General features: G+C 46.3%; 2 protein-coding genes across 2 annotated transcripts; both read left to right on the plus strand.

The window, feature by feature from the left end:
- Positions 1-26,255: 26,255 nt before the first annotated feature.
- LOC137149596 (stonustoxin subunit alpha-like) lies at positions 26,256-35,925 on the plus strand. Its single transcript, XM_067543106.1, has 3 exons — positions 26,256-26,352; positions 33,048-35,069; positions 35,891-35,925. Exons 1-3 carry the CDS (start codon positions 26,256-26,258, stop codon positions 35,923-35,925), a joined length of 2,154 nt encoding a protein of 717 aa, XP_067399207.1.
- A 13,564-nt stretch (positions 35,926-49,489) lies between these two features.
- On the plus strand, positions 49,490-52,622 carry LOC137149593 (GTPase IMAP family member 7-like). Its single transcript, XM_067543103.1, has 2 exons — positions 49,490-49,529; positions 51,700-52,622. The coding sequence occupies exons 1-2, from the start codon at positions 49,490-49,492 to the stop codon at positions 52,620-52,622; spliced, it is 963 nt and encodes a 320-aa protein (XP_067399204.1).
- Positions 52,623-71,928: the final 19,306 nt, after the last annotated feature.

Here is a 71,928-nt window from a genome sequence, read left to right on the forward strand (position 1 = left end):
GTGTCTGAAACCTGTGAGCCAGAGGGGCAGCTCCATCAGGTGCTCGTGGGCAGGAAGGCAGCCAGTAGACAGATGTATAGCGATGTATCAGTTAGTCCATTGAGCCACAAGCATTCCCAGCCTGTGCTCCTCGGTCGTCAATTACTCTACAACAATAATCAGGGTGTTGATGTAGAGTGCCACCTCCTCCCCTGTTGCTCAGTCTGTCCTTCCAAAAAAGGGGGTGTCCAGAGATTGTAACATTGCAGCCATGAGAGTCCTCTCATCGGGTTTCAGTAATTCCAATCACATCAAAACATTTGTTATAGATTTTTAAGGCCAGAAGGGACCATCTGAGTATCTAGTCTGAGCTGTAAAAAACAGGCCATAGAATTTCACCCAGCTACCCCCGTACTGAGCCCAAGAACCTGTTTGACTAAAACATAACTTCTCTGTATCCTCTCCAATTTCTCAACATCCTTGTCAAAATGTGGACACCAGAACTGGAAGGAGCACTGCAGTGTCGGTCTCCCCGATGCTGCTTACAGAGGTAAATAAATGAGCATTTCTATTTGCCCTTGTTTATTACCCAGGCTCCTCACTGTGCTACACAGGCAGTTAAAGAGATTATTCTTTCTACATCCCTTGGCACCAGGCTCTGCTTCTCCCTGAAGCTTTTCCTGCCCTCTGTGTCAGTCAATGTGCTGGTAGCAGAAGTCTCCCATTATTATCATTTTATTAGACTTTGTAATCCCTCTGATCTCTGCAACATCGTGCAGTGAATCTGCTCTTCCTGACCGCAGGGCTGGGATTGTAACCCTACCAGCTTATTGGTGATCTTGTGATTTGGGGTTTGTATCTAGACACATTCTACTGTGTGGTCCTCTTCACACAGAACATTGATCTCAGTAGATTCCATGGCTGCTATCTGCGTGGGTCTGTTCTATGGCTGAGTGCGTTCTGAGAAATGCAGCTATTGGGGATGATGGTTACACTTTCAGTTTTGCTCATTTCCTTCTCTGAGCAGTGTGATGCTGTTGATAAGCAGTGAAGTTCCCTGAACTCTGCCTAATTTGTGTTATAAGAGCCAGGGAATCAATCCTCCAGGTAAGGATTGAAGCAAATATCTTTGTCAGAGTGTAACTATATTGGCCTCTACAAACATCAGAAATTTTTTTGTTCCTTTTCTGTGGACATCTTAGTCTCCAGGTGAAGGTGTCTGAACCTATAAGATGTGGGAGTGTATTATTTATACACTGACCTGATGGCTACTTAAGTGGAAAGTTACAGCAGGCCTGGTGGTGGACACCGGGTCAAGTGAGGCTGCCTACAGGGAGCTGGAAGGTGGCCACTTTCACTCAGGCGCCTCACTGGCGGCGAGTTCCGCGGACTTGGCCGCCATCCACTAGATAGTAGAAAGTATCCAAGGTCGTAAACAAGAAAGCTATGTAAGCTAAGAAGCTACCAATAATATGTAAGCTGTTCCCATGCTAAGTGTGTGAAATTATATAATAGCCAATCAGCAATTGTGTGACCATTGTATGCAAAGATGATAAAAAGGTATATAAGCTGGAGAACAAGATGGAATAAACGATTCTGCTTGCAATCATATTGGTTGTTGTGCTTTATCCGTCCCGCATCCTCTGCCATCAGCAGTGGAATCCTCCCTCGTCCTCTGCTATCAGCATTGGAACCCAACAAAAAGCCCAGGAGTTGGGCTGTTTAATATAGCCTCAAGGTCTGGGGTGAGCTGCTGGGGTTTGAATTTTGTACAGAAATTGGTGGGCTAAGTGTTGGGTGCTGCTAAATTGTTTTTTTTCCCAGTTGTAGAAATTTATAATAATTAACTGAGTCCAAGAGTTTGTATTGAGTTCTGGAATGGATACATTTTTCCAGAGGTTTCTCTGTGTGCGTATGGTCTAGAGTCCTATGGGAGCAGTATTTTTTAATACATTCCATTGCATTGGCTTCTCTTTTTGTGCATGATGATCATTCTGATGTTATGTGTTTTAAATGGAATCCCTTATAATATTATGATTGCCTCCTGACTAGATAAGCAAGTCGTGGGTCTTTGTCTCCTCTGCCATAAGAATATTGTTTACTCCATCTCATTTGCTTTTATATGTTTTCAAGTAAGGGTGTGTTTAGTTTTCCCCTGACTGGTTTCTTTTAGTAAGTGAGGATTGCTCCATTTCTGCTGAGTTTTAGGACAGAGATGCTTTCTTTGTAGGGGTTTTGGGGATGTATCCTAGTTATGTAACATAGCTATTAAAATAACTTCACCATTAGCTACAATTTTAGTCCACCCTATCCTGTGGAAGGGGAAGATTAATGGAATGTTGACAGCAATTTCACTCTCCACCCAAACAATCCATGCAGTATCTCTTAGAAGCATTCAACAGCAGCATGTCCTGGGCCTATTTATTTTAATTTTTTAATTGCGGCTCGAGATAAACTAAATAATTTTCAGCCATACAGTGTATCTTATGCTCTTTGCACAACAAACATAATGTGAAGTAACAGCACAGCACGGTGGATTCTAAATACCTGTGCTTACTAAATATAAACAATTTGCAAGGTCTACCTACCTATGCACACTGCCGTTCTGGCTGTTTTCTAAACACAGAACACAGTGAGCATCACTAGATGAAAATAACATAAGAATGGCCCCCTCCACAAACAGCAATAAAGGCAAGATTTCCCGACCAAGGGAAAAAAAACTCTTTACCAAAGAGAAGCCTTTTCCCCTTCATGCACACAACACTTAAGCAGCTTGCTTCTCATGCCTCCTTCCTTTTCTCTCTCACCGCAAGAGGTGTTTAAAAGTCACAGGCTGCCCTTAATTTGACTCAGATGTCCATAATTAATTTGAGGTAACCTTTCAGGTCATTGGAAAAAGGGCTTTAACCATTCTAAGTCTGCAATACTGCCTTCAGCTACTCTTCCAGAACAGTCAGGCCTGACTTTGTCACAAGGGATATTAACCAATTCCTATATACTACATATTCATCTTCCTTTAGCATAAAGGGACATTACAAAAGCACAAATTTATTGCCATCAAAACTACTGTAATTAAACTTTCAACATGCTACATATTCAGCCCAAGAAGCAGTTTCCAACTTCTTTCTGGAAAGCATCTCGTAGGCATCACAGCAGTATCTAGTCTAGAGTCTGCATTTTCTGGTGTCACTGTATCAGCAATGTCTCCCTGCTCTGCAGTGTTCAGGTTACTTGTAGTAGAAACAGGGACAGGCTCATTGGAGCTGTCATCAGTCATTTTCTGTGGCTGTATTGCAGAGCTGGTATTTTCAAAAAGTGTCACTGGTGTAGAACATCCTGTGGAACTTGTGCTGAAAAGCTGGTTTACGTATTTTCTCCAGGACATTACTGGTGCCACTTCAGCCTGATAAGGCAGAGGGACCAGTCTGTGATGCAAACACTGCAGGTTCCTGTGAATTATCTTGGTTGTCTCTTGCTGAGAGTTTTTCTCACATGTGACATTGCACAGCTGGGTGTGACTATGGCAATTTGCTCACCCTGCATCATGTGAAAAACTGGTTGAGAATTTGAAAGTGGAAGGCAGTTTGGGTGAAAGTGATCATGAAATGGTAAAGTTCATATTTCTAAGGAATGGTAGGAGGGAAAAGAGCACAATAAAGATAATGGATTTCAAGAAGGCAGACTTTAGCAAACTCAGGGAGCTGGTAGTTAAGATCCCAAGGGAAGAAAGTCTAAGGGGAAAATCCGTTCCAGAGAGTTGAAGAAACATTATTCTAAGAAACATTATTAAGGGCACAAGAGCAAATGATCCCACTGTGCAGGAAAGATAAGAAGTATGACAAGAGACCACCCTGGCTTAACCAGGAGATCATCAATGATCTGAAACACAAAAAAGAGTCCCACAAAAAGTGGAAACTAGGTCAAATTACAAAGGATGAATATAAACAAACACCACAAGAATGTAGGGAGAAAATTAGAAAGTCCAGGGCACAAAAATGAGGTTAACCTAGCTAGAGACATAAAAGGTAACAAGAAAACATGCTACAAATACATTAGAAGCAGGAGGAAGACCAAGGACAGGGTAGGTCCATTACTCAGTGAGGGGGGAAAAACAATAACAGAAAATGTAGAAATGACAGAAGTGTTGAAGGACTTGTTTGTTTCTGTTTTCACAAAAAATTAGTAGCAATAGGATGTCTAACATGTTGCAGGGTCGACTGAAGAGAGAGATTGAGCCGAGTGGAGTGGTAAGGAGCATTTATTCGGTTACAGCTTCTAGTCCACTCGTTTCCTTGCCTCGTGACCAACAAAGCGAGCCCCGAATTCACTACTTTACAACTTTTTATCTAAAATAATATGTAAACACACACACGTCTACAATGCCCCATAAAATCCCTATTTGGTGATATAAATGGTTACAAAATGAATATTAATGGCTAGGGGAGGCATATAATCATACCCACCCCTGTTTGTTATTTACCACTTAACTTGCATGGCATATGCATTTTTGCTATGAATCTAACAAACTAGGAACAAGGGAAGACCAGAGGTCTGGGAAAGAAGAGATAACACTCTTCTTATTACATTATTTGTCCAGGCGGTGGGGGGAGGAATGAAAAGGAGAACATAGCCTACTCATATTACAACCTCGTTACCATGGTACCTATCGGGTAGGTCTGCCCTGCTCCAGACACTGCTAGAAAGTTGCCCTGATGTGCTCCCTCTGTCCCTAACTTCAAGATTAGAAAGTTGCTGTGGTTTGCTTCGAGCCCGTACCCCAACTTCAAGACTAGAGAAGTGCTGTGGTTTGCACATGATTATTGCTTGTGTAGTACATGGCCTTTTCAGCCCAAGTCAGGGGTCCCGCGGAGGATAATTTGTGTTCAAAGCCTGGGCCTAGCTCCCAACCCCCAGAAATGTGGCTCAGTGCTGACATTCTTTGTCCCTGCGCCCACATAACATAGTGAATGTCAGTGCAACTGAAGTAGGATCAGAGGCTAAAATAGGGAAAGAACAAATTACCAATTTCTTAGACAAGTTAGATGTCTTCCAATTGTGAGGGTCTGAAATACATCCTAGAATACTCAAGGAGCTGACTGAGGAAACATCTGAATCATTATAATTATCTTTAAAAAATCATGGAAAACAGGAGAGATTCCAGATGACTGGAAAAGGGCAAATATAGTGCCAATGTATAAAATGGGAAATAAGGACAACCTGAGGAATTACAGACCACTGAGCTTAACTTCAGTACCCGGAAAGATATTGGAGCAAATAATCAAGCAATCAATTTGCAAACACTTAGAAAATAATAAGATAAGTAACAGGAAGCATGCATTTCTCAAGAACAAATCGTGTCAAACCAACCTAATATCTTTCTTTTCTGTGACCTGTTTGTGCCTAGGGTAGGCCACCTGAAAATGCCAAGGTCACGGCAGGCTGCAACAGGGGAGTGAATTCTACCAAAACTGGTGGTTAGCACTGAAGTTAGATTCACCAACCAGTAACAAACAATGCTCCTGATTCCCCACACTGGTTATCAAGAAGCCCTGAAAAAGAAATACACAGCTCCCTTTATTGCATTTCAGTCTCTGGCTCCCAATCAGCAACTAGGTTCATTAAAAGAGAAGTTATTTAAAACTCTGTTCCCTTTACCAAAATGTTCTCCTGATCCCCAAAGGGTCAGCCACATTGCCAGATCAATATTAGTTAGGATATTACCCAAAATATCACATTATCAGCCAATCCTTTAGTAACGAAAACTGAAAGTTCATTAAAAAAGAAAAGAAACAAACAAGAGGAGAGATGTTAAATGATCAAAGCAATCAGACATATACAAATGACTTCAAAGTCCGTATATTCCAGATTCTTAGCAGTACTGGAGTTTGCAAGCTTGTACAGTTCCTCTGGAGTACATCCAGTACCTAGATGGGTCTCAGTCCTTTGTTTCACAGCTTCAGATGTAGAATAGTTGATCCAGAGGTAGGAAGCAGGAATTAAGACAAAATGGAGATGGTGAAGCTGCATTTTAGAGTTTCAGCCATTTGGCTTCTACCTTCTATGTTTCAAACACAAGTTCCTAGCACGTAGGCAGGGAAAAGCTCTTAGAGTTCCTGTCCACAGGCATGTCCCTACATGTCCTGATGACTCATAGGCAATTGGCTTCTGTCCCTGAGCTCATTGTATAGCTGATGGCTCTTGATTGGCCCTTGATGAGGCTGGACAGTGCTGAGGCTAATCTGTTGGGGATGTTACTCAGTAGCACAGTGCAAGTTTTTGGATACAGATACATCATGCATATCCATAACTTACAATACAAAGCTGATACATACAGAAACAATATTATCATACTTAACAAATTAGAATCTTTACTATAGTAACTGACATGGCATATCTCATACGAACTATTGCAATTTTGCAATATTGATATCAATAATATTATAAATGGTCATCCCTAATCCAGATAGCATCACACAGGATAACAAGCTTTGTGGATGGGGAAAAGTGGCAGATGTGGTATATCTTGACTTTAATAAGGCTTTTGATACTGTCTCTCATGACCATCTCATAAACAAACTAGGGAAATACAACCTAGATGGAGCTAATATAAGGTGTATGCATAACGGGTTGGAAAATAGTTCCCAGAAAATAGTTATCAGTGGTTCACAGTCAAGGTTGAAGTGCATATTAAGTGGAATCCTGCAGGGATCACTTCTGGGTCTGGTTCTGTTCAATATCTTCATCAGTGATTTAGATAGTGGCATAGAGAGTACACTTATAAAGTTTGTGGACAATACCAAGCTGGGAGGGGTTGCAAGTGCTTTGGAGGCTAGGATTAAAATTCAAAATGATCTGGACAAACTGGAGAAATGGTCTGAAGTAAATAAGATGAAATTCAATAAGGACAAATGCAAAGTACTCCACTTAAGAAGGAACAATTAACTGCACTCATACCAAATAGGAAATGACTGCCTAGGAAGGAGTACTGCAGAAAGGGATCTTGGCGTCGTAGTGGATCACAAGCTAAATATGAATCAACAGTGTTAACGCTGTTGCAAAAAAACCCAAACATCCTTCTGGGATGTATTAGCATGAGTGCTATACACAAGACACAAGAATTAATTCTTCTGCTCTACAACATGCTGTTTAGGCCTCAACTGGAGTATTGTGTCTAGTGAGAATCATAGAATCATAGAATATTAGAGTTGGAAGGGACCTCAGGAGGTCATCTAGTCCAACCCCCTGCTCAAAGCAGGACTAACCTCAGCTAAATCATCCCAGCCAGGGCTTTGTCAAGCCTCAGCTTAACCTCTGAAGATGGAGATTCCACCACCTCCCTAGGTAACACATTCCAGTGCTTCACCACCCTCCTAGTGAAAACCTTTTTCCTAATGTCCAACCTAGACCTCCCCCTGCAACTTGAGACCGTTGCTCCTTGTTCTGTCATCTGCCACCACCGAGAACAGCCTAGCCCCATCCTCCCTGGAACCCCCTTTCAGGTAGTTAAATGCTGCTATCAAATCCCCCCTCTTCTCTTTTGCAGACTAAACAAGCCTAGTTCCCTCAGCCTCTCCTCATAAGTCCTGTGCTCCAGCCCCCTCATCATTTTTGTTGCCCTCCGCTGTACACTCTCCAACTTGTCTACATCCTTTTTGTAGTGAGGGGCCCAAAACTGGACACAATACTCTAAATGTGGCCTCATCAATGCCGAATAGAGGGGAATAATCACTTCCCGTGACCTGCTGGCAATGCTCCTCCTAATGCAGCCCAATATGCTATTAGCTTTCTTGACAACCAGGGCACACTGCTGACTCATATCCAGCTTTTTATCCACTGTTACCCCCAGGTCCTTTTCTGCAGAACTGCTGCCTAGCTCGTCAGTCCCCAGTCTATAACTGTGCATGGGATTCTTCCATCCTAAGTGGAGGACTCTGCACTTTTCTTTGTTGAACCTCATTAGATTTCTTTTGGCCCAATCCTCCAGTTTGTTTAGGTCCTTCTGTATCCTATCCCTACCTTCCAGGGTATCTACCACTCCCCCCAGCTTAGTGTCACCCGCAAACTTGCTGAGGGTGCAATCTACCCCATCCTCCAGATCATTAATGAAGATGTTGAACAAAACCGACCCCAGGACCGACCCCTGGGCACTCCGCTTGTGACCGGTTGCCAGCTAGACATGGAGCCATTGATCACTACTCGTTGAGCCCTATGCTCTAGCCAGTTCTCTATCCATCTTATAGTCCATTCATCCAACCCATACTTCTTTAACTTGCTGATAAGAATACTGTGAGAGACAGTATCAAAAGCTTTGCTAAAGTCAAGGTATATCACATCCACCGCCTTCCCTACATCCACAGAGCCAGTCACCTCATCATAGAAAGCAATCAGGTTGGTCAGGCATGACTTTCCCTTGGTGAATCCATGTTGACTGTTCCTGATCACCTTCCTCTCTTCCAAGTGCCTTAAAATGGATTCCTTAAGGACCTGCTTCATGATTTTTCCAGGGATTGAAGTGAGGCTGACCGGTCTGTAGTTCCCTGGATCCTCTTTCCTCCCTTTTTTGAAGATGGGCACTATATTTGCTTTTTTCCAGTCCTCAGGGACCTCCCCCTGTTGCCATGAGCTTTCAAAGACAATAGCCAATGGCTCTGAAATCACCTCAGCCAACTCCCTCAGCACCCTTGGGTGCATTGCATCTGGCCCCATGGACTTGTGTATGTCCAATCTTTCTAAATAGTCTTGGACCTGTTCCTTCAGCACTGTGGAATGTTCACCTCCTTCCCATTCTGGCACCACATTTCAGGAAAGATTTGGACAGACTGAAGAAAGTCCAGAGAAGGGCCAAAAAAATGATTACTCGTCTAGAAAACATGACCTATCAAGAAAGACTGAAAAACCTGGGTTTGTTTAGTCTGGAGAACAGAAGACTGAGGAGGGACTTGATAACAGTTTCCAAGTACATAAAAGGCTGTTACAAGGAGGAGGGAGAAAAGTTGTTGTCATTAGCCTCTCAGGATAGGAGAAGAAGCAACGGGCTTAAATTGCAGCAAGTTTGTTTTAGGTTGAACATTAGGGAAAAAGTTGCTAACTGTCCGGGTTGTTAAGCACTGGAATAAATTGCCTAGGGAGGTTGTGGAATCTGTCATTGGAGGTTTTTAAGCGCAGGTGAGACAAACACCTGTCAGGGATGATCTAGATAATACTTAGTTCTGCCATGAGTGCGGGGAACTGGACTAGAAGACTTCTCAAGGTCCATTCCAGATAAGACCTTAAATTATATCCCATAAACAACATCACTGGTGTCTCATTTGTAGAAGCAGGTTCTGCATTCCTAAAGGCAAAAAGAAAATTCAGTCTTGCATTGGAAGCTACCTTTGTCTGAAAGCACAGTGCAAATCACTCATTTGAATGTCTGGATAAACCTTTCCACCAACCCATTTCTGGCAGGATGCTATGGAGATCATTTGACATGTTTGATAGCATTTCTTTTGATAAACTGTTGAAATCTTTAGATGTGAATTGAGTTCCCTTGCCACAGTCTGTTCAGGAACCTTGTAAACAATAGTTTAATTCTTCAGCCACCTGCCCTGAACTAGCTGAATTCATATGGAATATTTCAAGCCACTTAGAATGGGCGTCTGCTGCAACCAAAAACATATGTCCCATAAAGAGCCCAGAATTCTCCCTGGATTTGCTTTCATGCAGATAGACCTTCTCTTTCCCTTGATGGTATCCACTTGTAACAGTCCAAAAATCATAGAATCATAAAAGATTAGGATTGGAAGTGACCTCATGAGATCATCTAGTCCAACCCCCTGCTCAAAGCATGGGGGATGAAATTCACACAGGGAGAACACAGGTAGGAGGAGATCACGTTGTGTGTGTAACCGTGCCACGGGTGTGTTTTAGGGCTGGATCAGTCTCTCAGCTACCACCATGGCTTACACTGGAGTTACAACAATTGAGATACCAGCCCTGGGCCGCCCTCTGCGGCTGGGGATGTTGTACGACTGCCGGAGCGACACTCTCATACCAGGTATGTTTAGACCTGCGCTAGCACCACTCGTGTCTGTTGTTTACAGACCACTTGCCAACTTAGCCACCCTGCAGGGCCTTTTCAACAGGAGAACCTGGTTCAGGCTTTGGGATGGCAGCAGCTGTGAGAGAGGGAAGTGACTGGTTAGATCTAACACTGGGATATAGTGAAACAGGAGTGAAATGTTTAAAGGGTGCTTAGACAGAAAGCATTTTCCAGACACTTACTAGGCAATAACTTCCACTGCTTAGACAAAACCTACATGTTTGTTAGAAAGAAACACTAAGAGCAGCTTGAGAAATGTCAAACAAGCCATTTGGAGTGACTTGGGCAATCTGAGCTCTGCTCCAAGCAACAAAGCAAGATGGTCAGTGAAGAAGCAACTGAGCCTCTTGGCTTCTATTTGAAATCAATGGAAATTAGGAGCCTTCATAGAAGTCAGGAGCCTAAGCTGCACTGTGGATTCCACTATTTGTCTCTTTGTGCCTGTGATATATCAAGGGCAGAGGGCAGCAAGAGAGTCTTTGAAGGGAGGTATATCAGCCCCAGGATGATCAGGGCTTTATTCCCTGCAGCCTAATTGGAGTCATGAGGGGGCAATTAGGAGCCAGCTGAGGCCAATTAGGGATCAGCCAGGTGCTCCATAAAAGGGCTCCGCCCCAAACACACAGTGCACAAGTTGGAAGGAGTAGAGGGGCAAGGCAAGGCAAGGCAAGGCAAGGCAAGGCAAGGCAAGGCAAGGCAAGGCAAGGCAAGGCAAGGCAAGGCAAGGCAGCAGACTGAAGTAGTGGAGTGTGGGAAAGCGGAGGAACCCCGAAAGGAGGTACTGAGCCCAGCAAGGGGCAGCAAGAACATAGGGCCTGAGAGGCCAGAAAGACTGAGAGGGGAAAGTAGCCCAGGGGAAGAGGCTGCAGCTCAAACAATACAGAGCCAGCAGTATATCGCTGTGGTTCATAGGGCCCCTGGGCTGGGACCCGGAGGAGCGGGTGCGCCCGGGTCCCTCCCCCCCTCCCCCAGGGAAGATGGGGTGATGGGCACTTTCCTGGCCCCCAACAGGAGCAAAGCACGAGATCCACTAGAGGGGAGCCGGCCATCGGCCACAGTGCCTCAGTTCCTCATCAGTGAAAAGGCAATAATGGTCCTTCCCCACCTCAAACGGGTGTTGCAGGGATAAATACATGAATGCGTGTGAGGCCATAGAAGTGTGTAGATAGTCAACTGCTTCCCTGCCCAGCTTTGTGTGGAGCTCGGTATATTATAAAACTAACAAAATAATATTAATGTATTTTATATTTCTCATCCTCCTGTCCCTCTCCCCAAAAATCACTTCTAAACCAGGAGAACAAACAAATTTGGAGTTTCTTGGCCAAGCCATCTTGAAGCAAAGATAAACCAATAAAGTCCAAATTCCAGACCAGGATAATTTCTAAGGCCTGTATCTCACAAACATCAGGCTGAGTTTTATACAAACATTGCAAAAAAAATTCACCCTTTTCCTTGCAGTCAATCTGGCAATTTTACAAGCTACATTTAGAAAAGTGTTAAAATAGGATTTAAGCTTGGAACCATCTTCCTTTATAAACTATTGAATGGACAAAGGACCATCTCTCCATAGGCACATGTCAGTACAGCTTCTTATCTTTGTGGCAGACCCGTATCTAATGTAATGGCTCCATAGAACAGGGCCGGGTGGAGGGTGTCATTATTTCAAGGTTGTTTTTGCATTTCCATTCTCAGGTGGAGTTTTCATTTTAACATAGTTTTTCTTAAACAAAGACAACTAATTTGTCAGGATTTTACAAGACAAACCAGTCTGATTTTTCTACCCTCAGTTTTGCAGTATCTATAATCCTGGCAATACAGCCCAACATTCCTGTTCATTGTATCCTGGATTTCTTCATCAGACTAAGGTCCACAGATCTGGGACGATGGGTCTTCAGCCTGCTCGTGTCTTCGGCTGATAAACCAGACCTCTCAGTCACTGGCTGATGGGGGTGTCCTGCCTGTGCAAAGCCCTTCAATTATATTCTCCCTCCTCACCTTCAGGCAGTGTTAGCAGAACGGCCCTGCTGCAGAGCTCTCCTGCGGAAAGTTCTCACCTTTAATTTAAAAGTTCTGGTTAGCATTTGGCCACCTCCTTCCCAGTCTGCCCCAGGGTCCGTCTGCCTTTTGGCTCCAGTTCTGCTTCCCCTTCTGCGTGGTGCAGAGCCCAGCTGCCTCCCCCTCATGTTGTGTGGGTGGGGAGCCCCAGGCTCAGCACAGGCACTGCTGACAGCACACAGTGCAGTACGAATCCTTTGGGCTCAGTCCCCTCAGTCAAATAACAAACAGCTCAGACAAGGGGAAGATACTTGCCTTCTCTGGGGGAGAGAAGAAGGAACTGCCACAACCAGAGTTAAAAAATAAAACACAATTAATTAAAACCCCAAGGCACAAGACTGACGGTTTGAGGCAGAGCACTTGCAATGCCTGTGACAGCCGGAGCCGTACTGGAGCTCTGTTTCCCTCCCTGTGCTCCTGGAAAGTGTCACGTGACAGGAATGGGATTCCCAGCCACACCTAAAAGATCAGGAAAGGGGCCGTGGGGATCCTCTGCCGGCACCAGCCCATTGCTGACAGTGAGGCGGACGTGGATCTCTCTCTGGGTGCTCAAGGACTCAGCTGAGAGAGATTTTTATCTGAAATGCACCGGGAACAGCAGTGGGCTCCTCCCTGAGTCAGACAGACAGACGGCATCTCATCAGTCCTGCTGTCTGTCTGTCTCCCTGTGAGCATCCTCCATATGGACGGCTGCTCTTTCAGCTCCGATCGCTGCCATTCGATCTGGCCAGTGCTCCCAGGGTCCTTGGCCTAGGAAGGGAGGTAATCCCCTGCGGTGCTCTCCTGGGCTGCATTTCAGGACTCTGCACAGAGCCTATGGGGAAAGAGACACCCACAGCAGAACCACTGCTGGAGTATCTCAGATTGGTGAGAAATGCAGAGGAAATCTAGATGGCCCTGGGGAAACTGATCACAGACAGAGGGGTGCAGGGGAGGGACAATATCAGGTGCAAAGTCTTCACCTCTGAGGAGGTTCACAGAAAATGAAGGTGTCTGGAAAGATAAATTCTGAATCAATTGAAAAAAACCAGTTCCTATTGCGGCCAATTGAGGTGCTGATCTGGTGCACAGACACACTTCCAACAGCCAGAGCTCACATGAGACGATCCAATAATACCTGAAATCCCCAGGGCAGGGGCCTGCTGGGGATGCTTAGAGGACACAGTCAGGTCATTCTTTTATCCAGGGAATTGCTGAGGGAGAAAGAACACATCACCTGGCTGGGACATGGAGATGTCCCTGGGAGGGATCAGAGCATTGAGGCCTTGCTGGACAACACACTTGTTCTGACCATGGCAGCCGGCACGTCTGCTGCAGTTTGCACAAACCAGGAAGAACATCATCAGCCCCGCACCAGAGAGAAACTCAACTTCTCCTCTCCTGGGCAGAGCAAAATGTCCTGTCACAATGTGCACCAGAGAGACGATGAACAACGGGACGGCCTGGTTTAGCAGCAGACGTTAGATCAGAGTGGAGCCTGCAGCTGTTAAAATCCTCACTCACTGTTAGTCACTTTTGCAGGCCAATGACTGTTTTTGCTTCCAGAGAGAAAATGGTCAAAGTGTCTTGTGATCTTTCCAGGGTCTCAGTGCACTCTGACATTGGAATCCCAGGTGAAGGATGATCTCTTGCACTGTCTGCCAAGGGCTCTGCTCCTTGCTCTCTGCTCCCAGGGTCATGGGAAAGAGCAGCAGCGACACTGATCTCAACCTGCTAGCTAAAGAGACTGATTCTCAGGCCTGGTCAGTCCAGTATCTGCCTTCAGCTGCCTCTGCCTCGTAGAGGAGATCTGCTATCACATGGGCCAGTCTTCCACCCAGGAGCAGACAGACCAGTCCTAGCTGGTAGCTGTTAAATAGAAAACGGATACTCAGATGAGGCGTTTAGCCCTCTGCTGGATCTCAGGTAGACGTCACCTGGCAGAATTATTCTACACTTGGCTGAGATCCAATTTCTGATACAAAGCTCATGAAATAACGACCACGTTAGTTAATGCAAGTGAAACACAGACATTAATTCTTAATTTGGATGTAAGAATGTCCAATCTACGGATCAAGTCTCCCCAGCATTGTCTGTTCTCGTTAGGAGAAAAGGAGGATTTCTGCACATTCAGACATTCAGGTTTCTTTGGGCAACTGCCCTGATTCTGCACCCACAAGGCCACAGAGCTCAGCCTTGGCTCATCAGCCTACTCCCTGGCCCTATTTGAACTCCATCAAGGCTGCAGTCTCAGCTATCAGCTCCATCAGACACGTTTTGGGGGGTTGGAAGCCCTCTCTGAGACTCAGTTCTGAAATACAGAAAGGTTTTCTTAATGCTTCTGTAGACATCAGAGTCTGTTCCTTAGCAGCTGTGAAATATTTGTTGGTTAGAGATGTCTTACCTCTCTTGTGAGGAGATCTGTAAGGAACCCTGCTGGCCATCAACATAGACAATGACAAAATTCTACAAATTGGCCATAATAGTATGGAAACACCTCTTCTGATTCCATAGTTAAGGTTGAGTTTTCCATTTAAAACAGGGATTCATCCACATTCTTATATATATATATATATACACAATACAGTGACAGTAACAGTGGATAAAAAGCTGGATATGAGTCAACAGTGTGCCCTGGTTGCCAAGAAGGCTAATAGCATATTGGGATTCATTAGGAGGAGCATTGCCAGCAGGTCGCAGGCAGTGATTATTCCCCTCTATTCGGCATTGGTGAGGCCGCATTTAGAATATTGTGTCCAGTTTTGGGCCCCCCACTACAAAAAGGATGTAGACAAGTTGGAGAGAGTACAGCGGAGAGCAACAAAAATGATGAGGGGCCTGGAGCACAGGACTTATGAGAAGAGGCTAAGGAAACTGGGCTTGTTTAGTCTGCAAAAGAGAAGAATGAGGGGGGATTTGATAGCAGCCTTTAACTACCTGAAAGGGGGTTCCAGGGAGGATGTGGCTAGGCTGTTCTCGGTGGTGGCAGATGACAGAACAAGGAGCAATGATCTCAACTTGCAGTGGGGGAGGTCTAGGTTGGACATTAGGAAAAAGTTTTTCCCTGGGAGGGTGGTGAAGCACTGGAATGGGTTACCTAGGGAGGTGGTGGAATCTCCATCTTTAGAGGTTTTTAAGCTGTGTCTTGACAAAGCCCTGGCTGGGATGATATAGCTGAGGTTAGTCCTGCTTTGAGCAGGGGGTTGGACTAGATGACCTCCTGAGGTCCCTTCCAACTCTAATATTCCAAGATTCTATGACTCTTCCCCAAAATTACAGCAACTATTCTGGGGGCACAGATTCAACTTGCTGAGAATTTACAAGAAAATCTGTTAATACTTTTGAGTTAAAATTCATTTAAAATGGGTCTCTTAGAAAATTTAGCGCCCTTGTAAAATTTTTATGTTCCTTAATGATCTCAGTAATGAAATAACATTCTGCAAACTTGTAATTTAGTTAACACTCACTGCAGTTTGTGTGTAGGCTATTTGAAGAAATTTTTAAGCCTATGATCATTTTTGCCATTCTTTATAACTGAATACTACTTCTTCAGCAGCAGCTGCCAAATGACGTTACTTTGTAGAAAATTCCATGAAAAACTGCTCTCTTTCAGAATGGCTGCCATCTCCTGTTGCTCTCAAATGGGACTGAAAGCACAACAAAAAAGGCCACTATCTCCATTAGAATCATAGAAGTTTAGGCTTGGAAGGGACCTCAGGAGGTATCTAGTCCAACCCCCTGCTCAAAGCAGGACCAACCCCATCTAAATCATCCCAGCCAGGGCTTTGTCAAAACAGGCCTTAAAAAACTCTAAGGATGGAGATTCCACCACCTCCCTAGGTAACCCATTCCAGTGCTTCACCATCCTCCTAGTGAAAAACTTTTTCCTAATGTCCAACCTAGACCTCCCCCACTGCAACTTGAGACCGTTGCCACTTGTTCTGTCATCTGCCACCACTGAGAACAGCCTAGCTCCATCCTCCCTGGAACCCCCCTTCAGGTAGTTGAAGGCCACTATCAAATCCCCCCCGGATTCTTGTCTTCAGCAGACTAAATAAGCCTAGTTCCCTGAGCCTCTTCTCATAAGTCATGTACCCTAAACCCCTAATCATTTTCGTTGCTCTCCATTGGACTCTCTCCAACTTCTCCACATCCTTTTTGTAATGGGGGGCCCAAAACTGGACACAATACTCCAAATGCAGCGTCACCAATGCCGGATAGAGGGGAATATTCACTTTCCGTGGTCTGCTGGCATTGCTCCTACTAATGCAGCCCAATATGCTATTAGCCTTCTTGACAACCAGGGCACACTGCTGACTCATATCCAGCTTCTTATCCACTGTTACCCCCAGGTCCTTTTCTGCAGAACTGCTGCCTAGCCCGTCGGTCCCCAGTCTATAGCTGTGTATGGGATTCTTCCTTCCTAAGTGGAGGACTCTGCACTTGTCCTTGTTGAACCTCATTAGATTTCTTTTGGCCCAATCCTCCAGTTTGTTTAGGTCCTTCTGTATCCTATCCCTGCCCTCCAGAGTATCTACCTCTCCTCCTAGCTTACTGTCATCTGCAAACTTGCTGAGGGTGCAATCTACCCCATCCTCCAGATCATTAATAAAGATGTTGAACAAAACCGGCCCCAGGACCGAACCCTGGGGCACTCCGCTTGTGACCGGTTGCCAGCTAGACATGGAGCCATTGATCACTACTCGTTGAGCCCTATGCTCTAGCCAGTTCTCTATCCATTTTATAGTTTTATAGACTGGGACCAAGTTTCCCCAAGGGTTTGGACCATGAAGGTCTTTGTTAAAGAGAGTTTGTAGGTGTTAGACTTCGGCTAAGGTGATTCACTTTGGCTAGAAATGAGCACAACTCATGTAATCAGAACTGAAGGCAGTTTCTTCATGGCAGGAGCATTGATCTTTTGTAGGCAGCAGATAGCCTTTCTGCTATGGTTACTGCTTTGCTTCGGTTGGTGTAGATTGGATCTTTTCATGGGTATTGTTTCCCATTGAAATGTGGAGGTAGAGGTGGTTCCTACCCAAAAAAAAAAGTCAGATGCAAATGTTGCCATCTTTCTGAAGACAGGTCAGGAGCAGCAGAACTGCTTGTGTGTGCCCAGGAGAGGGCATAGTAGACTCATGAAAGCCTGTCTTTCAGCCTTTTCTTAACTTCCTGTCTTGTAAACACAACCTGTTTAAAGTCTTTCTAGCTCTGTTTTTCTGATGATTCCCATAAAGTTTTTCATAGTTATTACAGTCTTTTCACATTCTGTGGTATGTTGGTTCAGCTCTCCTAAAGTTTTTCTTTAATTCTGGAATTTGACATTCATTCTTCATCTTTTGAAGCATTTTTCTTTCAAAGGGGAATTTATCTATTCCAGCTTTGCATATAGGAATTTTATTCCCAATATTTTGATTTTATACTTAGTTAACTTCCATAATTTATAATCAAGTTCAACATTCTACTCCAAATAATTTCATATCTTCATTGTCACTATATATTTTGGCCTGGATCATTTTACATTTACTAGAAAAGTACAACAAGTGTGGATGAGTACAAGAATTGTAAGGTTGGTAAGAATCTGGCTAAAGTGGAGACAACTGCTGTGCTGTGCTCAAAGGGAACTGTTGGGCTGGAGGCAGTTACTAGTGGAGTTCCTCAAGGATCACTGCTGGAAAAAATTTTATTTAGTACTTTCATTAATGACCTTGGTCCAAAAAGCAGGAGTTCGCTAATGAAATGTCCTGATGGCACAAAGTTGAAAGGACAAGGTGGGCGTCCAATAAAAGAAATGACCTCAACCACTTTGTCTCTCTAACATCCTGGGCCCAACATGGTTACAACACTGCATACTAAGCTGGAAGGCCTCGTCGACAGAAGATAATAGGAATATCATACAGGAAGAATCAGATAACCGTGAGAACTGGAGTGATAGAAATGGGATGAAATTTAATAGTGCAAGGCTTCGCATTTAGGGGTTACTAACAAGAATTTCTGCTATAAGCTGGGCGCCCATCAGCTGAAAATGACAAAGAAGAGGAAAGACCTCTCTGTAAGAGTAGATTCCAGGAACACAAACCAATGTGATGCAGCTGTTTTGACGTTCTCCCCTCGCAATCTGGACTGGTGTGTAGCTGTGTCACCCCAATCCCTCACTCCCGGTCCCTGATTTACTCTGTTTGCTGTGTGAACCACCCACTTCTGGGTCGGACCACTCCCAACCTCCTGTGAGTAATGGGTCCCTAGCCCAGTGAAGGAGCACTTCTGGCTAACCGCTCATGGATTGGTCCCCAACAAACACCCCCAGTCCTAGATATGACCCCGGGAACTGCCATCTTATAGGGTTCAGTGCTGTACATTGCATCCTGCAAGCTCATTTACATTCGTCCGTCAATTTATCAAAGACATTGATATGCACCAGCTCTGTCACTCCAGGTGAAGTCTCTGCACACACTCAATCGATCTGCACTGTTTTAGCTAAAACAAACAAATAAGTTTATTGACTACAGCAAGACTTTAAGTGATCATAAATCAGATTAATATGAATCAAGAGGTTAGACCACAATTAACTAAAAGGTAACTTGCATCCTAAACTAAAAATATTTCAGTAGCTTTTCAGTCCTTGAGGTTAGCTTACCCACAGCTGGCTGCATCCTGACTCCCGTGGGCAGTTTCTCAGTGTCCTTGATGGATTCCAAGGGAGAGCCCAAAGACAAAGATGCCTCTTTCTTTTAACAAATTTCCTCAACACCCCTTGGGGTCAGGTGATCGGCCGTGTCCGGCAATGGGCACAAATCACACTATTAGGGTGCACATGGGGTACAGCGTGTCACAGCTCTGAAAGAGGTAAATTTGATCTTAGGGTGTATGAGGCAAGGTATTTCCTGTAGAAAAAGAGAAGTATAAATGCCATTGTACAAGGCACTGTTGAGACCTCATCTGGAATCCTGTGTGCAAATCTGTTCACCCATATTTAAGAAAAATGAATTCAAACTGGGACGGGTGCAGAGAAGGGCTGCTAGAATCATCAACGGAATGGAAGGCCTGTCTTCCTAGAGGAGACTAAAAGAGCTTTCCTTGTTTCACCTAGCAAAATGAAGGCTGAGAGGGGTTAGGACTGCTCTCTATAAAATACACGAGCAGGGTAAGCACCAGAGAGGGAGAAGAGCTTGTTAAGGCCCTTCTGTCTACCCCCTTTTCCCCCCACGCCCAGTTCTTGGTTTGCTGATAGAAGCAGAAGTCCAGATTCCAGCAACAGGCAATACAATGGGTTTATTGGGATAATCAAGCAATCATGAACCCCAATTCTTCATACCAGTAATTTTCCTTCTCCCCACTTCCTGTTTGACACTATACAAACTGAGGTATCTTAACCATTCATTTTTAAAAAAAATTACAAGGTTTTTTTAAACCAGTTCTAACATATTGTAACATAATTCTCTGACCAATCATACCCCTCCACCTTAATTGATTACAATTAGTTATGCAACAGACACAATCAAAGAATCAAACAGAAATTATCAGAAAAGTGGATACCATAATGACCAAACAATACAAAGTGTAGATTTTACAACCACAACTGTTGACAAGTGTTTAAAAACCAGACAAAATGCTATCAAACAAAGTTTTCTTTTAACATTCTAAGATCTTTTCTTTATCTGGAGGCGTTAGACTGAATCGCCTTCTTAACAGCCTGGTGTTACCTGGTTTTAATGTAATGTGTTTGGAATGTGCGGATGTGACCGCACGCTTCCCAGTTTATGGCTTCCCCTGCTGCTTCTTTTTTTGTTTAGCCAAAATACAAGGCCTCAGACTGTCATAGTGAAAAAAGGCCCATAAACAGGCGGCCTGTAATTTTGATTCTTTGTTTTTAGACCTCTGCAACTAGCTAAGTGATAAAAATATACTTAAAAATCAGAGGCCTTTCCAGGCAGGCCTGAATATCTATATTCTAACAGCTATTTCAACTAAATGACAATGTTGGCACAAGAACAATGCCCATGAGTATATTCAGGACATGAGAAGGAGGTTGCTAACCATCAGAGGAGTGAGGTTGTAGAACAGCCTCCCATTACGAGTAATGGGAGAAATGAACTAGTTTTAAGATGGAGCTTGATAAGTTTACGAGCCGGATGATGTGAGAGAGCTGCCTACGATATCAGAGGACTGAACTCAACCCAGAAGGTCCTTTCCAGTCCTATGTTAGCTTATATATGAGTATTAAGAAGTATAATTAGTTGATATCATTAAGCTGTGGTTTGTTCTAGGAACAACAGGACAATCGTATTTTCACACTACTAAATATTAATCAGTAACAATTCCCAATATTAGACATAACAGTCTAAAACATTAGAAATCTCTAAGTAAAATTGTAGACTATAATTTTTTTTTAAAGAGGGCACGGCCGTCCCATGCGCATGCTATTAGTGTGGCTTACGTAGTGTTCAGCATCTAATGCGTGTCAACTCAGTGCCAACTAACACCCCCCATGTAGACACGGCCAAAGTTTCATACATTCACCAAGTTTAAACTTTGAAAAATATTCTATGATACACATCTCAAGAGGAGGCTAGTGTGATGGATTCTGCAGTAAACCTCTTACAGTAAGATGGGTGGTGGGTGATGTGAGGATATAAGTATGTAATGTAAGTTCATATAAATATTTAGGCCTGTGTACTTGCCTGAGATGGGATTCTGGGCCCCTGGGCCTGCCTGAAAGTCAAAGTCTCCGAGCTACACCTGTTAGCAAAGAACAAAGACATGGTGTGTTCCTTTTGCCTGTTTGCAATTAGATGGGTTGTTCTTTATTACTGTGAAAAGATAAGGGATGCAGTTACAGTGTTTCAAGGCGTACTAAAGGTTTAATATATAAATGCGCAAGTAAGGAGAAGCTCTGACTCCTCTTCAAGACAGACGCCAGAGCAAAGCCAAGCAACCGGCTGAAAAAGTAAATAAAGGTGTTAAAAAGAAACAAACATATGGCCATAAACTAACCACGGCCGAGATGTGACCCCACTCCCTGCCCGTCCCATGCAGTACAAAAGGGGTTGTGCCAAAACCCCAGGCCCAGACCCCGAAAGCAGAATATGACCATATATTAGAAGGGGTGGTACTGGGGGGGCGCCTACAGGTATAATTAAAGATATTAAAAAGAAGGGGAGGAGGAGAGGGTTTTGTTGGCGTACAGAACCACGGTCACAAAAAGAGGGATGTTCCTCCTATATTACAACTCAAGGTTCAAGGGTCAAGTCAAGGATGGTCTTGTGCTGCCATCATGCTGAGACCCCAATACACATCCTGGGCCACTCCGGTCAAGTAGGATGCTAGCAGAGTGCCCCAGCTCTCTGGAGGCCAGCTAGTTGCCATGGTAACCCTGTCAAAGGTTACCAGGAATACCTCTGGACCATCATCTGGCCCCATTTTTGTTAGCATCAATGGAGGACTCAGGGCTGGGTCTCTGCCACTCCCAGCTGAACTCCCAACGTACTCGGGGGCGGAAACAGTGTGCCCATCTGCTGCACCAATCGTTGCTGTTGCTTTCTTTGCTGGGGGCTGCTCATTCCCTGATAAGTTCTTGCTGCTGCTGTTGCTGGGTGACTAGCAGCTGGAGCAACTGAGTCTGCTGCTGCTGCTGCTGCTGCTGCTGCTGGTCTCTAACCCATTTCAGCAGCTTGTCCAAATCCGTCTCTAGCTCACTCTCATTTTTCTAGGTGCCTGCATTCTCCACCACTTTGTAGTGGGCTTCATTCAGGACCAGCAGGCCTAGTGGGGAGGATGCAGCCAAATAATCTCTCCACGTATTGGGTCAGTCCTTCTGGGAAGTCCAGGGGGCCGACAGCCTAGTCACAATTCGTCCTCACCCCGGAGTCCTCCGGGATCTCTCAGGCAGCTGGGAGAAGAAGGAAGGGCAGGGGGACCCAGAGCCTTCCTCTCCACCGGATCCTGGTCCAGGGCCCAAAAGGAGAGAGGTGAGGGTTAGCGTAGTCCCTTCTGGCTGTTACTCTAGATTAGCCTCCCCTGGGCTGCGTCCTACCTTCCTAGCTACATGCGTCCCTTTAGAAACTACAGGCTACAATAGCTCAGCAGTGGAATATGCATCGAGATAAGAGATGCAGTAGTGCAAGGCACTCAGAACTCCTTCTCAGCCGGGGGTGGGGAGGTCACAGCCAGCTAAACAGATAGTGCTGGCAGGGGAATGTGTAATTCAGCCATGACAGAAGCAGCTTGTGTTTTGGGGGCTCTATGGAGGCCCCTGTAGAAACTATAGCTACATAATTGTGACACCCCATGTCTGATAGCAACACCCCAGAAACCCCACATTCACCAATGACATATAGTTATAATATGATATGTTCTGTACAAGGTAGGCCATGTTTGGTATTATTTTAAAAGTCTTGATCGGCTAAACATTAATACATTGTTGGGTTGTATTTGTGTGAAGTTATGAAAGGTTGTTGAACATGTTATTAGAACATGTTGCAAGGTGGAAAACTCCCACACACAGCCTGTTAAGCACAATAATGGCGTGGCCAGACATTGTTAATAGCTATCTCTCTCACCCATTCAAGAATAAATTCCACTACAGGGATTGTTTAAAGGCAAGACTTCACTATAGGAAGCACGTTCACAAGGGGGCTTGGCTGACCAATGAGGACAGCCCCACAGGTCACAAGCCCAATTGTTCTAGCAAGTTGAAACAGACTACAACAGGGGGGAACATGGCTCCACCCCATTCAATTGAACACCTGAAGCAACAGAACTTGGAGTCATTGTGGACAGTTCTCTGAAAACAGCTGCTCAATGTGCAGCAGCAGTCAAAAAAGTGAACTGAACATTGGGAATCATTAAGAGAAGGATGTATAATAAGACAGAAAATATCGTATTGCCTCTTTATAAATCCATGGTACGACCACATCTTGAATACTGCGTGCAGATGTGGTCGTCCTCCCTCAAAATAGATATATTGAAATTGGAAAAGGTACAGAAGAAGGCAACGAAATGATGAGGGGCATGGAACAGCTTCTGTCTGAGGAGAGATTAATAAAACTGGGACTTTTCAGCTTGGAAAAAAGACAACTGGGGGGGATATGACAGAGGTTTATAAAATCATGACTGGTGTGGAGAAAGTAAATAAGGAAGTGTTATTTACTCTTTTTCATAACACAAGAACTAAGGGTCACCAAATGAAATTAATAGGCAGTGATTTAAAGAAACAATAAGAAGTATTTCTTCACACAACGCACAGTTAACCTGTGGAACTCCTTGCCAGAGGAAATTGTGAAGGCCAAGACTATAACAGGGTTAAAAAAAGAACTAGATAAGTTCATGGAGGATAGGTCTATCAATGACAATTAGTCAGGATGGGCAGGAATGCAAAACCATGCTCTGAAGTGTCCCTAGCCTCTGTTTGCCAGAAGCAGAGAGTGGACAACAGGGGATGGATCACTGGATGATTGCCTGTTCTGTTCATTCCATCTGAAGCACCTGGCATTGGCCACTGTCGGCAGATAGGACACTGGGCTCGATGGACCATTGGTCTGACCCAGAGTGGCCATTCTTGTGTTCTTATGCTAAGTTCTTTCTGAGTGGAAACCCTGACTGAATGAAGGCAGGAAGACGTACCACTTCCTGCCGACCCTAGGGTTAATCCCTCTGGGCATATCTGGCCAGGGTGGGGCAGGAAGATGCTTTCAGCCTTCATGCCTTTTGGGCAATCTTGTTTTAGAGATTTTCGGAGATCACAGATTCATGTGACTCCAGCCATGTGGCTCTGGGGAATCATAGAATCATAGAATATTAGAGTTGGAAGGGACCTCAGGAGGTCATCTAGTCCAACCCCCTGCTCAGAGCAGGACTAACCTCAGCTATATCATGCCAGCCAGGGCTTTGTCAAGACACAGCTTAAAAACCTCTAAGGATGGAGATTCCACCACCTCCCTAGGTAACCCATTCCAGTGCTTCACCACCCTCCTAGTGAAAAACTTTTTCCTAATGTCTAACCTAGACCTCCCCCCCTGCAACTTGAGACCGTTGCTCCTTGTTCTGTCATCTGCCACCACCGAGAACAGCCTAGCTCCATCCTCCCTGGAACCCCCTTTCAGGTAGTTAAAGGCTGCTATCAAATCCCCCCTCATTCTTCTCTTTTGCAGACTAAACAAGCCCAGTTCCCTCAGCCTCTTCTCTTAAGTCCTGTGCTCCAGCCCCCTCATCATTTTTGTTGCCCTCCGCTGGACTCTCTCCAACTTGTCTACATCCTTGTTGTAGTGGGGGGCCCAAAACTGGACACAATATTCTAAATGTGGCCTCACCAATGCCAAATAGAGGGGAATAATCACTTCCCGTGACCTGCTGGCAATGCCCCTCCTAATGCAGCCCAATATGCCATTAGCCTTCTTGACAACCAGGGCACACTGCTGACTCATATCCAGCTTTTTATTCACTGTTACCCCCAGGTCTGTTTCTGCAGAACTGCTGCCTAGCTCATCGGTCCCCAGTCTATAGCTGTGCATGGGATTCTTCCTTCCTAAGTGGAGGACTCTGCACTTTTCTTTGTTGAACCTCATCAGATTTCTTTTAGCCCAATCCTCCAGTTTGTTTAGGTCCTTCTGTATCCTATCCCTACCTTCCAGGGTATCTACCACTCCCCCCAGCTCAGTGTCATCCGCAAACTTGCTGAGGGTGCAATCTACCCCATCCTCCAGATCATTAATGAAGATGTTGAACAAAACCGGCCCCAGGACTGACCCCTGGGGCACTCCGCTTGTGACCAGTTGCCAGCTAGACATGGAGCCATTGAAGCAGTTTAGTGAAGAAGAAATGTTTGTTCTTCTTATGTTTCATCTACTCAATTTAGATGATTATTATTCAGCGTGTAATACGTATATTGTGATAGTGCCTAGAGGCCAACCAGGTCAGGGTCGCATTGTGCTAGGTGCTGTACAAACATATGATTCTTGCATCTACATTCTGCACTAACAGAAACATTAATGGCCATGAGAGGATCCCACTTCCAGCATTAGTAGAGCCCTACATTAGAACAGCCATACTGGATCGTGAAAAACACATCACTGACTATGAAATCTTGCCTCCCTCACGAAATCTGGTCTTTTATGTACTTTCACCCTGTACTAATCAGCGTTACGCAACTGGGGGTCCTGACCCGAAAGGGGGGTCACAAGGTTATTGGGGGAGGGGGTTTCTGTGCTGCCTTCAGAGCTGGGCGGCCGGACAGCGGGGGCTGGTTGCTCAGCTCTGAAGGCAACACCACCACCAGCAGCAGCACACAGGTAAGGGTGGCATGGTATGGAGGGAGTCAGCACTCTTGCGGAGGGGCCATCATGGGCTTTACATGGTTATATTTTGCTGTTTTTAAATATATATTCATGCTTTGTTACAACATCATGACATTTAAGATTTAAATACCGGAAACTGTGAAATTCAAGGTTTTTAAATGCTGTGACCAGGACATTTACTAAAACGAAGCGTGAATGTGGCAGGGCCATGAACATTAGGCATCCATCTTGGATGGTCGTATTCTAACTCACCTTGGGAAACAAGAGGGACAAAGCTGGTGCTGCTGGAGAACTAAGGAACGGCAGCCGAGATCTACAATGGAATGTGAGTCGTAGCAGACGATGAGGCCTTCAGAAAACATAACGACGGTGAAGCAGCTGGCGTGCTGAGACCACTGCCCATCTTGCTGACCAGTGTCGTCTCAGGGTTTCCTTGTGCTCCCCTGTGTGTCTGTCTCTGTCTCTTGTCCTACACTTAGACTGTCAGCTTCATGGGGCAGGTTAGTTTTGTGTTTGTACGATACTTAGCCAGTGGGGTCCCGGTCCATTAATGGGGCCCCTGTGCCCTACAACAACACAAATAGTAATAAGAAAAAGATGGGATTAAGTAGAGAAAATGCAGCCCGTCCATAGAACCCTTTTCCATGCTCCTTTGAGCTCCACTATGATGCACTTGAGTGTGTCCCTGAAATGATGCAATGTCATCCTCACAAATCTGTGTGTTACTGTGATGCACCAGAGCACCTGGTCAGGAAAGGTTTGACATCGGCAACCAAAGAGCCGTGTTTGAATCTGGTTCCGGATGGGCTTCAGTTTAACTCCTATTATTTCCTGCAGGTGAGACACAGAGGAAAGCATTTGGACATTCAACCATGGCTGCGTCACATGCTACAATTGAGATGCCTGCTCTAGGCCGCCCTTTCCAGCTGGGGATGCTGTATGACTGCCGTAATGAAACCCTCATTCCAGGTAATGCTGGTAGTCCCTGAACTGGGGAGGGAAAGAAGGAAAGGGACACACCCTGAACCACTTTATAGCAGAGAGTGAGCTGATTACAACTGGCCCTTAAACACTTATGGAAACAGCCCAGCACATGAACACAGGGGTCACGGTGTGGGGTTTTTGGATGGGGCAGGATGTATGTGCATTGGGATGGTGGCCCTTCTGACATGCAAGAAAAGAGCGGTGTACAAACGAAATGTTTGATTTCCCAGTTTAATAGAACTCCCACCAGTCCAGCACTGGAGTACAGCCCTATCTCACAGCATCACATACATGTTGGGCTGGAAGGGACATCATGAGATCATCCAAACCAACTGCTTGTGCTGAGGCAGGACCAAGTAAACCTAGCCCATCCCTGACAAGTGTTTGTCCAACCTGTTCTTAAACACCTGCAATGACAGGGATTCCACAACCTCCCTGGAAGCCTGTTCCAGATCTTAACTACCCTTGTAGGAAGAAAGTTTTCCCTAATATTTAACTCCCTAACCCTTCCTGGCTACAGATTACGTTCATTACTTCTTGTCCTGCCTTCAGTGGACATGGAGAACAAGTGATCACTGTCCTTTTTATAACAGTCCTGAACATATTGGAAGATGGTTCTCAGGTCTCCACCTCAGTCTTCTTTTCTCAAAACTAAACTTGCCCAGTTTTTTTAACCTTTCCTCCTAAGTCGGGTTTCTCAATTTTTATCATTTTTGTTGCTCTCCTCTGGACTTTTTCCTCTTTGTCCACGTCTTTCTTAAAGTGCGGTGCCCAAAACTGGACACAGTTCTCCAGCCGAGGCCTCACCCGTGCAGAGTAGAACAGACAATTGCCTCCTGTGTCTTACAGACAAGACTCCTGTAAATACGTCCAAGAAAGATAGGGACCTTTTTTGCAGCTGCATTGCACGGCTGGCTCACATTCAATGTGTGATTCACTCTAACCCCCAGACCCTTTGCAGCAGCTCCACCACCTCACCAGTTATTCCCCATTATGTAGCTCTTTGTGCATTTGATTTTTCTTTTCTAATTGTAGTTCTCTGTATTCGTCTCTATTGAATTTCATCTTGTTGATTTCAGACCAATTCACCCATTTGTCGAGGTCAGTTTGAATTCTAATACTATTCTCCAAAGTGCTTGCAGCCCCACCCAGATTTTCACATTCTGGGGTCCAAACAAGACTGGTGCAGCACTGAGTCCCCTCTTACCCTCTTCAGTGCCTTACAGCTTTGCTATTGTAGCTCTCTGCCCGGGACACTCACCGTCAGTCACAAGCAGGCACTCTGTCTGTGCATTGAGCAGCACTGGGCCAATGCTTTGGGTCCAAGAGCCTGCCTAAAATATCAGATTTCCACTGGTCTCTCGCAGCACTGGGTAACAACTGGCCAGGTGACTCTACTCCACTCTCTTCCCAGCCCCAAATGAGAGGAAAGGCTGAATCTGAAGATGTTGTGTAGGAAGATGTAGGAAGACACAGGCTGGATGTGAGAGTCTAGGGAAAGGACTGAGTCAAAGGTGACACCAAGCCTGTGGGTCCAAACAACCAGAAGGATGGAAGTGCTGCTCACAGCAAACAGAAGTAGCATAAGGCAGTGCTTCCCAAACTGTGGGTTGCAACCTTGAGAGGAATCACAAAAGGGTCCCAGCTGGGCTTACAGTATCTCCCCCACCTGGAGAGCTTTCTTCAACGTTTTCCCTGCGACTCAGGGCCCTGTAGGTTCCTTCTTGCCTTGCAGTATCTACAGATTCAGGGCTGGTGCAACCACTAGGCAAATTAGGTGGTCACCTAGAGCTGCAAAATTTGGGGGGTGGCAAAAAACTACGAACTGAGGATTAAAGCCCAGGGGATGGAGCGATGTGCTAAGGGTGCTTGCGCAGTGACGTGCCTGGGCTCCTCCCCCTGGTGCTGGGATCACTGCGCTGCACCGCCCAGGGATAAAAACAACATGAGGCAGACAGCCAGACCTCCCCGCAACCTGCAACCCAGCACTGGACCCCCCCACCCTCCCGCCCTGGCTCCCCCCAAGTACCAGCACTGAGTACCCTCTAGCTCCACCTACCCCTCTGCGCCCCCTGCAGCACCCCCATCCTGCTTGACTGCCCTGTGCCACCCCTGGCCCCCGCAAAGGCCTGTCCACCCACCCTCTCAGCAAAGGCCATGTGGATCAGCTGTATCTCAGTCTTGCAGCAGGGGGTGGCAATGCTTTTTTGCCTTCAACTTCGCCTGCCTTCTATGATGAGGCGACTGGCTCTGTGGATGTGGGGAAAGTGGTGGATGTGATATATCTTGACTTTAGCAAAGCTTTTGATACTGTCTCCCACATAATTCTTGCCAGCAAGTTAAAGAACTGGCTAGATCATCGGGTTCAATGGGTAGTGATCAACGGCTCGATTTCTGATTGGCAGCCAGTAACAAGCGAAGTGCCCCAGGGGTCGGTGCTGGGGCCTGTTTTGTTCAAAATCTTCATTAATGATCTGGAGGATGGGGTGGATTGCATCCTCATCAAGTTTGCAGATGTCACTAAGCTGGGGGGAGTGGTAGATACCCTGGAAGGTAGGGATAGGATACAGAAGGACCTAAACAAATTGGAGGATTGGGCCAAAAGAAATCTGATGAGGTTCAACAAGAACAAGTGCAGAGTCCTGCACTTAGGACGGAAGAATCCCATGCACAGCTACAGACTGGGGACCACAGGCTAGGCAGAAGTTCAGCAGAAAGGGACTGGAGGGTTACAGTGGACAAGAAGCTGGATACGAGTCAGCAGTGTGCCCTGGTTGTCAAGAAGGCTAATAGCATATTGGGCTGCATTAGGAGGAGCATTGCCAGCAGATCGAGGGAAGTGATTATTCCCCTCTATTCGGCATTGATGAGGCCGCATTTGGAGTATTGTGTCCAGTTTTGGGCCCCCCACTACAAAAAGGAGAAAGTTAGTGGGTTCACATGAGTCTTCAGCACTAGGCCCCCAAGTGGGGCGGAGCTGACAAGGAGTCTGCAAGCACAAACAATAACACGTGAGACAATCTGACAAGGGCAGCTCTGTTCATGGTTCCTCAGTGCCTGGGCGCATGAGAGAAGGGGTGACCTGAAGTGCTACGGGCCTGGGCTTGGGGGAGACGTGGCTGGGACATTCTTACATCTCTGCAATGGCTCATAGGAACCACTGAAGCAGGGCACAAGTTAAGGCAGCCCTGAGTGTACGAGTCACCTCTCTGCACCAGCCGCAGGGCCAGTGCTGGGATGAATCTGGCCCAGGGCTGTAGCTGACAGGCTGGCAAAGAACGGATTATTTTTTATTGAGGTTTGTACGTGTGCGTCCAAGCCCAGTGGCGGGGGTTGCAGCTTTTCCTCAGTCCCAGGCTCCGAGGAAGGCCACAGCACGTTGGTCTATGGTGGGAAAAATCTAGGGTTGGTGAGTCTTTATTCCCTGGCCCCTAGGCGGAGCAGAGCTGGTAGGTAGTTTATAACCCTCGGGCTCTCAGGCAGGGCGGGGCAGCCAAAGTAGTCAGTAGCCCCAGCTCTCAAGCAGACAGGGCTGGCAAGGCGTCTATGGGTCCCCGGCTCAGTATCTTCGGTAGCAATAGATCCGAGGCGACAAGCAGTCCCGGGGTGGCTAGAAAAAGGGGGAGGAGGATGCAGGCCCCCCAACTCCACTGCGTCCCAGCCCAGGGCCCTACCAGTGGCAAAAGGATTCTGCCACTGGGTCAGCAGGGCTCCAGCCACAACAGGCTGACACTGGTACAACCACAAGCTCAGCTAAACTGTAGTTGGCTGCCCCTGGGCTACTTCCTCCCACTCTGAACCTGGGTACCTGGACCCAGGGGTCTTCCTCTGAGTCGCCGGGGTAGACGGCTAGTGGGAGTCCCACTAGTCCCTCACCGTTGGCCGGCGGCAGGTCCGGGAACTCCTCAGGGCCGTCAGCGGATGGCAGCTCCTCCAGGTCACAGGGTCCTGGTGGGTCCTCCAGCACACAGGGCTCCGGCAGCTCTGGCAGGTGCCAGGCGATGGGCAGCTCCTCTAGGTCGTGGCTGGCCTCGGGAGGTCCCTCCCAGTCAGCAGCCTCCGGTAGCTCTTCCCAGTCACCAGGGCCCAGCAGCCCTGGCAGGCCCTTGAGGCTCCGGTCGGTGGGGTGTTTGCTCTGCACAGCTACAGGACCTGTGTCAGGCCCAGACCACACCCTCAGGGAAGGTACATCCTTCTCTGTCAGCAGCTTCCCCTTAACTGAGCTGCTAGGCCGGCCTTTTATACCTCCCCATCCTGTCCTGGCCCCGCCCCTCTGCTCCCGTGGTCTGTGGCCTGCAGTGTCCTGATCTGCCCAGCAGGGGCATCGTGGCCCGTCCTCGGACCCAGGCTCTGAGAAGGCCACAGCACCTTGCTACAGGGAGACACTAAGGTGTGCTTGTAAAGTGAGTAGGATGAACCAAGGGAGAGCAGAAAGATGAAGGAAGGGGTGAGATTGGAGCCAAGACCAGGAGGTTGGATAGGAAGGAGCTGCTGGGGTCGCTGGAGGGATCAGAGGAGGAAAGCATGTAAGAGGCCTTGGTGCAGGTGATGGCAGAAGAAGGTACAGGGAAGGGAGGCAGAGGTGCTATCAGACCTTGTCAATTCTTCTTTGACAAAGGGAATCCTGAATGGAGAGAAATGAGGGGCAAAGAGAGAGAGAGGGTTTAAGGAGAGAATCAAAGGCCTAAAGAGCCACCTGGAATTGTGGGTGTGGGATCTGATGAGGGTGCCAAAGCAGTGCTTCTTGGCCAGGGAGATGGCAGAGCTGTAGAAGGAGAATGTAAATTTTTAGTGGAGCGGGTCAGCCAGGTAGTGGGACTTCTGCCAGATACACTTGGGTGGATGAGAACAGGAGCAGAGACAGTGGAGCGTGGGGCCGCGTTGCACTAGGCACAATACAAACACACAGCAGCAGATGGTCTGTGTCTCAAAGACAGGACAGACACTGGATGAGGTAAGGGGTATAACACACCAGCAGAGTGAGCAATGTGATGGCATCAGACATCATCTTAGCTCCACAGTTATTCACCCCCCCCCCCCCATGCTGGGAGAGTAGATCTTGAGATAGGAGAGAGGGTCAGATGGACCAAGTGTGGAAGAGAGCGTGGAGTAGAGAATATCAGTGGCAAAGACAGTGGAGGAGAGGGAAGACTGGGCAGGGAGGATTGGACCAGGAGCAGAGGAGAAGTTGTGGACGTTGATGGATTTGGAAGTTCTTTTTCCCCTCTTCCCTCTTGGGTGAGCCTAGTTCAACTGGACCCAGGACTCTGAAACTGACTAATTATTTAAAGGTCAATGGCTTAAAGGGTTTTGATTTTCAAGTTTTCCAAAAAAAAAAACCAAACAAAAAAATTCAACTTGCTTGGTCTCAGTCCAAAGAAAAGTTCAGCAATGGAGATAAAAGGGGTTATAACTAAGTGAGGTTTCAACCTTACCTAGGGCAGTTGCTAACAAGAATTCTATAGCTCTAAACAGAGATGACCTCAGTGAAGGAACTATTCCCAAGAGCAGCAAAACCTGAATCTTCCGAAAGCAGAAATCCAAGCCCAAGGCAATGAAAACAGTAAGGAGGCTGTTGAGGGTAAGGTTTCAGCCTTAGAATACCAAAGGGATCTCACTAAACTGGATGGCTGGGCAACAAAATGGCCGATGAAATGCAATATTGATAAAGGCAAAGTAATGCACATTGGAAAGCATAATCCCAGCTATAGATACAAAATCATAGGGTCTAAATTGGCCATTATCATGCAAGAAAAATCTTGGTGTTGTGAACAGTTCTCTGTAAACATCCACTCAATATGCAGTGGCAGTCAAAAGAGCTAATAGTATGGTAGGAATCATTAGGAAAAGGATATGTAAAACAGAAATTACAATGCCAATATATAAATCCACGGTATGCCCACAGCTGAATACTGCATGCAGCATGGGTTGCTCCATCTCTGAAAAGATATATTAGAATTGAAAAAGTACACAAAGGGCAACAAAAATATTTAGGGATATGGAACAGCTTCCATATGAGGAGAGATTAAAAGAACGGGAATTGTTCAATTTAGAAAAGAGACGACTAAAGGGGAATATGACAGAAATCTGTAAAATCACAACTGGTTTGGAGAAAGTGAATAAAGAAGTGTTATTTACTCCCTCACATAACACAAGACGTAGGGGCACCCAATGAAATTAATAGGCAGCAGGTTTAAAACAAACAAAAGGAAGTACTTCTTCACACAACGCACTGTCAAACAGTGGAATTCACTGCCATGGAATTCATATGCCATAGCGTAACTGGGTTCAAAACAAGAATTAGGTAAGTTCCAGTAGGATAGGCTCATCAAAGGCTATTAGCCAAGATGGTCATAGACACAACCTCATGCTTTGGGTGCACCAAAACTTCCAACTGCCAGAAGCTGAGAATGGACAACAGGAGACGGGTTACTTATTATTTGCACTGTTCTCTTCATTCCCTCTGAAGCATCTGGCACCGGCCACTGTCAGAGACAGGATACTTGGCCAGATGGACCATTGGTGTGACCCAGTGTGGCTGATCTTATGTTCTTAATTCTACTTTCTGTATTTATTATCTGCATTTGAATTTCAGATAAAGTCCTTGAGAACAAATATGTCACCATATCAGATTCTTCTCTCTTTTGTCACTAACCATATGTCTATCTGTGATTTTCCAGGGTTCACTTTATGGGACCTGGAGACACTTCAAAACAATGTGGATACAAAACCACAACCCAACACTGAATTTGAGATCATTGCATCGGACACCTCTGCTCTCAATGTCACAGCATCACTGAAGGCCAGTTTTCTGGGGGGATTGGTTAAAGTAGATGGATCTGCCAAAAACTTAAATGACACCAAGAACTCTCAACATCAGGCCCGAGTTACTCTGCAGTATTCAACAACAACAAAGTTTGAGCAGCTGACTATGAAACATTTAGGGCGCCCTGAAGTATTTGACCAAGGCACGGCCACCCATGTGGTCACGGCTGTGCTGTACGGGGCTCAGGCTTTCTTTGTGTTTGATAGGGAACTTTCTTCTTCTGAGAACGTACAAGAGATAGAGGGAAATCTCCAGGTTATGATTAAAAAGATACCCCTGGTCTCCATCGAAGGGGAAGGAGCTCTCAAAATGGATGACAAGGAAAAATCACAAGCTGAAAAATTTAATTGTAAGTTTTATGGTGATTTTGCTCTTGAGAACAATCCAGCTACTTACCAAGAGGCCATGAAAATATATTCCACCCTCCCAAAGCTGCTGGGTGACAAGGGGCAGAAGGCCGTACCAGTGAGAGTCTGGCTGTACCCGCTGACCAAACTGGATTCCAAAGCTGCTCAGCTGGTGCGTGACATCAGCACAGCACTGGTCTTTGATGTTCAAACCGCCCTGGAGCAACTGACAGAGCTAGACATGCGATGCAACGACATGGTGAAGAGTCCAATTGCCTCAACCTTCCCCGAAATCAAGAGGAAAATCCAGCAATTCAAAGATCTGTGTAAGCAACACAGACAGACTTTCCAAAAAGAGCTAGCAAGAACCTTGCCCGCTATCCGGGGAGGCGGAGCAGAGGAAGGGGACCTGGTGGACATTATAACCAACAAGGAGCAGTCTCCATTTGCTGCCCATCAACTCAATGAATTTCTGGGTAAGAAACAGCAAGAAATGGATTTTGTCAATTCCTACCTAGCTGATCTAGAGGGGGTGGAAGTCGTATCCTCCCAGAGCGAGCTACAACGAATAGTTCTCAGCCCCAGCCATGACTTCGTTGTCTCTCTTGCACTCACTTCACTGCACAACGAGGAATCCTATTTATCAGAATTGAACCTTTGGCTGCAGAGACAATTGATGAAGAAAACTCATGATCCAGCATTAGCCAGTTCTGCCTGGGAGAAACCAAAATCCAAACAGTGGTTTGAGGAAGAAGAGATCAGAAGAAAAGCACAACAAGCCGTAAAGTCCTTCTCTGACTTTGCTCGTGTCAATAAATCTAATGGGAAGACCCGGTTCATTATGGCCTCTGTTCCAGAGAAGGACAATCCCGGAGCTTCCATTTACCTGTGTGAAAACAGAGAGCTGGTCAGCACCAGCTTTGAGCCTCCATCAAAACCTCTTCCTCCCCTGATTGATGGAATCAGACATGACCATGTGCAGCTCACGTTTAAACCAGCAGTCTATGGAAGGGCTGCGATATCCGGCTATCGGGTAGAGTACAGAATTGTAGGGCAGGAGAACTGGACAGCTGTGAATGTAAATAACAAACAAGAGACCTTCACAGTAACCGGGCTACGTGCAAACACTGAGTACCAGTTCCGATACGCTGCGGTGAGCAAACCAGGGCTCAGTGAGAGCAGCGACGTGAGTGATACCGTGAAGACTCTTCCTACCAGCCCTCCTGGGAAGCCTGTCACAGATACTGTAGAATCATCTGCCATCACCCTCTCCTGGGAGAGTCCCAGTGTCATTGGAGATGGGGTCAGTATAATGGAGTACAAGGTGGAATATAAGGAGGAGGCTGGAGGTGAAAGGTCTGAGCAGGAAGACAAATGGCTGGAACGAAGGACAGGAGAGAGAACTGGATCTTATCACATTGATGGACTGAGGCCTGAGACACGGTACAGATTCCGAGTGTCGGCTGTGTGTGTGGACGGGGCGGTGAGTGACCCAGGTGAGGAGAGCTGGATCTCAACGCTAAAGAAAGGTAAACATTTAAATAAATCAGATTATTCTTCCCTCAACTACAGCCCTCTAGTCCCTGGAGCTACTGGATCAGAATCCTTATCAAGGGAATTAATCTACAATATTCTGGGTGTATAATGCAGGGTCAGCTTCCATGCAAATAATGAATAAAATTAGAAATAAATCCTAGCGTCCAGTTAAACACCCCAGCTGGTTCCTGTGCATGGACTGGATGGCTGAGGTGACCAATTCCCCAGACCCAGGCCACAGAGAGAATCTGTTGGACTGTATAATAAGAGTTCTGATGTGGAGTGGTGCTGGGCACAGAGACAATGACAGGTTTGATTAGGATAAGGAGGATGCTGTTATGTTCCCAGTTCCTGTTGCCAACCCAACCGGGCAGAGTTAAGGTTGTGTGGGAAATGTCACCCTAACTTTGCATTTCCTGGTTTTCCATGTGTGACTTTGGGAATTAAAGTCATGCTTTGGAAGGGCCTGAGGAGCACAGGGCAGGGATGTGTGTGTGTGCTGGGATCTGGAGAGCCTCTACCCCTCTATGAGGGAATGACTCCTCCTGCTCCCCCTCATATGAACTGGGATCTGGGTGAGGCATCTCCCTTCTTGGGGTATCTGTACCCTTTCCCCCTTCATGGAGAAGCCATAATCTGGGGGGACCTTGCATCTTTGGGATGGGCTGAGCCCTTCTGCCTGCCTCCATGTGTGTGCCAGAATCTGGGGTATCTGTCTCTTTGAGGGGGTCTGAGCCCCTGTGTGTGTGGACTGGGATCTGGGGAGCCCCAACTCTCTAAGGGGGTCTGATCCGCCTTCCTCCATGTGATGCAGGATCCTGGGGGCTCTGTCCCCCTGAAGGGATGTGAACCCCTGTCCCTGGCCCCCCACGTGAGCTGGCATGTGTATAAGTCCTGCCCCTCGTGGGAGGGGAGCTGAGAACAGACATGCTTAGTGCATATCACAGCATCTCCACCCCTGACACTTAACAGTACAAAACAGAACCAGAACGAGCCTCACCAGCAATCTGGGGAAACTAAACACCCCTGGGCGCCTCTCAGAGGCAATACTTGCCTTCTCACAAGCACCGAGTCTGTGTATAGCAAAAGAAAACTTGCATTAAAAGGACCCCAGAATTAAATAGGAAAAACACCACAACCATAACTGGAAAGCATGTAACCATAAGTGAACACTCACCCACAGTACGTTGGGCAGAGTGCTTTGACTCAGTTTCTCACCTTGCAGTGCGAAAGTCTGACAAATGACTGTCCCTTTAGCATACCACTCCCCTTTCCCTCTGCTGCACCCATCCAAAGTTGGTTGTCCTCGGCCAGCGAAGTCCCTGAGGGCAGAGATGTGTTCACATGGGTCCACTTCCCATCCCTGAAACGGCGGAGGGTGCTGAGCATTGCCTCCGCAGCTGCCACTGACTCTGCAACCGGCTCAATGCTGCTGCTGCTGCTCTATCAGCTGCTGCTCGTCTCTGCTGCTGTTCACAGCTACTGCTGTCTGCTGGCTCCAATTCTGTGACGCTGTGTCCTGGATCCCCCACTTAGCCCAGCTCTTGGTGATTTCAGCGGGTAGTGGGGGACCTCTGTGCTACTGCTACTGTGCTACTGCTGCTTCATTGTCTTTTACTGCAACACTCTCCCCATGCCGGGTCTAAGGTTAGATCCTAGACCAGCTCATCCGTGATGTCAGCTGGAGTAACCACTGAACAGAAACAAGGGCTCTCCGCTGAGCCCAATCAGCTGTCTCTAAACACTGCAGGGGGAGGGTCAAATGCTGCCTAGGACTCTTTAGGCAAAACCCACATCAGCAGAACATCTAATCTATCTATCTAACTTTAGCCCCTGCTTAACCAGTGAGGTTCAGCTTAGGGTGACCCCTCAGTCAGGGCAGGGTAAGTACCGTTCTGCTGCCCTTCACTCACGCAGTCATTTCATTACCCCTGCACTCAGCACTGACCTGAATGAGAACCCACAGCCAGCCACAACTGATCCCTTTGGCAAAGCAGCTCCATCTGCTGAGCACCTGGGCAGCGTAGGTGTGTCTACTAGAGAGACAAGTCGGGAGAAGGTGCGGGAGGAGTCATATCTTTTATTGGACCAACATCTGTTTGTGAGAGAGATTGAAATGCTTCCACCATAGGGTTGAAGAGCTGAAGAAGTGGAGCTCTAACTGGGGCAGGCAGATTGAGGCCAAAATCTGGTCTCCATTCTAAGATACACCATACTAGTGTACTCTTTTTCATATTCACTTTCAGACATGCTGTATAAGGGTGGGTTAGCCACAGGTGTGATGTTCCCTTCTGCAATTTGGATTGGTGAAACGCTGTGTCACCCCAGTCACCCGCTCCTGGAGCCCATTTTATAGATTCATAGCCTATAAGTTCAGAAGTCTTACTCTACTTTGCTGTGTGAACTCCCCCTCCTGGGCAGCTCATGCTCAGCCACCAGCAAGAAAGTTGCCCCCCCAACTCAGTGGGTGAGTGTCTCTAGCCAGCCACTCATGGGATTATGCAATAGGATGATGCCAGCCACTATCCCCAGTCCCAGATGCACCCTAGGAACTGCCGTCTTATAATGTTCAGTGCTGCCCACTGCACATTGCAAGTTCATATATTCATCAATTTATCAACAAAAATTAATATGCACCTGCCTTGTCACTTCAAATGGAGTCTCCAACACACCTTAGACCAAATGCACTGCTTTAGATAAAACAAACAAACACATTTATTAAGTACAGAAATATTTTAAGTGATTATAAGTTAGAGGAAAACAAGTCAGATTTGATTCAGAGAAAACAAAAGGCAAATTACATTCAAAACTAAGCTTAACACTTTCAGCAACCTTACATATTCAGATAATTCTCACCACAGGCTGCCTGGTCTGCCTCCAGCCAGGCCCTCCCCCTGTTATCAGCACTTTAGTTGCTTGGTGATGTTTGTAGATGGAGGTAGAAGAGAGAGAGAGTGCGGGGCAAAATGTTTCTCCTTTTTAAAATGTTCCTTCTCCCACCTGGAGCTTTGCCCGCCCCTCTCCCCGATTCAGGATCAGGCGACAAACAATGTCTGTGTATGGTTCCCTCCATGTCCTGAGTCACTGAGGTCCTTTGTGGATTCATTTGCTGTCGTCTAGGCTAGTCCTTTGTTCCTGGAATGTTGAGTTGGGTTGTTCTATACAAGCTCTAATGAGGTGCGAACTGCCCCTCTGCTCAAAGAGTCTTGCTTGGGTATGTTTTAAGCCATGAGTCATATCCTTGGGTATAACACATAGCGAAACCTCATAACCATACACATGACATTGCAACAAACATATTACTATAACAACAATATTCAGTATGTCATGAGCATTCTAGAAACATCTTACATGACATACTTTACATTGAACAATACACAATTAAACTATAAGGGTGATCATGGGAGGTGCAGTGTGTCACACTAGGATACCTACTGCACGTGTTAGGTGGTGACTTTCTTACACCTTTTTGTTGCCCAAGTCTCATGTCATTCCCCATTCCATAGGGGGCACCTATTAATTTTCCCACAGTTAGTACTAGGTTTCTATGTACAGTCTTTATTTGCCCTGGTCCCATTTCAGATTTAATCTTGTAGACCAGCGGATCTCCCAGTTTTTCCATCACCAAGTAAGGTATTGCCTTCCATCTGTCAGCTATCTTCTGTTTGCCAGCAACATCCAAATTTCACAACAGAACTCTGTGCCCTGCTCATGCAAACACACTCTAGCATCATACCAATGCTTGTAACTGTCTGAGTTCTCCCATTCTGCACCTGTAGCTAACCAATAAGCATCCTGCACCTTTTCTCTGAATCAGGAGACCTATGACTGATGTGTGTCATAGCTATCTCCATCCTCTGAAACCCCAAAGCATAAGACTATGGGTAATCTGGGTTCTCACCCAAATATCAAGAGATACGAGGTGACTCCTGTAGCATTGTTCTTTACGGCATTTTAGGCATGTCCCAAAAATACAATGTGCTGGTTCCACGTTTTCTTCTACTGTGGACATAAAGTCCCTTGCATCTTTAACAGAATTCAGTTAAACCTCTCTGGCTGAAGGTCACCTTGTAGGTGATACAGGGTTATCCTGGACTTTTTAACTCCTGTCATCCCGAGCACCTCCTTCAGAAGGTGACTCTCAAAGTCCTGGCCATGGCTGGAGTGTATCCTACTCGGGAATCCTTACACTGAAAAATATTTCTTGAGCGATTGTGGTGGCCTTCTGGTCACATGTGAGATATGGCTGCACATACCATGTAAAGTGGCCAGTCACTACTAATATGTTCCTATCATTCCACTTCCAAAGACAAGAAATCAGTGTATACCAGATCCAAACGTTTTCCATTGGTGATATTCTCCAGATATACAGCTTTAGTGGGCAGAGTTTTCCTTTGAACACCCTGAGTGCATGTCTTGCATTTCCTGCAAATGTCCTCAGCACCTTAAGACCCACCCCCTGGGGTATTACTTCCATGGTCAAAATGGACACCTAACTGGAAGCAAGTGAGTGGCATGTGACCCCTTCTAAGGACTTCTCCTACTGTCCTCCACCAGTTGGAGTGTTTCATCCCCGTAGGACCGCCCTGTGAGCAGATTTGCCCAACTGGGAGAAGTTCTGGGGCAGGCTGACCCATCCAGAAGTGGGTCTTGTGACCCCTCTAAGAACTCCTCCCACCATCCTCCACCAATTAGAGTGGGTTTTCCCCTTAGGACCTCCCTGAGAGCAGATTTGACCAATCGGGGGTAGGTTCCGGGGTCAGTTGACCCTACCAGAAGAGGGTCATATCACGACTCTGAGAATACCTCCCACCACCGTCTACTAATTGTAGTGGGTGTCAGACCACCACTCTCTATCAATTGGAATGGATTTCAGCCCCCTTAGGCCATCCCAGAAGGAAAACGTGCATCAGTTGGAATCTCTAGGCCGGAAGCCCCCTGATCTCTGGAGCTTGATAGTTGGCCAGCCAGTTGCACCTCCCCCCAGAAGTCCCAGCACAGAAGAAGCCATTCTCATGTCAAGAATGTTTCAGAAATCATAGAAACACTGAGTGGAAACATGAACTCCTTCACCACCCCCATGAGAACTTCAGAATTTTTTATAGCTCCAAGGGCCTTTGACCACCTGTGGAGAAAGTGCTACATCAGCAACAGTTCCAAGGAGGGAGGAGTGGCTGAAGGGAGCCCCTTGGCTCAGCTGTAGATGAATGTGCCTCACCACAACCCCGAAAACCTAGCGCTCGTGAGGTAAATGGAGAAGTTGCTGTGCAGGTAAATGAACAATAAGAGGTGATAGTTGATGATGGGGTGTAATGGCGTAGAAATCAACCCTGGGTCACGTAAATCTAAAAACAGGCGGTGGGGGTTTACAGCTTTTTCTTTTCTGAAAATCTCTCGACAGCTCAATGATGCCTTTCTAGAGGCCTTTGAGAACCTACACATCAGTAGGCCTGTGGGAGTAAATCTGTCATACATCAGCTGTTTTTGCTCATGTCTGAGACACAGATCTCGAAAGGTAAACAGTGGTTTTAAGTACATTTTAACAGCAATAGACATTCTATCCAAATATGCTATGGCCTTAGACCTAAAAAAGAAGACAGGTGATGAAGTATCCAAGGCCTTTAAAGATATTTTCAGCGAAGGTCGCATGCCTCAAAAATTACAAACCAATAGGGAAAAGGAATTTTTAAACAAACCTTTAAGCAGATGGTTAAAGTAGCATGATGTCCACCATTTTGTTACTAATAGTGAAGTCAAAGCAGGGGTTGTGGAGCGATTTAACAGAACTTTAAAATCTAGGATGTGGAGATATTTTACTTCCCATAACACCTTTTGCTACATTGACATGCTACCTGAGTTTATAAAGAGTTACAACTGAAGTTTTCACAGAACTATACATACCAGATCCATTGAGCTTAATCCCTCAAATTCTCTGAAGGTGTGGAAAATGGTTTACGGAGACAGTTTTAAAATAAAACCGATTTTTGCCCCCTTTTAGAAAAGGCAACCACATGAGACTATCTAAAACCAAAGGACCTTTTAAAAAATGTTTTGAATAAATGTTTACCGATGAGATATTTATAGTGGATGAAGCCTTATCCAAGGGCCAGAGACCTGTCTATCAAATAAAAGATTACAAAGGTGAGACAGTTACTGTATATTTTTACTCTGAAAAATTACAAAAAGTAAACCCCAAACAGGACAGGATTTACAGGATTGAAAAAGTTCTAGTGGAGAAAGGAAAAGGGAGAAAAAAGCAGCTACTGGTGAAATGGTTGGAGTGGCCCGATAAGTTTAAAAGTTGGGTGGAAGCTTCTCAACTTAGTGACATTTAGACGCAAAAGAAAATGATTACTCCTGCAAAGAGAAAAAAAAAGGAATGAGCAACAGCAGCTTTTACATCACTTTGCCCAGCAATGACAGCTCTGGGGTTTTTACCCAAAACACCAGCTCAAACTTTACCATACAGCTAATTAAGCCCTTGGATCTCGCAGGTGCCTGGGAGCTGGGGTTAGTGGAAATACAATACCCACACAGCTGGAACAGTATCAATGAAGACACCCCTTTTGAAATCACCTTTGGAAATAAGAAATGGAGTTTCATCCTATGACGAGGTTATTACTCATCCATACCTGAATTACTGGATCATATGAACAGTACTGTGGCTTGTCACCCCAGAGCACCTGAGGTGGTCATGAACCGTGACCCAGTGGGTAGAAGAGTTAGACTTAAATCCACCAGTGTTGTTTATACATTTTCTATGGCGAGGAGCTAGCTCATATTCTGAGTTTGGGCTCCAAGTGCACCGTCCAAAAAATCTCCTTCTCAGCAGACATTACAGGGGGTTTCAACTCTTGGAACAGAAGAGACACGTCACATTTGGCTTTGGCAAGGTGATAATCAAGCTGCACCTGCGTTCCTGGAGAGAGCGAGGCTTCTAGAAAGCAAAACACTCAGGTGACCCTAAAAAATTACGGCGACCCCACTGTTTACAGCAACTATTACAAAGGCCAGGTTGGATACGTCCTTCCTGGATATCATGGGACACCCATGATGTACGGGGCTGGTGTGGGAGGAATATTCCATAGCCTCTTTTGAAAAGACGTATCACTTTTGAGGAGGGGGCTAGAGATTATTAAACCCCACGTAAAAACCGCCGCTCAAAACATAGCTAGAGATGTGGTAGACCACGTCTCCCACGCTGTTCTGGAGAAAAGAACCCATGGACATGGACATGTACATATACAATGTACATCAACCACAATCCCCCCTGTGAAGATGGATTCCTCAATCCATCTGCACAAGAGGGACTAGGGCTGATGTACATTAAAAGGAGGAAGAGAAAGAGAAATGACCATGACGCATGGGTCCCCTGAAACCCTTTAGAATCATAGAATCATAGAATATTAGAGTTGGAAGGGACCTCAGGAGGTCATCTAGTCCAACCCCCTGCTCAAAGCAGGACTAACCTCTGCTATATCATCCCAACCAGGGCTTTGTCAAGCTGCAGCTTAAAAACCTCTAAGGATGGAGATTCCACCACCTCCCTAGGTAACCCATTCCAGTGCTTCACCACCCTCCTAGTAAAAAACTTTTTCCTAATGTCCAACCTAGACCTCCCTCCCTGCAACTTGAGACCGTTGCTCCTTGTTCTGTCATCTGCCACCACCGAGAACAGCCTAGCCCCATCCTCCCTGGAACCCCCTTTCAGGTAGTTAAAGGCCGCTATCAAATCCCCCCTCACTCTTCTCTTTTGCAGACTAAACAAGCCCAGTTCCCTCAGCCTATCCTCATAAGTCCTGTGCTCCAGCCCCCTAATCATTTTTGTTGCCCTCCGCTGGACTCTCTCCAACTTGTCCACATCCTTTTTGTATTGGGGGGCCCAAAACTGGACACAATATTCTAAATGCGGCCTCACCAATGCCGAATAGAGGGGAATAATCACTTCCCGTGACCTGCTAGCAATGCCCCTCCTAATGCAGCCCAATATGCCATTGGCCTTCTTGCCAACCAGGGCACACTGCTGACTCATATCCAGCTTTTTATCCACTGTTACCCCCAGGTCCTTTTCTGCAGAGCTGCTACCCAGCTCGTCGGTCCCCAGTCTATAGCTGTGCATGGGATTCCTTCTTCCTAAGTGGAGGACTCTGCACTTTTCTTTGTTGAACCTCATTAGATTTCTTTTGGCCCAATCCTCCAGTTTGTTTAGGTCACTCTGTATCCTATCCCTACCTTGCAGGGTATCTACCACTCCCCCCAGCTTAGTGTCGTCCGCAAACTTGCTGAGGGTGCAATCTACCCCATCCTCCAGATCATTAATAAAGATGTTGAACAAAACCGGCCCCAGGACCGACCCCTGGGGAACTCCACTTGTGACCGGTTGCCAGCTAGACATGGAGCCATTGATCACTACTCGTTGAGCCCTATGCTCTAGCCAGTTCACTATCCATTTTATAGTCCATTCATCCAACCCATACTTCTTTAACTTGCTGATAAGAATACTGTGAGAAACCGTATCAAAAGCTTTGCTAAAGTCAAGGTATATCACATCCACCGCCTTCCCCACATCCACAGAACCAGTCACCTCATCATAGAAAGCAATCAGGTTGGTCAGGCATGACTTTCCCTTGGTGAATCCGTGTTGACTGTTCCTGATCACCTTCCTCTCTTCCAAGTGCCTTAAAATGGATTCCTTAAGGACCTGCTCCATGATCTTTCCAGGGATTGAGGTGAGGCTGACCGGTCTGTAGTTCCCCGGATCCTCTTTCCTCCCTTTTTTGAAGATGGGCACTATATTTGCTTTTTTCCAGTCGTCAGGGACCTCCCCCTGTTGTCACGAGCTTTCAAAGATAATAGCCAATGGCTCTGAAATCACCTCAGCCAACTCCCTCAGCACCCTCGGGTGCATTGCATCCGGCCCCATGGACTTGTGAATGTCCAATCCTTCTAAATAGTCTTGAACCCGTTCCTTCAGCACTGCGGGATGTTTGCCTCCTTCCCATTCTGTGCCACCCAGTACAGCAGTCTGGGAGCTGATCTTGTCTGTGAAGACAGAGGCAAAAAAGGCATTGAGTACCTCAGCTTTCTCCACATCCTCCGTCACTAGGTCGCCTCCCTCATTCTTTAAGGGGCCTACACTTTCCCGAATCTTCCTCTTGTTGGCAACATGCCTGTAGAAACCCTTCTTGTTCCCCTTCACGTCCCTTGCTAGCTGCAACTCCAATTGTGCTTTGGCCTTCCTCATTTCACCCCTGCACGTTCGAGCAGTGTTTATATAATCCTCCCTAGTCATCTGACCAAGCTTCCACTTCTTGTAAGCTTCTTTTTTGCGTTTAAGTTCGCCAAAGACTTCTTTGTTAAGCCAAGCTGGACGCCTACCATATTTGCTATTCTTTCTGCACATCGGGATGGTTTGCTCTTGTGCCCTCAATAAGGTTTCTTTAAAATACAGCCAGCTCTCTTGGGTTCCTTTCCCCCTCATATTAGCCTCCCAGGGAATCCTGCCCATCAGTTCCCTGAGGGAATCAAAGTCTGCTTTTCTGAAGTCCATGGTCCGTATCCTGCTGTTCCCCTTTCTTCCTTTCATCAGGATCCTGAACTTGACCATCTCATGGTCACTGCTGCCTAGGTTGCCACCCACTTCTACTTCCCCTACCAAATCTTCCCTGTTTGTGAGCAGCAGGTCAAGAGAAGCACGGCCCCTAGTTGGTTGCTCCAGCACTTGCACCAGGAAATTGTCAGCGACACTCTCCAAAAACTTCCTGGATTGTTTGTGCTCTGCTGTATTGCTCTTCCAGCAAAGGGCTTTTATGTGCAGGGCCGGCCATAAGCGAAAGAACAATTGGGAAGCGTGAGAGAAATAGGAGACACTCTCCACCTAGTAAAAGAGAGATATTTTAATCAACATGACTTTTGTTCACTATGAGTGTGAAGAGTGCACCACATCCGTACTAGCCTTGTTCCAAATAGCCCCTATGCAGATCAGCATCGAGAAAAGCATCTACATCGAGGTGGTGCCTCTATCGGCCGTTATTCTATGGCATCATGGACAATATTCTGTGGAAAGAAAGTTTCTTTATGAAAAATCTAATCATCTTGGAATCAAAGATTTTTCCCTAATGGAACCAATGAGAATGTCAGGGAAATGGAATAGTGCTGAAAAAGCCTGGCTGCGTTTCCTTAAGGGCACTACAACTGAATGAAGACTGTGGCAGCAGAGCCACGTATGATGAGGCTGCTGCACCAAAAAACAAAGATGGGGGCAACCCTGGGAGGGGAACAGGCCATTGTGCTTCCCAGCTCCCAGAGGGAGGCTGAGAGCTAACAGAGCTTCTGCTGTCATGGAAGAAGGATGCAGATCTGCTGGGCTAAGAAGGGGAAAGAGACTGATACTTGTACTGGAGACCCAGTGGACTAAGGGGTGGACTATGACACTGCCAAGGTCCTCTAAAGTAGAGAGGCCAATATCCTGACTGAAGCTGTCTACAGGTTGTCTTTCTGTTCCTTTATGCTTTTATCTAACCTCGTTTGCTGGCTGCAGACGGTTTTGTTTGTTTCTCCTGGGACCCTGAGAGGGGAAGAAACTGACAGACAGCCTTGGCCAGGTGATAGACTGACACACCTCACAGTGCCCGCAGGGGTGGGGGCAGCTGGACCCACATGCTTGAGCTCCCCACATAACTCCTAAAGTGGGTGCTTTGCCCAGAACAGGTTTGTGTCCTTACCTTGGTCTCACCTATTTTCTGACTGTAGCACACAATAGTTTAGTGTCCTAAGGGATGTAAGACTTTGGTCTAACTACAGTTGTTGGTCTTGGTGCAGGGGTGGCTGGCTGATGACAGACAGAAGGTCAGATGACCTGGTGTCTTTTCTGGCCTTAAACCCCCTGCAGGTGCCTAGAGCACTGATACACCTCGTTCCCTCCTAATCTCTGCCAATGACAAATAGTAATCTAATCTCCTGTGGGTCTCATTTACTTTTGTCTCATTTCAGTTGTTGGGTTTAGTGTGTGGGTGCTGGGTGGGGTTGATGGCCTGTGATATACAGAAGATTGGACTAGATAATATAATGGCCCCTTCTGGTCTTAAATTCTATAGCTCTAACACAGCAGCAGCTGAGATCAGATGCACAGGTAAAAAAGTAACTAGTAAGAGTATTAGCCACTTAAAAGTACAGTTTATAAAGTTTAATTTTTTGAACTAAAGCCATCCACAAAATTTAGGCACTATTGAGCTCCTCAAAATCTCCACTCAACTGCTGCCTGACCATGCAGGCACTTGGTGCCACATTTTTGCTGTAAAAATCCCCCTAAAGGCCTAATTTTCTGCCAGTGGGCATGTGCACAGATGTCCCAGGCAGGCACTTGGGCACCTATATCACATCTAAGTGCCCAGGGAATTCTGCAACCAGGAGAAATTAGGTGTTGCCTCACCTATCTCACCTGCAGGGCCCAATCTGGTAGGTGTGCACCAAGCAAAACTGCTGAAGGGAGAGGCCTCCCTTATACCTTTTAGCCCAGTGGTTAGGGCACCAACACAGGACGTGTGGGAGCTCAGTTCAATTCCCTTTCTGTCTGATAAGCAAAGGGGTCTCTGCTCCTCAGGTGAGTGCCTTAACCACTGCACTACAGGTATTCTGATGTGGGACCCTCAGTCTCTCCTGTCAAAGCTGTTGCACTGCATGACAGGATCTCCAGGGTACAACCTGGAACTGTGGGATCACTGTGCCCCCTTAACTCTCCAGCCTGGGCTGGCTCTCACAGTGCTTTGCCAGTGACAAGCAGCAAATCCCTCCAGGCACTGTGATCACTCAGCCACCAGCATACAGAGACACACCTAGCTAAGTTGCATGAATGCTCTCCAAGCCACTCATGAACTTTACGCAGGGAAACATCAGCAAGTCTCCCAAGCCCCCAGCCTCGTACCCCAGAAATATATCATCTTGCACTGCTCTAGACCTTCTTTTGAACAGTGCAAACTTATTAATTAGTTTGCCACTTCATCAAAGGAAAGTGGATATGCACCAGCCTTTGTAACCTGAGCAGATTTCCCAAGCACTTTAGACAAACTCACTGGTAAGGATGAAACATTAAAATAAGAACATAAGAACGGTCATACTGGATCAGCCCAATGGTCCATCTTGCCCAGTATCCTGTCTTCCAACAGTGCCCAATGCCAGGAGTTTCAGAGGGAATGAACAGAACAGGTAATCAGCAAAGATACAGCCTGTCACCTACCCAGTCTCTGATCAACAACAATCCCTGCCCATCTGGCTAACAGCCATTGATGGACCTATCCTCCATGAAATCAACTAGCTCTTTTTTTAACCCTGTTTTGTCTTGGCCTTTACAACATCCTCTGGCAAGGAGTTCCACAGGTTGACTGTGCATTGTGTGAAGAAAGACTTTCTTTTGTTCGTTTTAAACCTACTGCCTATTAATTTCATTTGGTGACTCTTAGTTCTTGTGTTATAAGAAGGAGTAAATAACACTTCCTTATTAAGTTTCTCAACACCAGTCATGATTTCATAGACCTCTATCATATCCCCCTTAGTTGTCTCTTTTTCAAGCTGAAAAGTCATAGTCTTATTAATCTCTCCTCATATAGAAGCTGTTCCATACCCCTAATCATTTTTTTGCCCTTTTCTGTACCTTTTCCAATTCCGATATATCTTTTTTGAGATGGGGTGACCCGATCTGTACAAAGTATTCAAGGTGTGGGCGTACCATGGATTTATAAAGAGATAATGTGATATTTTCTGCCTTATTATCTATCCGTTTCCTAATGATTCCCACCATTCTGTTAGCCATTTTGACTGCCACTAAAAATTGAGTGGATGTTTTCAGAGAACTATCCACAATGACTCCAAGATTTCTTTCTTGAGTGGTAATAGATAATTTAGATCCCATAATTTTATATGTATAGTTGGGATTATGTTTTCCAATGTGCATTACATTGCATTTATCAACATTGAATTTCATCTGCCATTTTGTTGCCCTGTCACCCAATTTTGTGAGATCCCTTTATAACTCTTCACAGCCTGCTTTGGACTTAACTATTGGGAGTAGTTCTGTATCATCTGCAAATTTTGTCACCTCATTGTTTACCCCTTTTCCCAGATCATTTATGAATATGTTAAACTATATTGGTCCCAGGACAGACCCCTGGAGAACACCACTATTTTCCTCTTTCGCGTCTGAAAATTGACCATTTATTCCAAGCCTTTGCTTCCTATCTTTTAAACAATTACTGATCCAGGGGAGGACCGTCCCTCTTATCCCATGCTGTCTTATTTTGCTTAAGAGCCTTTGGTGAGGGACCTTGACAAAGGCTTTCTGAAAATTTAAGTACACTATATCCACTGAATCACCCTAGTCTACATTCTTGTTGTCCCCCTCAGAGAATTCTAGTAGATGGTGAGACATGATTTCCCTTTATGAAAACCTTGTTGATTCTTCCCCAACAAATTGTGTTCATTTTTGTGTCCAATCATTCTATTCTTTGCTATAGTTTCAGCCAATTTACCTGGTACTGAAGTTAGGTATACCGGACTGTAATTGCTGGGATCACCTCTGGATCCTTTTTTTAAGATTGGCATCACATTAAAAGAAGTTTATTAAGTCAGAAAGGTAGATTTTAAGTGATTATAAGAGGTAGGCCTAAAAGTCAGAGATAGTTAGCTAGTAAACTTGTATTCTAAATCCTACACCTTTAGACTAAGCAAGAGATTCATCTAACAGCTTTTCTCACCCCACTGGATGATGCAGGAAGGTTATAGTTCTTAATACGGAGGCTGACTTTCCTTCCCAGCCTGGGACCAGTCTCCTCAGTTCAAGTCTTTGTTTTCCCAGTGTTCTTGTTGCCTTCAGCTTAGCTGGGGGAGGAGAGAGGCAGTCTCGTGATGCCACTGTCCCTTATTTTATATTCTTAACTCAAGACCCTGGAAACATACTGGTCAAGACATGTCCTTGTGGGTCTTGCTGAGTCACAGGGTTGAGCAATCCCTATGGTGTGGTGCTTGCACAGCTGTCATTGAATTGTAAATCCCTTGTTTACTGTTCCCCTGCTGGTCAATGGCTGGGCAAGATAGTTCCATGCCCAACCAGGTGTTAGTCACCTCCTTTGTCATTATCACTGGAGAACTAGCAGTGGACGATTCCCAAACTAACAACGTGTTTCAATAGCAGCCATAGCAAAACCTCATAACTTCATACCCAATAACGATATACATATTTTGATAGAGCAATGGGTTTCAGCAGATCATGATATTTTATATGGTATCTTACATGGCACACTTTGCATGCAAGATCACATGCATATACAAATAATTAATACGGGGATTACAGGGTGCTACTTTGAGGTACAGTGTGTCACACTGTATATTAAATCATCATTGGGTCAAGCAAAGCGCGATAATGGCTCTGCAGCTGAGTGGGCAGGGCACTCACCTGGGAGGTGGGCAACCCAGCTTTGAATCACTGCTCCACATCAGATGGGGGAAAGAGAACCGAGGTCTCCTTAGGCCAGCTGAGTACTCTCGTCACTGGGCTAATGGTTACCAGGGTAGATTCCTCCATTTTATTGCAAAAACAGCTTAGGAACCTGATGCCAGGAGAGGGGTTCCTGAGTGTGGATCTCAAGCAGAGACAGGTGCCTCCCTGCAGCCTGGATTTGGACACCTAACAGCTCATAACACCTTTAGGCTTCCCCAAGTCTCTGGGATGTTATGTGGTTGCTGCCTGGTGTCTCATAGTCTCATCCCCCACAACCTCCATTTAAAAGGCAGATACTGGAGGGTCACTCTGTGGTGATGCCAGGATGAACCCACTGATTTCAGTGCCAGCCTTTGTTCCCTTGGTAGGAAGAAACAAGCTGTCTCTGCAGGCCCAGACACACAACTGTGTGTGTGATGTAGACCTGGCAATACAATGTTTTCCCCATAAACTGGGGTTTCCGACCTATCCGTAAGGAAAACTTGTCAATCTGTGAACTGGCTCCTTCCCCACGTCCCTAATTCCTGGGAGAAGGCAGCCAATCAGTCAGAGTCACTCAGTGTGCTGAGGGAGCACATGGAGCAGGCTGGGAGGAGGGAAGCACAGGAGGCAGCAGACTGGAGGCATCCAACCCCTCCTGCATGTGCAAGGCAGTGCAGAATGTGCTAAAAGCCGGTGCTATACACATAGCATGGCTTAGATATGTGATCAAAGGAAATACTGAGCTAGTGAAACTGGAGTGGACTGAAGTGCATCCAACAGCACCATCGGAAAGGGAAAGGGCAGGAATTAGGAGCAGTTTTCCCCCCAAAACACAGTATCGAATTAAGGATCCAGATTGCCCCAGCCAAGCCTCACCTACATCTTTGATCTTACTCAAATATGAACATAAACCTCAAAGATTAGTTTCTAAATTTTACTGAAGATTATTTTTCCTTTAGATTAACTTCAATTATTTCAATATTTTATATAATTAATTAATTACATTTAATAATTTAAATAATTAATTTCAATTCTTGAAACAAAATTCCCAAACCCACTGTGACCCGTCCCGTGCCCAGGGTAGCCCCCTGATAATGCCAAGGTCAGGGCAGGCTGCAAAAGAAGAGCAGATTCTCCCAGCTCTGGTGGGTGGCACTAAAGCCAGACTTTCCAACCAGCCACAAACTGCACTTCTGAATCCCCACAGAAACCAGTACACAAATACACACAGCCCCCTTTACTGCATTTCAGCTCCTGGCTCTCAAATCAGCACTAGGTCCAGGAAAGCGACCAGTTACTTAAACTCTCTGCGCTTTACTAAAAAAGTTCCCTCTGACCCTCAGCCACAGTACCAGTTCAATATAAGTTTGGATCTTACCTAAAATACCATGCTGCCAGCCAACCCTTTGGTAACTAAAACTAAAGGTCTATTGTAAAAAGAAAGAAACAAACTATGAGAGAAATGTTAAAGGGTTAAAGCAAATCAGATACATACAAATGATTGAAAGTCCAGATACATCAGCTTTCTAGAAGAAATGTGGAGCTGCAGGCTTGTATAGTTCCCTCTGGTTCACATCCAGTTCCTGGATGGGTCTCAGTCCTTTGTTACACAGCTTCAGTTGCAGATGTCTTGATCCAGAGACAGGTAGTTGGCTGAAGCTCAGGATAGAATGCAAAATGGTTTCTGTGGTTTGATCTTATAAACCCTCTGTCCCTGGCCATGCGGCCTGTGGAAAGTTACAAGAACTACAATGGAGTCCAGAGTCACATGGGCCAATCCCGGTAACTCTTCAGGTCTGCCTTTAGTTTCTTCCTGGGCCCCTTGCATCCGTGAGTGTCTTAATGGGCTATTAAACAGGCCATTGCCCTGCCGCCTCTCTGTCTGAGGTGTGTCCCAGCCAGCCTAAATTGACATACAGAAATATCAAATAAATCCATAACTTTCATCTCACACATAATACATGAACATAAGTGTTATTATCTTACTCCGCACAATATATCCTTTCTAACAGTACCTGACATGGTATATCTCACATGAATTATTATGATTCTGACATGCTGATGTCACACAATATACTAAATGCCCCCCCACTGATCCAGCCCACGTGACACGCACCTATATCTTTCAAACATCTCTTTGTTCCCAACAGCATCAAGTGATGGCAGCCAATCGACCAAAAGAGAAGAACTGAGAATTGTGCTTGTTGGTAGAACTGGATGTGGGAAAAGTGCAACAGGAAACACCATCGTTGGTAAAAAAGTGTTTGAGTCCAAAGCCTCACTCAAATCTGTAACCATGAAATGTAAGGATAGTAGAGTGACAGTGAAAGACAAAAGTGGTAATGAGAGGGATATTCTTGTTGTTGATACTCCTGGTCTTTTTGATACTCAGGTTTCTATTGATAAAACTGCCTCTGAGATTGCTCGCTGCATCTCGTACTCTTCCCCTGGGCCTCATGCTATAGTTGTAGTGATACAACTGGGCCGTTTCACTAAAGAGGAAAAAGATACAATGGACTGGATTAAAACAATTTTTGGAGCGGATGCAGTTAAATACAGCATATTCGTATTCACCTATGCAGACAATTTAGAAAATTGCACACTGGAAGATCACTTAGGAGAGATAGCAAACGACGATATTGGCAAATTGCTGACAAAATGTAAAAACCGAGTCTATGCTTTCAATAACAAAGCATCTGAGGAGAAGCAGAGAGATCAGGTTAATGCGCTCATTGAGATTATTGATCTGATGGTGCTTGATAATAAAGGCAAACATTACACTAATGAGATGTATTCACAGATAGAGGAAAGAATCACCGCTAAGATACAGAGTATAAAGAAAAAGAACGAAGAAGAGAAGGAAAAAAAGATACTGAACTTGAGGAAAAGAAACAGATACAGATTATTCAAGAGAAATTCAAGAAAAAAAGAGAACAGGACAGGGAAGCTTTACAGAAAGAGTTGGAAGCTTTACAAAAAGAATTCAAGAAAGATCTTGCAAAAATTGAGCAAGAATACAGAGCTAAACAAGAAAGGGCCAGGGATGAAGCCAAAAATGACAGTGGTATATTAGAATGGATTGCAGACGGCTTAAGTGGGTTGTGGAAAAAACTTCAAAGGGTTGTTTTAAAACATATTTGAAACCTAAATTATGGGGCTGTAGATATTTTTTATTTTTTCTCACATTGTGAGCAAATTTGTTTATTCAAATGCTAAGATGATTTGTCCAATTGTTATTTCTACAAACTCAGCCTGGGAATCTGATAATCAAGCTCTGTTTCTATGCCCTGTATATTATTGTGTAGGCTATAGGTGTTAGTATCTTCTAGGTAAGGCACAGGTATATGTTAAGGCAGTAACGCAATGAACCTACAAGCTTCAAGGCTGTAAGACAATAGCTTAGCTAAATAAGGCATAAGGCCCAAAGAAAGACTTGACATAAACTAGTAACCAGTAACTGACCCTGGATCATAAGATATCAAAAGATAGAACACTGTATGAAGTGCATTAAAATTGCTGATCTTTATAAAATACATGCTGTAATGTAGTAGTTAAAGCCAGTTAGGAGTATTTGGGGTTTTTGTGCAGACACAGGGTGTCAGCAGTGTGCTAACCACTAGCTGTCATGGTCAGTGAGTGATGTAGATGTTTATGAGTATAAGAGGAACTAACATGTTAGCATGCGAAAAACAAGGTACCCCAATATTAATAGGGTGAGGAAATACAGATAAGGAAAAGGGGATGAAACCCCTACCGAATCTGCATTAGGCATAGTGGTGTCAGCTTAACACATTATAAAAGTTGTATCCCAGCCTGCATGCCTTGGGAGATGCCACGATGACGCCCACTTGTGATGTTGATGATGGTGAGGGTAAATACAAGGATGACGACTACCACTTCAGGTTGTTCTGCAAGGGATGGTGGGAGTATATGAATGCTCAGATGCTCATTCTGTATTATCTCTACCTACCTTATGGGGCTGGAGTGTTTGTAACTTTGCTAAGTCTGTGAATAAAACTATTAGAAATACAGAAGGGTTTTTCCTAAGTGTGAGTGTTGCAACCACGCACATCGAGGTTCTCAGCTAAACAGTAATTTTAATAATTCTGGGCCTGACCTTGGGACCAGAACCTACCAAAGCCTCAGAGTGTGAATTGGAGATTCTTACATAATAAATATAATTAATACACCATCGATAGATCAGGCAACAATTGCCACCAATAAAGATGTTGTTGGTGATTTGATGATGGTTGAGGCTGCATAAAATCCATCTTGCTCTTCCTTTGGCAAGGCAGTGCTAACAGTAGTAAAATATGTTTATTAGTGAAACAAGCTTATACAAAATCATTTGCCGACCAGCCTAAATCCTATATGTGAAGCTGAGTCTCTCATACCTATATTAGATAAGCATATTAATACAAAACATGAGTGTTGAACCTATTTTAATGTCTTTGTTAACATTAGGCATTAGATTCCATAAAAGATTATGGACTGAACTCAATCTTTGTAGCTGCAGATTAAGAATTGTATTAGAGTTGCCACCCCTATCCCGCCTCATTTATCACTAACGTATTTTCATGCGAGTGACTCCACACAAAGTAAATTGTATTGTATTATAGATTGTGGAGGCAGTGACACCTGCACACCCTGTATTCATGTTGCTTATAAGTTGCCAAACCTTAACTGTTTGTGCTGAAATTTCCTATTTATGGTGTCAGCTTCGAGCTGAAATTTTAGGGGGTTTTTTTGGTTAAGTTTCAGCTAACAATGTCCATCCATTTCTCAGAATAAGATTGGGGAATAATATGTTGTTTTACCCCCATTAGCAAATTAGCTGTAAGAATTTTTTTAGGTGCGCTAGTGCCTCTATGCTTTTGAGCAGAGACTTGCAATTTGCCATGGGTTTGCCCTGGCGTCAGATGTATCTTTTGCTGTTCTGGTGAAAAAAATGTCCACAGCTCTTAGAAAAGTCCCAGTTCCCACATGCTCAGTACAGACTAGCTAGAGTTTGGCAGCTACATGGAGAGTTGGATGGAAATAGAGGGAGAGGAATGCCCTGATGGGTATACAGGCAAAGACATGGGGGAGGGTGGAGGAAGAGGAGGGAAGAAGCCACCTACAAGCTTCAAGGCTGTAAGACAATAGACAGAAGCGGTGGCTATGTGGGCTAGATAGACACACAAGGGAAGGTGGGTAAGAAAGGGAGGTGGAATGGGACAGGAGCCAGGTGGATAGGGGAACAGAGTCTTTCAGGGTTCAGAAGGGCAGAAGGGTTAATACTCACTAAGGCACACTCCCCTCCACAACCTGGAACTGAAGCCAGGAGTCCTGAGCCTCTACAACCCTCGCTCAGCAAATAGCTGCAAAACCCACTGACTGACTGTGAATCCCATCGCGTGCTAGTGTCTGATCCACACACAGAAGAGGGTCCAGAGCCTCACTGGAAACTGAACTGATCCCCACTGAAATCAGGGGATGTTCGGAGCCTAAACACCTTTGAGGATCTGCAGCTAAGAACCTACTACTGCTACCAGTTATTCAGCTAGGGTGGTTGGGGTCTGTCTGGTGGACCTAAAGTGAATATGCTTCCATATTGGATTGGGAGCAAGAGAAGAGGGTAAGCCTGGGTCCTCCTGCCGCCTCTGACCCTGAGTCCCTCTATGCCCACTGGCAAAGAGTTCAATGTGGTGAAACAGCAACTCCTATCAGGCCTGACAAACTCACTAACCCTAATACATTGCCACTGTAGTATTTATCCGTGAATAATGTTACATAGGGTGTTGTAAGCATTGTGAGATGTATGTGAGGCGTTATTCAAAAAGTTGCATGTAATATGTAACATGTAATATTCATGTAATATGTTTACATTATGTAAACAAATAGAATAGATAAACAAGTTTTTCCCAGGCAAAGGAATGTCTGTCGAGGTCTCCGATGTCAGTTCAGCATTGTGTAAGTCAGTGCAAAACAAACTTAACTTGCATATTAAGTTAACACGAGAATGAGAGAGCCAATATGGCGTCAGCGCACTGAAGAACAAACAGCAGGGAAAAGAACTTCAAAGGGACACATTTCAAAGTTTACTGGACTATAAGGAGGAAGAAAGTGAATCCCTTGGTGGCCCATCACTGAGGGAGCGAAAAGGACAGCGCAGTTTGTATCCATGAAAGCTAGATCCTGGACTTTGGGACTGGAAACACTGGGAGTTTACTTTAGGTGAAAAACTTAACGTTGACAAAGATTTTAGCCTGCTAAAGTTGTGTTTAGTCTCTTAGAAGCATGTTATCCTTTTGTTTTAGTTGTAACCATATCTGTTTCTACTGCCCTTAGTCAGTATCCCTAGAATCTCTCTCTTTGTTAATAAACTCCTCTTTGTTTTATCGTCCGTGTGAATTCTTAGTGGAACCAAGTAGGCTGGTGTGTCCACTGTTGCTCTGGAGGCAGTGGACGTGGTAATTATTGTCAGTGTGCAGTGACAGGGCTGGATACTACCAGGGGACGCTCTCTAAGGGGGCTCATGGACTGGGGTGCACCAAATGTTACCTACAAGTAAAGTGGGGCGAAACAAAGCAAAGTAAAGGCGGAATCCTGAGACATTTGCCTGGGGTGGCTCACAGACTGGAACCCTGAGGGGGGCACCAAGCAGACAACCCTGCACAGCGCCCAATGCCAGCAGATTAACCCTGTAACCTTTAAATTTCAGCTGCCTGAGATGTTAAAATACATCCTGTTTTTCACATCTCGCTCCTGAAACCACTCACAAAGAACCTGTTCTGGTACAGCCACCGCCTTCACCTGTTCAGGGCCAGGGCCATGAGGAGTATGCTGTTCACGCCATTCTGGACTCCAAACTCAGATGAAGCAGCTTGTAGTACCTGGAGGAATACGGGCCTGGGGCACACTCATGGGAACCCACTAGTCACCTGCCTGCCTATGACCAGGTGAAGGCCTTCCACAGGGCCCATGCTGACAAGCCTGGGCTGGCAATTCCCCAGGGTCAACCTGAGGATGGGAATGATGTGCGACTCCATGGGTCTGGAAACCAGCTCTCCTGGTGCCTGGGCCGCTGCCATGTGCACACCACAACCTGACACTTCTGCCAAAGCAGGGAACAGCAACCTATGTGCCCGACGGGCTCAGGCTCCACTGGAATTCCTACTCATGGGACTCCAACTGCTGGTGCCCACTGTAGTCCCTGATTGGCCCAGACATGCTATTCCAGGCCTACGGAAACACCTGCAGGCCGTCTGCGCAACTAGATGGGTCCCTGGCTTGCTGCTGCAAACAGACCCTGCTGCACATTCCTGGTACCTCACCTTGCTCCTGTTTCCTGGCCCCCGTTCTGCACCTGACACCTTGCCCTGCCTCTCTTCCACTGTCCCTACTTTGACTGACTGACTCAGCTCTGACCGGAGGTGGCTCATCAGCCTTGATTCCAGCCTGATCCTATGTCACAACACTGGTACAGGCTGCTGCTTCTGGCCTTGACCCTCTTGGCTGAACCTGCAGCACATTATTGAACGCCCTCCAACCCAAGCCCTGTCCTCAGCCCATGCCCCATAGCTGGGATCTTGACAGCCTCATGCGCTGTAACTTTGTCTGGCACCTGGATACCAGGGTGATTGGCAGGTTTGAAACACCACACATGGACAGATGGGCTGTGGTGTCGTCAGTGAGAGATCTGTGTCTCCTTGTCCCTTCACTTTAACCTTTTCTTCTACCATCTCCACTCCTTACCGCACAGACATCTCTAGGGCCAGGAATTCAGGCCTGGTGGTGCCGGCTGGTTCCAGTTTGGTGTCAGAGGCTGAGATCTCTGGACCCCTCCTGATTCTCACAGGTAGCTCTGGTTGCTGTGGAGGCAGAGAAGAGAGAATCAGAACCAGAGATCAGGTCCCCTTTTATTCCCAGGCAATCTGAGACTGTACAGAGCCGGGCCGAGCAGGACCTGGTGCATGCGGGGATTTGTGCTCAGGGCAGAGGCCTCTGCAGGGATCATGGGGGGCTGGGGGATCTCACGGTTGAGGGTGAGGCACTGCAGGCTGGGCATGAGACTATTTGTTCCTGTCTCAGGATGCTGTGAGGTGGATGATAACAGATTAGCAGTGCTGTGATTTGCACTGATAAAAGGACAGAGATGCACACTGTGTAAATTTCTGGGCCAGGGGACATTAATGGGGTGATCAGGGTCCAGCTAATAATGTCTAGGACAGACAGGAAAGGGGGGAATCCTAGCTAAGAAAATGCAGCAGCAAAAATGCCAGGGCCAATGTCAGCGCTGAGGACACCCACGGGCGTGGCCTCTTCATGGCCTTAATGCTAACATGCCGCCTTTCCCCAGCAGCCTCCAGCTGTGGCCCTAACACCATGTCACAAACAGAGTGAATTTAGCATCACATCCCCATTCCAGGAATGAGAAACTGAGACACAGAGTAGCTGTTGTTAGGTATATAAACAAAGGGCGTCTGTCTCGCTGTGACAGGCAGTACAGACCCTCAGGGGGATCCAAGTGGGGGCTATGGGTCCTGCTCCCCCCATGTCCCAATTTCCTTTATACAGCTGGGTAATGCCTAAAAGCTGGGGCCTTGAGGAGTAGCTCCCTCATGTGCTCGGGGGGCAGGTAGTCAGAGCCGCTGACCCCAGTTCCTGGAAGCCGCTGTAAAGAGGCGAAATGGGGGCTGCTGCAGCTCTGCAGTGGACAACCTCCCCCCTCCTGGCTCTGGGACACAGTGGGTGCCAATCTGTACATTCGTCTGTGATTTGTCTCTGTGGGAGCCGCATCCTCCAGAACAAGCAGCCCAATGGCTGAGACTCTTCTGAGACGAGAGCTGTGCTGCACACCCTATTGGTACCCCATCTCTCCCACTCCCCACCCCGGCCGGCTTCTCTCAGCCCCTCTTCTGCCTTGTCTGTCAGACCGTGAGCTCTTTGGGGCTTTCACACCACAGTAACTCCATTGCCGTTAGTGGAGTCACTCCTGATTTACACCAGTGTGAACGAGAGAAGAATTGGGCCCAGTACCTTTTCTCAGGGCAGATCACGAGGGGAAAACTGACGGTGCAAAGGGCCCTTATGTCTCGTACTGACCATTCACCCCCAGCAACATAAGAGAGAGATTTTCAGAGTGAGGCACCCACAGCTCTGCACACATGGACATGCACCCAGCCTGTCACTGCTGTTATTGCTGCGAATTCTTACAGCACCCACAGCTGAGCTAGACGCTTTGCAGCAGAACTAGAAAGTCCTGGTCCCTGCCCTGTGGAGCTTCCCATCACAGGCCTGGATCCTGCAGGCTGATCTGAGCAGGGGAACCCTCAAGCCCACTCAGCCCCATCGAGGTCAGTGGGGCTCCACAGGATACAGTGGCTCTCCTGCATGGACCAGCTTGCAGGGTCTGATTTAATATTGGCTGTGAAGAGTGAGAGTAACCATAGGGGCTGGGACTGGCTGCTTCCCCCTCTGGGCTCTGAACTCAGAGTGCAAGACAAAACCAAAATCAACAGTTTTTATTTCTATTTTAAATCAGTCTAATGAAGTTTTTTTGAGTCTGGCTCATGATTTCTGAATGTCTGGGGGTGGCAATAAGGGCATTAGCTGGACAGATCAGGGACTTTCTTATGGAAAGTCAAAAAGGAAATATAGGAAATTAAAAACAAACAACTCTGGTAACTCAATGTTGAGGCTTCCCTGTTAGCCACACACTAGGGCATCCCTCTTTTTCCCAGTCCAAATGGCTCCAGGCGCAACCTGGTTAATTTAGGCACTCCCCGCTTTCTCAGTCCATAGGGCTACAGGGGAAAGGCACCTACCCTTACCCAATTCACACTCTAGGGTTCAGGGTCACCCATACCCAGTTCTACTTCGAGTGCTTGCTCATGTCCATTCCAATATAGGTGAGTGCACGCCACCGTGCACGGGTTCCCAGAACGTTTTTCCCCTTAGCAGACCCCATAGGGTTGGCTCAGGTGCCCCCTGGAGTACTGCGCTCATGCCGCGGTATATGAGGCACTGCCAACTCTACAGTCCCCTCAGTTCCTTCTTTCCACCTATGACGGTTGCTGGAATGTCTCTTGCTTTTCGCAAGTATCTTCCCCTTGTAGAACTTTGTTGTGCATCGTTAGTCAAGTGTTAAGTAGTGTTAAGTGTTAAGTAGAGTAGTTAGGATTCGATAGAAGCCCTCAGGGGCTTAGGGTGGCCGGGCCATGCCCGGGTCACCTGGCTTTAAGCCTTGCGCCGCTTGCGGCAAGGCTTTTCCAATTAGTGACCCTCATGATCGCTGCCTCAAGTGCCTGGGAGAGCAGCATCAGAGGGAGAAGTGTCGGATTTGTAAAGCTTTCAAGCCTAGGACTCAGAAGGAGCGGGACATTCGGCTGAAAGCTAATGTGGAAGCACAAAAGCAAGGCCTGGTCGGCCTTACACTGAAATGAGTGATGGAAATGTAAGTTAGCATGACTATAGATGGAAAAACCCACTGAAAACTGTTGATTGCACTTTAAGCTCTTTTCGAAACTAGCTGCTTTTGTTATTGCCCCAGCTATGCTTGTAACAGATAAGGGGGTAGCCATTAGACTTGTGTAATAGATAAGGAAGTAGCCGTAAGACTTGTTTTGCAATGGAAAACTCCACTATGCGATCAGTATGTGAAGAGTTATCCTATATAAGCCATAGGCATTCAAACCTGTATGGAGACTCCTGACAGCAGCACAGAAACCCTGTGCTGTCCAGGGCTCCCCTATGGCCATAGCTCTCTGTGTGTCTGTCAGAATAAAGCTCTGCTCGATCTGACCCTAAATGAGAAGCTGTGTGATGTTTTCCATGACAATTTGGTGCCGTGATTCGGATCTCCAAGCACTGGTATCATCCAGGAAGGACCGTGGACTGCTCCCCACCAAACCCCAGGCGTCACTCAAAAGGTAAGAGACCTTTTAAATCTCTATTCGGGGTTTTGGAGGAGGGCTGCCTATAGGCTTCCTGTGCAAGAACAGCCAAGCGAGATCCGAACTTTGTTAAGGGTCGAGGTGAGCTTTAAAACTGCATGTCTGTCTGTCCTGTCTGTCTGTCTCTGAAAAGCACGCAGGGAGAATCTAGGGGTTCATACTGCGGGCTGAGGACACTATCAGGTCCTCACCTCGGCTGTTCTGAAACAATACACCCAGCAGCACATTAAGGGGTGCTAAGACGAATGAGTGAGTCCTGAATGATTGTGTTTGACAAAATGAGCCGTTGACCAGGTCTTGGACTAAGGCAAGTTCCAGTTGCCCTGATTCCACTGCGAGCCTTGTTGGCGATGACTGGTGTGAGTCAATTGCAAGGGGGGGCTTGCCTGAACCCAGTGACCCAACGGACAGGTGGAGTGTTTGCAGCCGCAAGGCTACCCCTCCCCTTCTCTGATTCATGAGCCTCCTTAGATCCGTTGTCCAAGACACCTTAGCCTTGATCACTGGACGGGCCTAGGGTTCAGACTCCTGTGACTTTGGAGGACCCCTTTTTGTGTCTTGTCTCTTTCCCAAACCCCTCCCGCTAAATCAGCATTCCGATATCGGGTTCGTCCTCACCTCGGCAGTGGAGATTGCGGGCTGAGAACGAGGCGGTACGGATCCCTCAATAAGCCATGCCTGCGTCTTGTGTGAGTGAAAATGGGAACAGGACAGTCTAAGCAAGTGCCAGTTCCCTCTAAAGGAACCCCAGCCTGTTACATGTATACACATTATTCCCCCCAAATTTGCAAGTTTCTGGGTAAATGGCATTTTTTCACTAGAGATGATCCCAGCAAACAATTCCCTGAGGCAGGAACATTTGATCTAGACAAAATAACATATTTGAGAGGGGCATTAGAGTCACTGGGATCCCAGACATTATGGGATGCATTTTTTGACTGGTACTATGAAGCTTCAAAAAGGCGTAATAAGTCATAAACTCAGAGTCTCAAAGACTCCCAGGAAAAATTAAAACAGCAATTGAAAGAGGTACGGGAGAAATTGGCCTCTCCCCCAAATTCGGGCCCTAGACATCTTTATCCAGCATTAAAAGGGGTACCCCATCTTCATGAAATGACTGAGGACCTGCTAGACCTAGGGTCCCCAATCCCTACTGCACCCCCGGTTCAGCCAGCTAGTTCTAATCAACTCAGACGGCCACCAGCTTATAAAGAACAAGAAGCTCTGCCTGACTCTACTACCAGCCCTGACCCAGGTATATCTGCCCAGACTGCCAGCCCGGGACCCACTTCTGTGATTACTAGTCAACCCCAATGTAGTCCTGATTCCTCCGGATATGATCTCCAACCGCGACCCACTGCAGGTCCGACTAAACTATTCCCGCTCCGGCTGTGATACGACACGTGCCCAGGGTAGCCAACTGATAATGTCAAGGTCAGGGCAGGCTGCAAAAGGAGAGCAGATTCTCCCCATGCTGGTGGGTGACACTGAAGCCCGGCTTCCCAACCAGCCACGAACTGCTTCTGATTACCCCACACTGGATATCATGAAGCCAGTCCACAAATGCCCACAGCCCCCTTCACTGCATTTCAGCTCCAGGCTCCCAAATCAGCACCAGGTCCAGCAAAGAGACCAGTTACTAGAACTCTCTGCTCTTTGCTAAAAAGGTTCCCTCTGACACTAAAGGGTCAGCCACAGCCCCAGATCAATATAAGTTTGGACCTTATCTAAAATACCATGCTGGCAGCCAATCCTTTAGTATCTAAACTAAAGGTTTATTGTAAAAAGAAAGAAATAAACCACGAGAGAAATGTTAAAGGGTTAAAGTAAATCACAGATATACAAATGATTAAAAGTCCATATACTTCAGATTTCTGGAGGAAATGTGGAGTTGCAGGCTTGTGTAGTTCTCTCTGGTTCACATCCAGTACCTGGATGGGTCTAAGTCCTTCGGTTCAGTTGCAAGATGAATTGGTCCAGAGATAGGTGTAGGTCTGCAGACTGGACAGGAACAAAGACAAGATGGTTTCTCTGGCTTGATCTTATAAACCACCTCCTCCGGCCATGCGGCCTGTGGGCAGTCACAAGACCCAAAATGGAGTCCATAGTCACATGGGCCAATCCTGGTGACTCCTCTGGTGTGCCTGGGGTCCATAGTCACACGGGACAGTCCTGATGTTTCATCAGGTAGGCTGCCTGCAATGGAGTCCAGAGTCACGTAAGCAGGTTCTGGTGACTCAGTGGTGATGCTGGCTTCTCTCTCTGGGCCCCTTGCACCTGGGAATGCCTTAATGGGCCATTAAGCAGGCCGTTGTTCTGCAGCCTTCCTATCTGGGGTGTTGCCCAGGCAGCACAATTTGAAATACAGATCTCTCAAATACATCTATAACTTCCATTTCAAATATCACACATAAACATAAGTATTATTATCTTACTTAGCACATTATAACCTTCCTAACAGTACCTGACATGGCATATCCCACATGGATTATTATGCCATACTGATGTCACCCAATATACTACATGTCCCCCCACTCAAGCCAGCCTGCATGACACCGGCAACTTCCAGGACAAAGGACAGACCTAGTAACTGTGCATGTCCCATGGTCCCTGACAGACTAATTTAACCTAGCTCGAGCATTTCCAAAAATCAGGGAAGATCCTGTAAAATTCCAAGAAGAGCTCCAAACTATTATAACTTGTTATGTCCCTACTTGGGCAGATTTAAATCAACTCTTGCACGCCATCCTTCCCCGAGAAACCATTCAAAGACTTCATACTGCAGCCCGCTGTCCAGCCCAAGAGCCCGGTAACCACCAAGTGTTAGCCGACGCTCGTAATCAACTACTAGATGCGGTACTTAAAATTTGCACACGGAAAGCCGATTGGACCAAAATTAACGTGTGCAAACAAAACAAAGGGGAAGAACCATCTGATTACCCCCAGAGATTAAAGCAGGTGTTTGAACACCACTCGGGTATGAATGATCCTGAGCAAAACGCACCACAAGCCGTGTCTGCTGCCTTCGTTCAAGGACTTTCACCCAAGATTTCAAGTGAAATTCAACTGGTAGTGATCAGCTGGGAGGTGTGAAGGGAAAAGAAGATAGGGTCTCTGTTTCTGCTGAGAACTGATTTTTAGAAATGGCTGCAAAAGTCTGAGATTGAAAGTGCCTTTCTAGCAGAAGTTTAAATCTTAGAATGTTAAGGGTTAACAAGATAGTTATGGAACCTAGACGCCAGCAGGGATGGAATACAGAGAAAGACCTTGTAACTTGGATAAGGAAAGTTGAATATACTGAGCTAAGAAAATTCCTAGATAAGTAGTTTTTTTTAGTATGTATGGCCATGGAAATTGTGACGTAAAAAGACTTGTTTGTGTGAGGCTATAAAAAGCTGTTAGAATTTTATGTTAAGTTGTCGCCCCTTATATTTGAAGGGACCACCTTCTTTACATAAAGAATAAACTCTGACTTTGCTAATCTGTTGTTTGTCTTATTCTGGACTATCCGCTGGGCAACGGACTTGTAAGTAAGGACCCCTGAGTTTGGGTTCTTCCACAGAGGAAAAACCTTTGACAGAACTATTAGCTGCCGCACAACTTTTCCAGAAGAAATTAGAAAAATCAAAAGAAGATAGCGAGACCAAGTTAATGGCCCTTCAGATTCAACAATTACAAAACCATAGTGGAAATCAAAGGGGAAGGGGCAGGGGGAGGGGAAGGGGCAGGGGGAGAGGAAGAAGCAGAGGGGGAAGACAACTGAATAAGGGGCAAGTACAAATACCCAACCTTGGCAACATGGTCAATGGGGTCTACGGAAACCAGTGCCATTATTACAAACAAACTGGTCACTGGAAATCCACATGTCCCAACCGACCAGGTCGGACCCCAAACCCCATCATTTTCCCTCCCGCTCTCCCCAACCAAACCCCAACCCTAAACCACTATAGTAACCCTGCATAGGGCAGCGTGGAGGGTTGTGACATCATTGCTCCCTTGATTCCCCTAGATCAGTCTGGACCCAGCCTGCAGTGCCTTGTAAATGGTCAAGCTGTATCTTGCCTAGTTGATACCGGTGCTTCCCGCTCTACTTTAAGAGTTTCAGAATTCTCCCATGTTCCGGTTTCACCAGAAATTGTAAATGCAATGGGCATAAGCGGTCAGTCTATCCCTCACCCTGTGTCTCAACCCTTGTCAGTTACTATTGGCCCTATTTCTGAGCAGCATGCCTTTTTGCTCAGCCCGTCCGCACCAGTTAATCTATTGGGAAAAGATTTGTTATGCAAATTGGGTTGTGTCATTTATTGTACCCCGGATGATATTTATCTTGGCATACCAGAACCCGGAGGAGAAGCAATACTGACATTATTACAAGAATCTGACCTGAGAGGCACCGAGTCTGGCCCTTCCTCATTGCAACAGGAACTGTTAGCACAGGTGCCTCCACAATTATGGTCAACCCATTCAAACGAGGTAGGCCAAATAATAAATGCTGAACCTGTATGCATTACGCTAAACACGATAAGGCCTCTCCCTGGTGTCTTGCAGTACCCCATTTCCAGAGAAGCCGAAGAAGGAATTCGACCGGTTATCACCTCATTATTACAACAAGGGATTATTATTCCCACCCACAGCCCTTGTAACACTCCTATCCTCCCAGTAAAAAAACCTGGGAAAAACACTTACCGATTTGTGCAAGACCTCCGAGCAGTTAATGCTGCGGTCTTACCCTCTTTTCCTGTTGTCCCTAACCCTGCAACTATCCTGTCTTGTATCCCAGCAACAGCTACCTACTATACCGTTGTGGATCTCTGTTCTGCTTTCTTTTCTATCCCAGTCCACCCAGATAGCAAATTTTTGTTTGCCTTTACTTACCAAGGACTCCAGTACACCTGGTGTCGGCTCCCTATGGGGTACACCGAGGCTCCCACTCTTTTTTCGCAAATTTTGAAGAAAGACCTGGACTCCCTAGTCTTTGACGGCGGGTCTACCTTAATCCAGTATGTAGATGATTTAATGCTGACTTCTCCCTCCTTAGAAGTCTGTAAAAAAGATTCGCTTACCCTATTAACTGCGCTTGCCCTTAAGGGTCATAAGGCATCAAAATCTAAATTGCAACTGTCTTCCCCGAGTACATTACCTAGGTCACAATATTTCTGCAGGGGAAAGACACCTATCCTCTTCCAGGATCAATGCCATCCTACAAATACCTAAGCCTACCACTCGTAAACAAATGAGAAGCCTTTTAGGAATGGCGGGATACTGTAGGCAATGGATCCTTGGATATGCATCAATCGTGAAACCCCTGCAAAACATGACCCTAGATTCAGTCCCTGAATCCCTTATCTGGTCCCCCGAGGCCGAACAGTCTTTTGTATCCCTCAAGCAAGCTTTGTTTCAAGCACCCGCTCTAGGCTTACCAGACTACCAGAAACCTTTTACCCTTTGTTGTCACAAAAAAGGTGGGTTTGCTCAAGGGGTCCTGACTCAACCCCATGGAGACAAGAGCCGTCCTGTTGCGTATTTTAGCACTGCCTTAGACCCCGTAGCAGCTGGACTCCCTCCCTGTCTCCGTTCAGTTGCTGCAGCAGCCCTTTTAGTAGAAAAGGCTGAGACTCTAACTTTGGGATGCCCTTTGATTGTGGCCATTCCACATGCTGTTGCCACCCTACTTTTAAAAGACAAAACCCAGCATTTATCCAACTCGAGGCTAACCAAATATGAGAACCTCCTTCTTTCAGCCTCAAATGTCACCCTTACCCGTTGTCCCATATTAAATCCTGCCTCACTCCTCCCAACTCTCTCTGTCGGTGATCCTCATGATTGTTTGTAAGTTACTGAACATCTCCTTACTCCTCGCCTTGATCTCCAAGATGTCCCTTTGTTGAACCCTGACTTAGTTTTGTTTGTTGATGGTTCTTGCCTTAGGGACAGCTTGGGTAACCTTGTCTCTGGATATGTGGTATGTACCCAGCACCAGGTGTTAGAGGCACACCATCTGCAACATGTTTTGTCTGCCCAGATTGCTGAATTAATAGCCCTTACTCGCGCCTGTATACTAGCTAATAATCTATCTGCAACCATTTACACTGACTCCCGTTATGCCTTTGGAGTCATCCATGACTTTGGTCAACTCTGGAAGCAGCGAGGGTTCCTCACTTCGGCTGGAACCCCCATTCGAAATGGACAATATGTTGATGTGTTATTGCAGGCACTGCAGTTACCCTCCGCAGTTACCCTTTGCCCTAGCCATTGTTAAATGTCAAGCCCACCTTACCCCTTATGCATGGTAATGCCCTAGCTGATCAGGCAGCTAGGAATGCGGCCCTTTCCGGCCCTCCTGAGCCAGATTTTATTAACCTTTTCCTTTCCTCAGACCAGTTACCCCTGGCAAGCCTTACTAAGTTAACAGAACTTCAAGAACAGGCTCCAGAACAAGAAAAAGAGGACTGGCTATGACAAGGGTGCCAATTGTACCCAGACACATTGTGGTGCTCCCCGGATGGCCGCCTGGTAGCGCCCAAAACCCTTTTACCCTACATTGCCTGTGTGACCCACTCGGTGGCTCACACGAGCAAAGGGGGGATGATTGCTGCTGTACAGTGTGATTGGTTTGCCCCACATTTTTCTTCTATAGCACAACAGTACTGCAGAACCTGTCTTATCTGTCTGGCCCATAACATAGGCCAGAAAGAAAAGACCAAACCTTCAGCGCACCCCCCTCCGTGGGGACTCTTTGTGAACTTACAAATGGATTTCATCCAAATGCCTAAATGTTGTAACTTTAAGTATGTGTTAGTCATAGTTGATATGTTTTCAGGATGGGTAGAAGCATATCCTTGTAAGCGAGCGGATGCAATAACCATCGCCAAGAAACTGTTGAGAGAATTCATACCTACGTTTGGGTTGCCCCTCATTTTGGTCAGCGATAGAGGGACCCACTTCACAGGTCAGGTCATTCCGAACTTGTGTAAAGCCTTAGGAATTCAACAACACCTGCACTGTGCATACCACCCCCAGTCTAGTGGAGCAGTAGAAAGAAAAAATTCTGATCTGAAAACTAGATTAGCTAAAATATGTGCAGAAACTAGCCTGAAGTGGCCAGATGCCCTACCCATAGCTCTCATGTATATTAGAAACACTGTCAGCCGGAAGCATGGACTATCTCCACATGAGATCCTTATGGCCAGACCTATGAGACTGCCACACACCCCTCCGTCAAACCCGCAAGAATTTGACTTACAGTTAACTGATGATGTGATACTGGACTATTGTAAAATGTTAATACAGTGTATCAAGTCTATCCACTCACAGGTTCAAGAAGTCCTCCCAACACCTGCAACGGAACCCTGCCACTCCCTCCAACCTGGAGATTGGGTCTACGTGAAAGTCCACCAGAGAAAGTCAGCCCTGGAACCACGCTGGAAGGGTCCATTCCAGGTACTCCTCACCACTAACACTGCTGTAAAGTGCCAAGGCCACCAGTCCTGGATACATGCCTCACACTGTAAAAGGACCTCTGGACTTGAAGAAATAAGGTCAGAGGAGCAGGGTGTAAGTGCTCGTAACCTCTCCCCTGCACAGGCAGAGGATTTGCCACGTCAGAGGGAAAAGGACGTGCTACAACCTCACCCATATTATTTGAGAAGCAGAACCTAACCCCTATCCAATGGTCTACAATAATTCTTCTCCTAAAACTCTACAAATCCATGGACTATTCTTGACAACTATTGGGACTTAGAGGCGAGACAAGGACAAATTGCTTTCTGTTTAATGGTGTTGACTGTGTTAACGCTTATTGTAGTGTGGAAACCAAAGTTTTAAGACTTTAGGCCCACATTTGTAGCAGGCAAGGGTGAGTTGGAAGATTGTACGGCACCATAATAGTGGGACGCATTGGTGACCTCACCAGGAGGCGAAACCCACGGTGTCCATGGTCTCCAATATCTCACTGCTACAGTATAAGCGGCACAAAATGCAACACTTTCTTATATGGACCCTTAGTCTCACAGCCTTTGTTAAGGGAAATACTTTCCTATCTACAATAATTCAATATACCAAAGATGATAATGTTTCAAATTGTTGGGTTTGTGCCCATCTTCCCATTCATGCTCAAGGAGGAATTCCTATGATCCCTGTACCGGTTCCCCTAGGGACGCCAAAAGAGGAGTTTGAGCAAAGACCTCACAATTGGAATGCAACTTGGAATTCTTTAAAATGAAATATAACTGAATTTATTAGAGTAGTAAACCCTAACAACTCGGTACCTCTGTGTTATGAGTGTGACGCTATAGTTGGAACTCATCCAACAGCTAAAACCTTAGGAGAGGTACCAGACCATCAATGTGAGATGACCATGGGGAGTATAACCCCAAGTGCTTGTTATACTCACAATCCTCCACTAGGACAGTATTGGGTATGTGGCACTCGGGCTTATAAATATTGGCCATGAGGATGGGGCGGTAGACGTTATAAGGCATATTTAAATCCGGCCATAAGGCATGTTCAAGGAGACCTTGTTAAATCACCAAACTCTCACTGGTCTAAAAGAGAAATAACTGAGACTGATAGATTTTTCGCCATAACCTTCCCTAGCTATGGTGTAGGACGAACCATAAAAGAACTTAGACGGATTGCATTAGTCTTAGAGGAGGTAGCAAATGGAACTACTGAAGCTTTTAAATTCGTCACCACTGAAGTTTCAGAAATAAGGCAAATGGTCTTACAAAATAGAATGGCTCTAGACATGGTGTTAGCAGCAAAGGGAGGGGTATGTGCCTTAATCGGAAAAGAATGTTGTACTTATATCCCCGATAATGAGGAAGGAATTTATCATGCCTTAACCAAGATACCACTGCAAAATTACACCAAACTGAAAACTGGAGTCTTTGAAGCTGGTTTGGAGATCTGTTAGGAAATCTAGGCTCCAAAATTGTTCAAGGTGTGGAACCAAAGAATTAATCATAAAATTGATTAATAGAATGCCTGATCTGAAACTGGTCATAGAAGGCCTGGCCTGAAGTTGTAGCCTGAAACTGAAATAGAAGCCCCAGGCTAAACCATTAACAGAATGCCTCAACTGAAATTATGATAAAGATGCTAAAACCCCACAAGAGGTCTCTGAACCACACCCCAGATGCAAGTTCTCTGTTATAAGCCTTAAGCCTTTTGAAGTCTGTAAACAGACTTTACCTGTTTCGATAAGTACCAGTACCTGCCCCCCTTTGTCTTACCGGCCCCACAGAAACTTACTCCATACAAATTAGCTTTTTTGAACAGGTATTGTGTCACCACCCATCTTCGGGTGTTAGCCAGGGTCCCTGAAAACTACATTGTATACTCAAGTGACTCATTGGGCATTCCTGTGAGGGCATCTGGTGTGCCCCACTGTGCATTGTGATTGTCTTTCCTGTTAAGTATAAACTGTTAATCAAATTCCACTATATGATCAACATGTAAATGAACCTAAGCAACCCCTATATAAGTCTTTTGTATCTGGTAGCCAGGTGAAGTACATTTGCCCAGCATCCAGACATGCTGCTTGATTTCCCTATAGCCACCTGGGTTTTCCCTATGACTATAGTATTCCCCATAGCTATGGTTATGTGATTGTGTGTGTCACAATTAAAGCTGCACCTGATCCAACTCTAAAATGTAGCAGTGTGATTCTTTTCCACGACAAAGGGTTACTATTGTTCCTTGGAATAATAATAGAAATGTATGTATTGTTCATGCTATTCAACTGTTGTTGTCAATGTATAGTAACTCAAACCCAGAAAAGTATAAAGACCACAGAAATAAAACAGATGGTCCAATTGATGTACGCAGAAGTACTAAGAGAGAAGGAAGAAGAAGATGAGGAAGTGAATGGATTAATGCAAATGAGTCTATAGATGTGGTACTACAAAGCACCAAAGGGGGGAATGTGGAAGCACAAAAGCAAGGCCTGGTAAGCCTTACACTGAAATGAATGATGGAAATGTAAGTTAGCATGACTATAGATGGAAAAACCCACTGAAAACTGTTGATTGCACTTTAAGCTCTTTTCGAAACTAGCTGCTTTTGTTATTGCCCCAGCTATGCTTGTAACAGATAAGGGGGTAGCCGTTAGACTTGTGTAATAGATAAAGAAGTAGCCGTAAGACTTGTTTTGCAATGGAAAACTCCACTATGCGGTCAGTATGTGAAGAGCTATCCTGTATAAGCCATAGTCTGTACGGAGACTGCTGACAGCAGCACAGAAACCCTGTGCTGTCCAGGGCTCCCCTATGGCCATAGCTCTCTGTGTGTCTGTCAGAATAAAGCTCTGCTCGATCTGACCCTAAATGAGAAGCTGTATGATTTTTTCCACGACACTATTTTAATGGAAGCAGCGCTCCGACCGGCCTCCGAGCCGCCTCATTCCACCTTGGCACCGAGCGTCTCCTCAGTGCAGAGCGCACCACCTGCACCGGAGTCAACTCGACGCAAGGAAATGTCTCCGGTGCTGAAGAAGAAGAGGCGGCAGCGCACGAAGCGCACACACTCCCCCGCACCATCGATACGAGCGGGTTGAGTGTGGAGGTGCACCAGCCACCGCCCGTAGAGCATGCTCCGGTGCCTGCATCTCCGAGCAGGGAGCCTCCCCCGACTCCTGGGGGTGGGGGAGTGTCCCTGCAGGTGCCATCCACACCGGAGGCTTGTCAGGCGGTACGAGTCCTGATGGCCTTCCCCACGCCTCCGCCCCTCCCCCCCCCGCCGAGGGAGAGAGGGCCAGTCCCCTGCACCGAGCTGTTCGTCAAGGTGGCAGCAGACCCAGTCACCGGCATGGTGTACGAAGCCGAAGGGCTCCTCCACCTCAGCGCGTCACAGATCCCGGTCTTCAGTGTCAGGTTCGGCACCGAGAGGCTCCTGATGGCACCGTTCCCGGTCCCCTAGGGGCAAGCCGCACTGCAAGTCATTGGTGCCGAGATGACGGACGTCGTCCTCAAGCTCCTCGGAGCGCACATCCTTGCGTCGGCACCGTTCGTGGAGGCAGTGGCGTTCTTCTGCCTCCTCGGAGTCATCAAGGGGTCGGTCCCCGACACGGAGCGGTAAGGGCCAGAGACGGTCTCGATGTCACCACTCCAGTGGCTCGGGGTCCTGGAAGGGCAAGGATGCTCAAGGGTCCAGCCAACGCCACCAGGAGGCTCATCAGCCGGTGCCGATGCCAGCACCGAGTTGGCCCCAGGGTCCCTGGCAATGGCCCTATTGGGGCCCATGTGGGGCTCATATGGGACAGGAGACAGCGTCCGTCCCATCCTCAGGAGCACGATCGGTGCCCCCCGCACCAGACAAAGAACGCAAGGGCCATTCCGCGGATGAGTAATCGGACCGAAGGGAGGGACTCTCCACAGGGCCCCGCCAACAGGGGGGCAAGCATCCACAATCCTCCTCCTCCTCCTCAGATGAAGCAGCCTCCAG

This window comes from Emydura macquarii, unplaced genomic scaffold (assembly GCF_026122565.2).
Source record: "Emydura macquarii macquarii isolate MOO-44397 ecotype Brisbane River unplaced genomic scaffold, CSIRO-AGI_Emac_v2 contig_778, whole genome shotgun sequence".
Classification (NCBI taxonomy): domain Eukaryota; kingdom Metazoa; phylum Chordata; order Testudines; family Chelidae; genus Emydura; species Emydura macquarii.

What these genes read in the sequence shown, in the direction of transcription:
- LOC137149596 (XM_067543106.1), top strand. Translation starts at nt 26,256, where the DNA reads ATGGCTGCGTCACATGCTACAATTGAGATGCCTGCTCTAGGCCGCCCT. An exon ending in TAATGAAACCCTCATTCCAG is followed by an intron (nt 26,353 to 33,047) that starts GTAATGCTGGTA and finishes GTGATTTTCCAG; the next exon opens with GGTTCACTTTATGGGACCTG. An exon ending in GATCTCAACGCTAAAGAAAG is followed by an intron (nt 35,070 to 35,890) that starts GTAAACATTTAA and finishes CATGTGATGCAG; the next exon opens with GATCCTGGGGGCTCTGTCCC.
- LOC137149593 (XM_067543103.1), top strand. Translation starts at nt 49,490, where the DNA reads ATGGCTCTGCAGCTGAGTGGGCAGGGCACTCACCTGGGAG. An exon ending in GCAGGGCACTCACCTGGGAG is followed by an intron (nt 49,530 to 51,699) that starts GTGGGCAACCCA and finishes TGTTCCCAACAG; the next exon opens with CATCAAGTGATGGCAGCCAA.